General features: G+C 39.7%; 2 protein-coding genes across 2 annotated transcripts; one reads left to right on the top strand and one right to left on the bottom strand.

Moving 5' to 3' along the window:
• Nucleotides 1–12,508: 12,508 nt before the first annotated feature.
• Nucleotides 12,509–17,440, bottom strand: LACC1 (laccase (multicopper oxidoreductase) domain containing 1). Its single transcript, XM_010000850.1, has 5 exons — nt 16,876–17,440; nt 15,428–15,609; nt 14,783–14,948; nt 13,163–13,388; nt 12,509–12,683 (listed from the first exon to the last, which is right to left on the bottom strand). The coding sequence occupies exons 1-5, from the start codon at nt 17,438–17,440 to the stop codon at nt 12,509–12,511; spliced, it is 1,314 nt and encodes a 437-aa protein (XP_009999152.1).
• A 5,469-nt stretch (nt 17,441–22,909) lies between these two features.
• On the top strand, nt 22,910–29,609 carry CCDC122 (coiled-coil domain containing 122). The gene is made up of 4 exons (XM_010000851.1): nt 22,910–23,023; nt 25,244–25,642; nt 26,436–26,552; nt 29,445–29,609. The coding sequence occupies exons 1-4, from the start codon at nt 22,910–22,912 to the stop codon at nt 29,607–29,609; spliced, it is 795 nt and encodes a 264-aa protein (XP_009999153.1).
• Nucleotides 29,610–56,314: the final 26,705 nt, after the last annotated feature.

Genomic DNA, 56,314 nt, shown 5'->3' on the forward strand with positions numbered 1-56,314 from the left:
CTTTCCCTGCAGGGTCTTTCAGTCTATCTAAAGCACAGCATAACTGAGCACAAAGCAGATAGAAAGACCACATAAGTCACAACTGCACGGCTGTGTGACTGTGTGTACTCATAGGTTTTAAGTTACAACCTTTTTTAATGAGTTCCATTTATTTTCTTTTTCTAGCAGTTTTGTAATCTGCTTCTTATTTTAAAGAAAATTAATGAACAAATAAAACTGGTGCAAAACTTGTCCTATTTTATTCCTGTTTCTGTTAGGTAACTCAGTATGAGAGGACACTAAGTCAGGTCTATGAGATAAATATAAAAAAGCTGATGTTCAATCAATTTTTTAATGGACAGTGTTTACATAAATGCTGACCATATCTAAGACTGCATTTTGGAGCTACTGTGCCTTGGCTGAAGGCAGACAAATGATGGCATAGCCTCACATTCAGGATGTCCAGAATTGCAAAAATGAAGTGGATAGAATTAATAAAAAATTCAGAAGCTCAGTGATTTGTGTCCTTGTGAAAGCCTAGGCAGACCATTTCATAGGGCTTTATTTTAAAAAGAAAATAGGAGCTGCATAAATATGCAAATAAGACATCCAGGAATGAGCAAGTGGGAGAAATATTGCTGCTATTTGTCTGGCTGGCCTGATACACACACACACACATATATATACATAAACAAAAACAGGCTCAGAGTCATACACAGGTCTTGAGTGCATTTTTAAACACAGATGCATAGCTGCAAGTATGTGTCTGTGCATGTAAATACATGATAAAAATTCCGGTGGAAGTATATGCATTCAAATCAGTTAGCACGTCTATTGAAACAGCAGAGAAACCTATATGTTCCCTGATTTATCTTTAAATTCCAAGAATCTTTCTTCCTGGACTTGTCTGTATATTCTCAAGCACAGAACAAAATTTTCTGAGATACCAGAGAACTTAAACTTCATTGCTGTATTTCACAGTAACTGTCAATAATTCTATGCTCTCTCTCAAAATATTTCCCATATGAGACTTTCATATATTGATCTTACCACCACATTCTTCTACAACAGTACTAATGCTTGTTTCCTTTCAGGATTAATTTTTTGTATCAAGAAACTATGGCAGTCAGTATGGAGTAGAGTTTGACCTTTAGAAGATGCCCCCTTAGAGAGAGATAAAATTTTAGGTTTTCTATGTCCTAGAGGCCCATAGAGGGGAAAATCCAAGTTTAGTTCCCAGTGTAGTGCCTTGAGTTGTACCATCAGCATCACCAGTGAAAACTACTATCATCTCAGCTTATACCAGATATGCTGCAAAAATGAGAAAGTAATAGTAGATAATGGAGAATGAAGACTGCAATCCACATCATTAACTTAAAAAAATAACAAGGGAAAGATGATGGGAGATTTCTGTGTGATCACTTGCTGGAAAAAATGAACACTGAAATTGTGAAGGAAATATAACAGGGTGATGTGCTAGAGTTTCTGGTAAGAAAAATCAGAACCACTGGCAATACTCAACTGTGATTAAAAATTGCAATCATTACTGTCAGTTCTGCAGGCTACAATGTGAAAACAGGCGTGTATAGGGACACTGAAGGACCAATTGGTCTAATTTGTCTTAACAGATAGGAATGCTGAGGACACTGTAAAACTAAAATGGAAGAAACATCAGAGCACTTTACTCTCAAACAAAGAAGTACATTGAATTAAAAGCTAAATATCTATCTAGACATGCAGGTGATATGAAATGAAGAAAGCTTTTTTCATTATCAGTAGCAAGCACTTTCCCAAGTAGTTCCAGACCAGCAGTCCTACAGTGCAACTGATAAATCAGGGCAAGCTTTCATAAGAATCTCATCTCTGTGAATCCTCTTGGATAACCTCTGAGAGCAGAAAAGAGTTTTTAAAAGAGATTGTGTTTTGCAAGCCTCCAAGTTTTCTCCTTCTACCATAGGTCACCAGCCAAACTCCAGAGGATAGTAACCAGAAGGTGGCTTTTGTCTTTTAATCCACACTTCATTTTGCAGCTTCCTCTCATCCTTTTACAAGTCCCTCATACATCCTGCACAGCAGTTGAAAGACCAAAGCCTGGTTAATTTAATTTTATTTTATTTTTTAAACTTATTTTTTTTATTTTTGGCTTTGCAGTCAAGATGAACTAGCAATAGAATATAATTCAATTTTTCCCCATTTAGTAAAACTAATGCTGTATTTGTACTGCCTACCCTGGAGGTCACGCCAATTCTCTGTGTTCCCTGTAGAAGGGTATCTTAACAGAGCATATGCTGTGAAGATTGACCAGAACAACCCAAACCCCTAACCCTTTGGCTACGACTTTTGAGAGGCATGAGTGTTACAAACTCGTGCAACACAGCTCACAGGCCAGCTCTGTGTTCCACGGCTCAAGGAAAGGGGCTGTTTTTTCATTGCAGATGCTGTGCTTTTGGGGTACCCTATGACAGACTCAAACTGAGCTGCAGATGCCGCCCAAACACATCTTAGGCAGAAACATAGGATTTCCATTCTTTGGGTGCCTCCAAGAAATTTCCTTCTCTCCTTCCTGCGCTTTGAGAGCATGTGGTATGTGTCTCATGGCTCTGAAAGTCTGGGATGGCTTTTTCAGGGTCTGGAAGTCTGGCACAACCCTACAGTTATCTTGGTCTGTGGCTCTTAGATATCCAGAACACAATCCCTTCAGATCTTTGTGCTGTGTCAGCAGAGTTGCCCATTTGTGAGCTATGCTAATGGCAATACTGTCTGTAGTAATGGCATTGAAAACTGAATATAACAGGTACCTGGGCACCGATGGGATGTACCTGCAAGTGTTCAGAGAGCTGGCTGATGGTGTTGGCCTCCCACTCTCCATCATTTTTGAAATGAAAAACGGGAGAGGTACCTGAGGACTGGAGGAAAGCTGATGTCACTCCCCCTTCTGAAAGGGCAAGAAGGATGATTCAGGAAACTACAGACCAATCAGTCTCACTCCATCCCAGGAAAAATCATGGAGCAGCTCATTCTGGACGTCATCCCTAAGCACGTGGAAGAGAGGAAGGTTATCAGGAGTAGCCAGCATGGATTGACCAAGGGGAAACCATGTCTGACTAACCTGATAGCCTTGTACAATGTTGTGACTGAATGGATAGATGCAGGGTGACCAGTGGATGTAGTCTACCTTGACTTTAGCAAGGCTTTTGACACTGTCTCACATGACATCCTCGTGAACAAGCTCAGGAAGTGTGAGATAGGAGAGTGGATAGTGAGGTGGATTGAGAACAGGCTAAACAATGGAGCCCAGAGGATAGTGATCAATGGTGCAGAGTCCAGCTGGAGACCTGTAACCAGCGGATTCCCCCAGGGATCAGTGCTGGGTCCAGTCTTGTTCAACATCTTCATCAACAACCTGGATGCGGGAGCAGAGTGTGTCCCCAGCCACTTTGTTGATGATACCAAACTGGAGGATTGGCTGATTCACAGGAAGGCTTTGCAGCCATTCAGAAAGATTTGGACAGACTGGAGAGCTGGGCAAAGAGGAGCCTAATGAGGTTCAACAAGAATAAGTGTAGAGTCCTGCACCTGGGAAGGAATAACAACATGCACCAGTACAGGCTAGGAGCTGTCCTGCTAGAAGGCAGCTCCATGGAGAAGAACCTTGGAGTCCTGGTGGACAAGAAGTTATCCATGGACAGCAAGGTGCCCTTGTGACCAAGAAGGCCAATGGTATCCTGGGGTGCATTAAGAAGAGTGTGTCCAGCAGGTCAAGGGAGTTTCTCCTTCCCCTCTACTCTGCCCCAGTGAGACCTCACCTGGAGTATTGTGTCCAGTTCTGGGCTCCCCAGGTCAAGAGGGACAGGGATTTACTTGAGAGAATCCAATGGAGGCTATGAGGATGATTAAGGGACTGGAACACCTGCCTTATGAGGAAAGGCTGAGAGACTTGGGTCTGTTTAGTATGGAGAACAGGAAACTGAGAGGGGATCTTATTGATGTATATAAATATCTGAAGGGTGGGTGTCAAGAAGGAGGGCCCAATCTCTTTTCAGTGGTGCCCTATGATAGGATGAGGGGAATGGATGGAAACTAGAACATAGGAAGTTCCACCTCAACATGAGGAAAAACTTCTTTACTGTAAGAGTGACAGAGCACTGGAACAGGGTCCCCAGAGAGGTTGTAGATTCTCCTTCACTAGAGATTTTCAAGACCCATTTGGGTCTTGAGTTTCTGTGTGATCTGCCCTAGGTGATCCTGCTCTGGCAAGAGAGGTTGGACTAGATGATCTCCAGAGGTCCCTTATAACCCCCAACATTCTGTTATTCTGTGAAATACCCACAAAGAAAAAGAAAAACGCTGTAAATTCACAGATTAGAAGCTTCTCCTTAATGCTTTCTTATCAGAAGTGTGGTAATAGCAGGATATTCAATCAACCATGCCGAATCTTGAGGGACCTACTAGTACAAATATGTTTAAACCTCTCCCCAAAAGCTAGGTAGGATCAAGGATACAGGAAATTTAAATTACTCCAAAACAAGCAGCACTCAAGATGACTGCTGATTTTCCATTGGGCAGACTGGAGTAAATATATAATAGATATTCTGCAAAAAATCTAATATGACCTATTTAATGTGTTTCTGACAGAACCCAAGGTTCATTGCTCTTAATGATCTTGTCTCCTCAGCACCACAGCCTTGCCCAGAGTCTTAGGTGGCTGCCATAGAAGTAAAGGAGTTGTTTCACCATATTTAGCAACTTCGTCCTTTCTGCCCTCCTAGGACTGACCAGGAGGTCAATCTGCCTTGTGCACTGTGCAATTACTTCTGCCATAGTAATTAGTTTGAGAGCAGAAACGTTACTGGTAAGTATTCACACAGGAGATGCACTTCAGTCCCTTTTAGTCAAGAAGTTCAGATTGGGCCCCATAGCAGCAGGGAGCCTGAACTTCTAAGCAAGAAGTTTGGGATTTGTTCCATAACAAACAAGAGAAGATTCTCCAAAAATTTTAAATTCTCAGCTCTTGAGCCAAACATACCTCATGCCATTTATTCTCACAGCTAGCTTCAGAGAAATATTATGATAGAAAATCTTCCAAGTCGGCAGAATTGGGCTGTTAGCCAAGCTGAGTGAAATTTCAAAAAGCAGCTCCTCTTCCATATTTTCTGCCCAGAAGTACAGCTGCAGTAGGCAAGGGCATGCTTGTCCATGACTGAAATTATCATGGGCTCAGCAAGGCCCCAGAGTCCTGCATGTAGATAATATATAGAGTGGTCATTATTTGCCTCCCACGATTAACCGTGGACCTCCCTCTGCTTGCATAGATCTGAAACTGGTGAGTACATGATATGCCTACAAGCAGGGTTTAAATTAGGGATGAAGAGAGAGGAGAACTGGGACATGGCCATAAGCATTCAATACTCCAACTTTTCCAGGTTCTGGGGGAAAATCCTGACCATACAAAGAAGCCTTGATAGCTTTAGCAACTGTGGCAGTAACTACACATAGAAAGATGTTTGGCAGCACTGCTTTCTGCTCAGACAATATGCTAGGGGGCCGTGTTTCCACATGGATAAACTCTTCTTGCACTAAATCTTTAATGAGCAGGTGTAGAAATGTCTTCATCATCACGATGCTGCCTTTTTCTGCCTCTTTTATCCAACAGTGTCTCACCATGGATATCTGTTTCAGACTAGCTGCATCCCAAAGGAGATTTTTGTTCCCTGCTTCTGTTTGTTTATAACAGCCTCCAGGAGTGCTGCAGAGCCAAGGAATGACTGGCTGTTTTTTCAGTCTCAGATTATGGCTCAGTAGAAAGTGGTTCATCATTAGCCCGAGCACTCTCTAACTCACATGATTAAGGGAATGCAGCTGTATTCCTCTTTCCTGATATCATTTATTACAGCAGGCAAACAACTTCACCCTCTTCTTCCATCCTCAGCCCAGTTTACTGGGGATAAATCAGCACATACAAAGGCACACAGTCCTGAAATGAAGATAATTCAAGGGTTGAATATTTGAATTCACACACTGTTAAACTTTTCCCCCCTCCCCTGGCAAAAAAAATGTGAAATTATTTCAATATCTTAGTTTCTTTGTGTCAGCTTTCCAACATCAGATCTCTATAAAGTTTTTGCTTAAGTTAAAAATATTCCCCTACCATAAATCCCGTGTCAGCCTCAAAAATACCAACTATTTTTCACTTTCCAAGTTGAGCCTCCTTTATGAAGATTGCTTCTGGAACAATGTGATGCATGCTGGGCTATAGCTAGGAAGCCTAAAATAAATCCTAATTGAAGTGCAATTGACTATGATGCTTTTGAAAAAGAGGGAATAAAGGGAGACCAAGCATATTCAATTAAAGCTGTTTTCAAGCTGCCTTTATTTTTTTTTTTTTTTGTACAAAGAAGCATTACTTTCCAAGCCTACCAGAAAAAAAACATGCCCTCTACAAAGTTTAAATGTTTCTCCCTTTCTAAAAGAGCTTGTAAGTGAAAACTGATTATCACCTATTTGACATCAATAGGCCAGAACTGAGAGAATTAAGAGCTGGAAGTATCATCTTAGGAAAGACTAATGGAGCTAAATATCTCGTGTAAAACTTAGCTAAACATTTATCAGAGGGAATGTAACAATCTACAATCTATGAAGGAAATATTTACTGAAAAAATAAGAGGATTAGCTCATGCAGATAGACATACATAAATAGAAAGAGGAGCTCTGCAGAAGACAGACTCTCTCTGTTCAGCATGAATTGAGATGTCAATATTTGTTTTCCTTTGCAATGGCACTTCTTCTGTTTTAAATGATCTATTTCAGATTGCTCTTAAAATTCAAAACAGGCAATGAAGAGTTGTTCCAAAAGATGGATTGAAACCTATCCTTCTGAGGATTTTGAAGCTAGCTATTAGTTTTGTCTGAATCTTTACCATTTCTCTAACATGCATGTTAGAAAGAGGTGTGTCATTCCTCCCAAATTACAAACATCCAGTCTCAGGAAGGTGTCTCCTTTCCCCAGAAGTAACACAGTTTACAAAGTGGTCGTCTTGGCTTCCAGCCTTATTTTATCCTCGTGTTTATGTTTTGTGCATTGCTGTCTTTCTGTCCAGCACGGCTCTCAAAGGCCCTGCAAGGCTTGTGAACCCAGCCGTGGGGGTGTTGGAGGAAAGAGACGCTGTTCTGTGCAGAGCAGCACCAGTCTGGCTTCCTTTGGTGCCCACTTGCCTTTCCTTCTTTTAGCAGCAGTGTGGAACTTTTTTTTTCCTCAGCACAGGATCTTTATTAGTAACCTCCAACCCATTCCTATTTTACAGGTTTCTGCAAGGGCTCCCAGTTGCCAACCGACAAGGCAAATAAGTCAGTATTCCTAGATTCCCTCATTGCTGTCCTCATTTCCACTCCATGCCCCATCTGCTGCTGCGTGATGCAGAGGGAGATGAGCTGCGCTCCCTCGCCCCGAGGCTCAGGGGGAGGGCACATGTGCTCTTGCCTTGATGCGTGCAAGGCTTTTGTTCTCCCAGTACCAAAGTCCTGCCTGAACTCCAGCCTCTTGTGCACCAATATAACAGGACAGTGCGCTGACCGGAGCAGTAAATCCTATATGTAACAGAGGAAATAATGTATTGACCTGCTGAGGGATTTACGTACCTCCAAAGACTGACAGCAAGCTCAGCCTGTAAGGCTGGCTTGTTCTACTTTCCATTCCCAGCAGATTCCCAGTGTTTCCAGATGAATGATTCAGATAGAAATGTTTGTGGATTTAAGAACTGTCCTAATCGGGTATATTCTTATATCCAGGATGTTACTAATTGTCATCCAGTGTTACACCTTTTTAGAAGACTAAGAGATTTTGCTGCTCTGCTTGCTTTAAATATACACTGCCTATGGCTGTGCTGCTGAAAAGCATGATTATGTATTTCCCAAAGGCACGCAGAGAAATAGGAAGGTCGCTTTTTAAAGTGATCCCTCTGATCTTTCATTAGTAAGCGTTTAATTTACAGTAGCATCTCAAATTACAAATACTTGGCTGGCTGGCTTTGTGAGCTCTCAGGACTCAAAGGAGGCCCACAGAAGAATTTCAGGAGTGTGGTCCCCTGAGATCAGCAGCTCTGAGGTATCTCTCTTCCTCTTCTGTGAATGTGGCATGGTGTCTCCAGGGCAACCTGAATTTTGACAGTCACGGAGCAAGGACAGGGTATGGATTTCCATTTGATTCCTGCAACAGAAAAGAGATCTGAGACAAAAAAAAAAATAATCAATATGTGAGTTTGTTTTCACAATTATTTTATCTGAAGGATTTTTTTCCTCTTTTCCTGTGCAATTGTAATTCACAACTATTTGTTTTTCTGTTGTTGCTTCTTCTTCATGTAGCAAAGGCCTAAACATCTGGAGTAAATAGGTTGCAGTATAAAAATTTGGGGTGCACCTCCTGTAAAACTTAACAAGCATTTTATATGGGAGGCTGAAAGCAATGTTTGCATTTTAAGATGCAATTTTACTTCTCATGTGATGCAATATTTTTAGGCAGCAATTCATAGTTTTGGTCATATGTTTCAGTTCAAAGTGATTTTATCAGTTACAACTATAGAAAGCTCTGCCTATCTGAGATAAATATCTTTGCATTTCTCTTTGAGGCACTGAGCTCTCTCCTAAAGGAATATTCAAGTGAACCTTGCTGCTAAATGAAAGCATTTCTCTTCTGCTCTGGTTTTCTCTATTTGAAAGCTGTGAGCTTGGTTTTCCTGCATAAGAATAAACCACAAAAAACTCAGTTGTAAAAACAAAGTTGTGACATGTGGTTCAGTCCCTTTTGGGTGGTTTTAATAGGTGCTTAAAAAAATTAGTATTAAATAAGACGGGATTATGCAGACAATTTTATTCTGACTCTCTGCTTTCTTCTTTATATCATTCTCATAAAAAGCTTTCAGAATATGAAAGATGAGCAGAGCAAGAAGCATGTTAGAGAGATGGTAGAGATCTCCTATGAGATGAGATGTGCCCAGATGTTTTGCTAAAGGTCCAGGTCCATGGCTTCTGAGTTTAGTGCAGCTCACAATCACAGCCATCAAATGCAGAACTCAGACCAAGTCGGGGTTTAGCCCCCATCCTGTCTCCTCAGGTCAGCAGTAGAAGCAGATTAGCAGCTACTGATGAACCTAATCTCTACGTATTTATTAAAAAACATTTTTCATCTAACCTTGCCTATGTTTTTCACCTCCATATCAGTGGCAATAAATGCCACAGTTTGGATAAACATTTTACTAATTATCTCAGGCTTTGATCTATGCCTCTGAAGTTGTACCCTGCTTCCCCAGGCTCTGGAACAAGAAGTCTGTGTTGTAGCTGCCCTATTTTACTAGAATAGTGAATAAAGCCTTTCTCAGACATGTTCTGGTATGCTCCATACCAATATATACATGTAAATTAAGAGGCCCATATTCAGAATCTACAACAGTAACAAATGGTCATTGCACAGTAATAGCTATCAAAACCCATATTCAGTGTAATCTTGTCTCGTGCTTGCCTCAGGGCGCACCACAATATTAATTAATAATGTTATTTATTATGAATAATGGGGCAAATGCAGCTTATAAATTCCTGGGCAAGGTTAATAAATTTGATCATCAGGTAGGTACAGCTGAACTATTTATGAAGCATTTTAGGAGCTTCTCTAGAAGTGGTGAATCAGGGCTGACCTGCTTGGCTCATTTAGTGAGCAACAGTAATGAGAAGTAAATAAACAGAGATGTGAAACAGCCTTGTCTCCTTTTTTGTCATGTACTTCCTCTAAAGTTTGTTCTGTTTTTTTGTCTTTGTTCTGGTTTTTCTGTGTGTGAGTGGTTTTAATTTAATTTTTTTGTGTGTTTGGTTTTGTTTGGGTTTTGTTTGTTTGTTTGTTTTATTAATACCAGAATTAAATGCCTTTGCAGTGAGGACTTTTGAAAGAAACTGTATGATACAGAGCCTAGCTTGTTTGGGGACTTATTATTACTACTACAATTTATTTATCTATTTATTTATTTATTTATTTCCTCATTGGTTGTGAATTCCTCCACCCCATTAATCCATGCACAACAGGCTGCTTGCTGTCTCTTGACAGGTTTACAGTCTAGGTAGTTCAGTGTAACAGAAATAATAAACAACAATTGTGGTAGCAATTGGTCTTCCAAAAGGTAGAGCCTTTGGTGTTTCTGCTTATTCCGACATAATCTCCAGCTTGCACAGTCCTACCTACCATGATCTGTTAACTGTACTCTTCTGAAAAGAAAGACTCTGCTGTCATTCCTGATTAGGTCTGAACAAGCCAGGGCTTACTATCAGTATAATGTTACTGTGATTTAAGATAATGTCAAGCATTTGAACTGTGTTAGGCTGCAAGGTCTTTTCACTTACTGCAAAGCTAAATGCCTTAGTTTAAAACCACGTTCGAGGTGAGATGGGCTAACAGCAGGCACATGGACACCTATGATGCTACAGCTGCCAAGCACTACCTTACAAAACCAAGTTACTCAGCTGCTTTTGACAGCATGCATTTAATCCACAAGGGAAGAGGGTTAAGCAAAGGGCACTGACAGATCAGCTTTGGCTGAGCTTCAGGTGCGGGCAGTGAAGACTCTGTGATGGTTCTGCCTGCACAGTAGAAACAGCAGAAGGAAGGACACCTCTCTCATTCCACTGCTACGTCTATCAGTGCTCATAAAGCAGATCACACTTAGATACCAGGGCAAAGAGACAGAACTAAAAGGCAAGGGTAGGTTGTGTTTTTCTACCTAGTGCAGCAAGATAAGCCTGTCAGTGTCCATATAATTATCCTGTATTTGGAATAACTCAACAATAAACACAATACCTGTATATACACCATAGACACCATCAGCTACTGTGCAGTAACATGCTTGGCAGCATTAAGTTGAGGAGTGTGTGTTGCCCCTACTGGAACCTGAATCTCCAGTTTGGACACAGCTGTGAACATCACCTCAGTGAAGTTACAAAACAAAACTGAGAACGATGAAAGCAACAGTGAGGTTTTTTAAAAGGTAACTGAAAATGTAGGAATTTTATTGTCAAGGACTGAAGTGCTACAGACAAAGAGAAATAATATTTCTAAAGAGGAAGGAGGAGAGTTGGAAGAAGAGTTGGGGTAGATGGTTACAGTCAGAGGGTAACAAACTCAGAACCAGGCTCTTCTCTGAGAAAAAAAACACAGGTAACGTTTACTTTAAAAGTCTCTTCTCCCAGAGGACAAGTAAAGCTCTAATTTGGTCAGCTCTGAATTGCAACCCAACAAAATGTGAAGTGGGTTGCTATTTGAGCACAGGCACCAGAATAACTTGGCAGACGATGATACAGGCAGGAGCGGCAGCGTCTGCCGTACGGTGCTCTGCGAAGTGCGTGGTTTGAAAATGCGTCCGTTCAGCGCAGGCAGGGGCTGCGGTGCAGCGTGAGCGAGCACTGTCCTCTGGTGGACACTAAAGTCTAGAGCTGGTACAGACCGTTGGGTTCAAAATAGAAAATACGTCATGCGGACAGTCATCCCAGGGCTTGGCAACTCTGCAAGCTACAGCCAGCAAGTGGCTTTACTATTAGGAATGTGTCACTGTCTATGCGTCAGAAATTCTGTCGTCTATTATAACGTCTTGAGACAATATTTTCCAGGCCAGAATAAAAGAGTGCACACTTAGAATGGGCTCAGTTACACAGGTAAGTCAATGATTGGTCAGTAAAATTAACTGAGGCAAAATTCACTCCCCTTTTCAGACATTTAGTAAATAACTTGGCACCATTAAGCAAGTATCAATAGACTTTAGCAGAGCAACTATAGTTTAAAGAGAATAATCCTAAGGAAATATGAACATATATGTCTTATCGTATTAAGAGTCTTAGTCCTAGTTTTTCTGCAATCAAAAAATACAGAATTGTGAGGGTTCATGTGTTTTCAATGTCTGCCCCAAAGAAACTTGTTTGCTTCTCACTTTCAAGTTATTTCCCATAGGAAAAAATCCTGTAAATGTTTTGGAGATCTTCTTTAAACTAAAAGAAGAAAAACAATCCCAGGCACATAATTCCATAAGGTTAACCTTCAGCTGAAACTGCCAAAGTTGGGTGTTTTCACACAGCTGATGTGCAATACAGGCTTCCCTTCCTGTATCAGTAATGTCAAATTTAACTCCATTCAGAGGTTTCACCCAGAAGCCAATGAAGAGCACCTTAAGATGGTGAGGTTTCTGGGAAATCTTCGGTCAAGAAGGTTAAAAAAATGTGGAGCTTGCACCTGGTCTTACAGAAGGGCTTTGTCACTGGTGTGGCTTGTCCTTGTTTCCTTTTTACCCTGTCTCATACAAGAATTATTGGCCCCACACCCTTGACATTTCTTCTTGCCTCAGAATGGCAAGGAAGGGAAGAAGCAAGAGACTTCCAAGACCCGTGAATTCCCCAGTGCATGTCTATGAAAGGAAGGAGGAAGAACCTCTATCAGGGAAGCAGGATACCAGACAATGCACCAGACTTACTGTCTAAATACTATTTCAGAGTAAGAGATATTATCTCAGTCTTTGATTGATATGAAGCCAATCTGTGTCCCGAAGTTAGTGCCATCACGGAAGTGAGAGTAAAATTTATCGGGATGGCATGCAGTACAGAAAGTGATATTTTGGTTCTGGTCTGTGACAGTATCATCTTGAATGTTCTCAGGAAGGATCCCACCACTCTCAAGAAGAATCCTGAAAGAAAGAATGAAAGTGAAACAGAAAACAGTATTTTTTGTACATCCTCACACTCCTTAAGACACTATAATTCAGACAGCACCTCAAGTATCAGCTGAACAAACTGGGCCAATATTGTGATTGGGACTTTCTTTGGCTTTTCTTTTTTTTCTCTCTTTTTTTTCCTCTCTCCTTTTTTTTTTTCTTCTAGTATTAAACTAAAATAATTACTTTTCTGCAACCAATAAAGCCACATTTAATTTGACCATTTTTCTATAATCCATAAACTAAGAGTGTAACTGTAAAATAGTAGTTGAAACACAGCAAAAGTGATCAGATACCACTCATTCAAAGGTATAATATGTTGATCTGCAAAGTACTGGAGAGTCCTTTAAGATGGTGAGGACCCTCACCATAATAGTGCTGGATAACACAATATCAAAATTATTTTTTATTACTAATGTGTAATGAGTTTTTTGTTCACTCAGTAAGCTTACCGTGTTGCTCTTCTAATATCAATATAAGGACTTGCAGAGTCAAATAGTCTCACACACTTTGGATCAATTCTGTGAAATTCTTTTGCTGATTCCTGGGGAAGTTTATAGCAACAAGGTCCTACAGATGGGCCCAGCACCACAAGAATATCTTTCACGTTACAACCGTATTCAGATACCATAGCATTTACTGTGGCCATAGAAACTCCTAACAATGTGCCTTTCCACCCTGTGAGAGGAGTTGAAAAAAAAGAATTTGTATAAATTATCTCTTTAATTTTATACTAGCTAAAACATATGATATTATTCCAGGTACAAATGAATGGACATATTAATATGTAAAAAATAAATAATTGTATCTAATAATAAATAATTGTGTTGTGTTTGTTTTTTAAACCAAGCCAACACATTAACCACTGTCCGTTTGTGGAGGTAGAAGCTAGAGAGAAGAACTTAGATTTGGATTCCAGAATTCCTTTTCCCAGTGTCCTGGTTTGGGTAAGTAGAAGGTACCTCACAGGTCCTCTGTGCTTGAAACATTTAAATAGGAATATGACAACAGAAATATGTCACAGTCAGAAGTGTTTTTTTATAATACGGTCAAAATGTTTTTAGTATTCTTGTAAGGCAAAAACCAAACAAAAACGAGACTCAAGCTAGAGACATTATTTGGAACAGATAAAAGAAAGCCAAGTTTTGTGCTTTGGCATTGTTTGAAATAGATGGAAGAAAGCCCAGCTTTGAGTCCAAGGAAGTCTTTGCATTGCACAGGGAGTGTGACGTAAGGAAGGATAGGATATGCTAATAACTTTTCCTCTGCTTTGCTGCATCCAAAGACTGAGATGAGCTTATACCTAATTATCCTTATTTGTATATGTGTTCAAGCAACATAAGTTCAAGGTAAGCATGAACTGAAGTGGGGCTGGACAGGAAGGAAAAGATTTAGGAAAATATAACTGGAAGCCTGACAAGGACTGTGTTGCAGGAATGAAGGCAAGAACTTGGAAGAAGGAAGGTAGGAGTTCAGGTTAGAGTTGGGAAGTACATGTGGAGAAGGCAGGAGTATAGCATGAGGAACAGTGTGGTGTGCCAGGGACTTATATAAATGAAGAGGCAGCGGAGAAAGAAGCTTGGGAATACAGACATAGCCCCAGGTTATAGTAACCACCCCTGCTTCAGTTTTATTCTATTTTGTTTGGGTCAAACAAGTATTTCTTCTGATCCGAAATGACGAGGATGGGCATTGATTTTATAGCCAGGTTTTATATAACTATAGAAGTTAGACAGGGCACAAAAAAAAAGACTGAGTTTTTGGCTACTAGATCAGAAAAAGAAATGTAGAGATACATAAATAATAATTACTACAGTTATAAAATTAAATTCAATTAAAATAAAATAAAATAAAATAAGAGAAATATAGCTTGAGAAACAAATTATTCTCAAGACTAATCTTATTTTGGCTGGATACAAACTTAACAGGTCAGGGTCTATATTGTTATGTGATCTTGTATTTATGCATTCTCACTGAGTGCTCCTTTGGTTGATAATTTATAATCCTTAGTCCAGAACTCCCCTTCCAGTGGTCTCCTAGTTATTTTGATCTCTGCGATTTAAAATTCCTACCAGAATGAGCAGCACCGCAGGCTTTTCTGACAGGATCAGCAAACAGCACAGGTATGCAGTCAGCCCCTGGAGCTGCTATCGTAACACCTTTCTGATTCGTAACTATTCCATCATAGCTGTCAGGCTCTGTCTTTCCCATAATACACACAGCATTGGCATGATCGACCTGTCAAGACAAAACCCAAAACATAGACAGGGATATGGCAGCAAAAAACCCCATCCTGACTGATGCAAGGGTTTTTCTTTGGCATGAAACACACTTCAGCACCAACTGCTTGTGCATGAAATCAAGGTCTCCCTTGTTTAAATGCCATGCAGATGTATCAGTAGAAAGCCACTATGGAAGTGGTGGTGTATTTTTCTTTTCAGAGAAACTGCTCTGATCATGTATCTGATTTTTCTGCTCTGTGGTAAGTTATATGTTAGAATATTCTTGGAAGAAACAGTGCTTCTTCTCCATACAGTGCCAAATGGCTGTTCAGTTAGATGGCTGTTCCCACGGATAAACTGCCAGCATAAATGTTTTCATTGTCCTGCTTCTCCAAAATTCTTGCTGAGAAAGATAAGAATAATGCCTAGTTTTAGCCAGTGATACATGAAGGAAGACCTGATCTATTTACATGGATCCATTGTTTGATGAGATACCTTGACTCTGTGAAAAGTCTCTGGGTTAAATCCTGCAGCGTTAGCTAGTCGGCGGAGATTCTCCTTAACAACAACTTGTGGGTCCCTCCGCTTGGAACTGCTGAAGAGATTGCAGGAGCTTAGAGTTGGTATGTAGGAGATCCCACCTGTCCGTGTGGTGAAGCCATGTAGGAAAATATCATCTGGCAAGGCAAAAAAGACAACAAACAATTGCTTTCAACACGATATCAGTCCAGATATTACATGTTTTTTATACTGGAGAGACCTAGAATCAGCCCATCAAGTTGATTTTTTAAAAATTTATTTAATACTTCATATTTTAACTTTATCTCATATGTATCTGTGGCATTTAAATGTAAGGATTCTAAGTTTTCTTCTTGCTTATATTAATAATCCTCTGAGACCAAGGTAGGAGGGTTTGAGCTAGAAGGACTCCTGGCAGGTATAGCCTGACTTTTTGCAGAGTTGTAGTGCAAGCCTTAGAGAAGGTGTAACTCACTGAGAAAAATGAAAGTAGGCTTTTAAACAAATCTTCAAAGGTGTTATCTCTCAAGATATTTTAGCACATGAACTACTGTTCCTCAAGACTTCACAAAATCTCAAGCATCTTTTTAGAGTGCACTGACAGAACTGAGTATTATTTAAAAATCCTGGTTTTATCACACAGATCATCTATCAGAGCCTCATCTGTTAAAAGCAATCACTGTTTTCAGAGGTGGCTGGGGGGAGGGGATCTGTGTGGCAAAGTTAAACACAGAAAGATAGTCCCACAATATTTTCACTGTCTAAACAGCTGGCAGACTTAGTGACATAGTCACAGTTGAGATTCAAAATCTATGTAGGGTGATCCTTTCAAAGTCACAGTGAAAATCCTGAAGCACAATGAAGGCAAAGACAACTTTACATAACTCATGTTCCTTTCATGTTCCAGATCATTTCAGACATATTTTAGTGAAAAAGAGTTCCAAATTTTTGCAGTAGCAAATATTTCAGCTGTCCTCTGAATCACAAGACTACATAATCACACAGTTTGAGAGACAAGCTACAGCCAACTGGGTCATGCCATGGCAGGAATACTAAGACTTCAGTCTGCTTAACCAGGCATGCGTGAGGCTGCAGACAAGGAGAAACTCCTGTCCTGCCTTTCCAGAAGATGACTGTAACTCTAAAAGTGTGAAATTCCCACACAGCACTGAGGAGATTTCACTGTCTCCTGTAATGCTCTCACTAAACCCAGGCCTCTCTTTTCTCTGATTATGCTGCGGACTTGCCAGTCTCTTGCTATGTCTCTGTCGGCAATTCCCCTTCTTATAATGTGGTATTACAACATCATATGCAGTTATTTGCTGCCTGAAGACATTTCCAAATCTTTCCCATTTTGCAATTCCCTTGAAGAATTATGCTTGGGAACAGTCTCTGTAAAATCTATTAGCTGGGATTCTCTTTACCTGGGATCAGGGAAGATCTGAGGATGGTGAGGTCCCCTTTCAAGCTTGGCAGGCTTTCCAGGTACATCTGAATTTCACTTTGGATGAGAGCTACATCCTGTGTAGGAAGTGTTTGCTCTTCATTCTGAGGTTCAGCTATCTGCAGGTTTTTACCATCAGACACCACCTGTAAATCCTCAAATTCAAACTTGTAGACTGGTGTAAAGAGATGGTCTAAATATACTTTCATTACATCTTTTCTTAAGGTAGGGAGAATAACTTTGATGATGCTTAGGTCTTTTTCATCCAGGCTTTGTTTGATGGCGTACAAAGCAGCAGCTGTAGTCAAAGCACGTACCACCTCCAGTCTTTTTTTCAGACTCTGAAAATCTCTCAGAGCTAGAAGCAAGGACTCTTGTTTATCGTTCCTTTCATGCCCTTGCCTCTGGCAACACATCACATAAACAAATGGAGCAGCAATGGAAGAACATTTCTCAACAGCTTCCAGTATGTTACATAGTAATTCTTGGATGTTCTGCAAGTTGGCTGGCAGGCTGAACAGATCTATCAGTACTGCTTCCACCATATTTCAGGATATTTAGATTCCTACAATGGCCAAGTAGTCAGTAATGAAACATGGTAAACAAAACAAAACAAACAAACAAACAAACAAAAAAACAAACACGAAAACAACAAAAAAGGCAAGACAGCATCATTAGGTCAAAATACAGAATTATGTTAATAAGGCAGTACATTCAGTGATACCGTGTAGAGAGGGTAGCATAGCAGTAAGTAATGTCTTAGGATTTCCTCACTGCATTAAAAGAAGCCACAGCAAAATAAAGTAAACTGGAAATAGGAGTGACTCTGTATTTATTTAAGTACTTAGGCATTTCCCTACCACCCTACCTACCTCAGGTTTTTCCCAGGTCAGGGATGATAAAAGGTTAGTACGTGACAGATTTATTATTCAATTAAAGCATATTAGCCTAATGGATCTTCCTGACCTCTGACTGCTGGGCTCTCCTCCAGTTCCCATGAGGGGAACCAAATACAGAGGTCCCTCAGCTTGCTAGGGCTGGAGGAGTTTCTGTAACAACTTTTTTTGGAGGCGTTTTACACGCTTATTGCTGTGGTAGAGCTCGTCTGCTCCCCCTTCTGGCAGCAAGGGTGCTGGGCTGTGAGGGCAATGACATCTTTCCCACAGCCCTCGCAAGATTTTTTCCACTTCTCCCTTTGCATTACCAAAAGTTTTGACTTGCTAATTTCCAACTTCTGTGTGGAGGGGCACACGTGATCATTATAATATAGTTCTCAACACACACAGGAACTCAGCACGGGTTACTGAAGCTTTAATTGGTAATACAAGAACTACACAGAATCAAGTAAAAATTATGTAATAATGTGCACAACTTCATGCCTCAGCTTTTACACTGTGCTAGCTGCACTCTTTGCTCTGAAATCAAGACCCATTAAGCTTATCCAAGACTGGGTTGTAGGTCACAACTTGTCTTGTGGCCCATGGTGTCATTCCAGTTTTGTTGTGGGTTTGACAATGGATTTGCAGAGTTTTTACGCTCAAATAAGGGGTCAAAGACCTTTTGGGTATAAATGGATTGTTTACTCAGAGTAGGTTTTACAGAAAACATTCTCTGTTTTCTTGATTGTTCTTTCCCCCAGACTGGAAGACAAATAATCCTGACTGAAAATAATGTTTTACTTTCTGCAAGTTAAATGCTTACAAAGATTAATTAGTGACTATCATAACAGATGAACTAAAAGTATCAAAATGTGACAGCAGATAGAATCATCTGCCAAGGAATTCATGACTCTTGATTTTGCTCATAGTATTATTTACACACAGCTGATAACAGATTTTAGAGAAAACAGATTGCTAAGAAAACAGCGTCAAAACAGACTCATGTCAAAAGCCATGACTTGGGAAATCAGGATATCTCCTTTTCTATCCTGACACTCTCTGTGAGAGGCCTGTGAGACTGCGACATGACCCCAAGCTGGGTATAGCTAATAGCCCCTGCAAAAACACTACAACAGAAGGTTGTGGTGAAAAAAAACCAGATTATTGATCCACTTCAGATACGCCAATAGTGGAAGGTAAGTAGTGTTCAATGCTGTCCTTGTACTTCCCCAGAAAAATACCACCAAATAAAGGGCGGAAGGAAAGTGTTTGCAGAGGGACAAGTAATTGCATACATTAAGTTGTGTGTACATTGCAAAAAGTCCACAGGGTCAATTACTGGGATGTACACAGAGCAACAATAGGTCTGATTCAGTCTCGTAGATTTCCCGTTTTGCATCACAGAGTCCTACTTGAGGTCAGTGGTGTCAGAAGTAAACTTGCTTACAGTCATCGTACAATTTTTTTACCACTTTTAAGTCCTGCAAAAAACCTTTCCCAAAATACAGGCTTCCCACGCACAGCAATGTTTGGCTTATGAGAAATGTATTCATGGTTATTCAGGTTTTAAGTAACATGCTGTATGGTCCCAGTGTACCAAGGAATATCTCACTTCACGTAACTGTATTGGAAAAGATTAAGTGCATTTCTTAAGGACTTGCTCATTTCAGTATACAAGGCAAGACAAATACTTGCACAAACTTGTAGCCAAGGCCACCCATTAGCTGTTTTGCTCACTCCCTGAAAACTCAGTCAGTACAAAGACTTTGAGGGTAAAAATACTTTTGCACAGATGTCAAGGAAAAGAAAATTTTAAAAAAAGACAGATAACAAGGAGAGGTGAGGGGAGTAAGAAGAGTGAAAAGGAGAAAGGCAAAGTGAATACAGAAAAGAAAGAATGAGGGAAATAAAGTCAAGCTGCAGAGAAGAGACAGCTGAAGGGAAGAAAAAAGATGCAAAAAGTAACTTTAAAAACCCCAGAAATCTAATTGGCCAAGACAAGATTGCTGGCAATTTCCTGCATGTGTGAATCCTTCTGATCACCCTATTTTCCTACAGAAATTCAGAGAACTGACACAGTTTTAGGAAAATTAAATAAACAAGAAATATTTAACTTCTGCTAGAGAGAGACTTTCAGAGAAAGAAATCAGGTCATCAAAGCAGCCCAAATGAACAGTGATAAGAGCACAGTTGTAATAAAATTTCAACAACAGCAAAGACAAAAAAAGCAGGGGGGAGGGGGAAGGGGTAGGAAATACATAAAAATCTCTCAAACTGGTTTTAAATAAAACATGTTGCTTCTTAACTTAGGGAGATTTAGGCAAGGTTGAAGAAAAAGAAATCAGCACCCACGATGAAAATATTACAGTATATGCAGTTTGCAGAAACAGACTCTAAGTTTAAATCACAGACATTTACTTACACAGGTAGACAATCCTTTCAAACTCTTGAAAGATACCATCTGACCTAAACTAACATTACCAGCTGTATATATCTCACTCCTGACTGTCAGTCTTGCAGCTGATTTGCACAAGAAGGAAATTCCTATTCTAGGTAAGATTGGAGCGGCAACCCGACAACCTGTATTTCTTCTTTTGATGAGACCCTGCTTTGTTGCTGTCAGTATCCACAGGAAATAACAAACTGAACTGAAAGGCACCAGCGTGATTAAGTGCCTGGGCAGCATTAAACCCGGAAGCAGAATTAACCCTGCCATGTACCTCACTGCTGTAATCATACGTTTTAATGCATTATGCTTTGCATAAGTTCAAACAGATTCAGAACCACACAGCGTAGCAAAACAGATCAAGAACACAAAGTTTAAGGAAAACTTGTGCAGACTGAGCTTCCTTTTCTGAGCCATAACTGCGTGTTCCAGTGAATAATTTGGCAGTCAGTCAAGAAAAACTATGCCCAGAAGGACCCAGATTGAGAGGTTACAAGAGGTCAGTCTTCAGGGCCAGAGGCCTGGAATGAGGAAGGCAGTTTCTCCTTGGAGCAGTGCTCTGTAACATAAATTATTATGCAGTGCTCTGTAAAAAATTCTGAGTGTTTTGACAGGACAATGCAAAGGTCAAAAGGCAAGTGGGGGACTGAGTGATTTAGATCAGCTTTTGTCCAAGTATCAAGTGATAATGTTTCTCAGCTGTGCTAAAATCAGACATGACAGATAAGTATATGAAATTAAAGGACAAGAAAAAAAAAAAAAAAAGTGGTGGTTTTTTTTTTTCATGAACAGAGGAATTAATAAAATCAGATTTCCTGTGAATTACTGTCCTCTGTTCCTCCATGCCCTTCAGCTCCAGTAAACATACATTTCTGCCACATCCAAAACATATCCTGGGATTCCCCTGGCATTCCCCCTCTTGCGTTTCCTTCCAGCATGTACTGGGTGAAGGGATGGGATCTGAATCCTCCTAGCTCTCGCTCCCAAAGGGAACTGGAGCAGGTTTCTTGTCCTTCCCCATCCAGACACCTATTTTCATGAAATCTGAAGAAATCTGTTGTCTCTGAGGATCCACTGTCAAAGGCCACTGAACTAGGCCATTAAATTTTAACAAGGGGACTTGATGGAGAGAGACCAACAAATCAATTTTATTTCCTTCAACCAGACTAAGGTAGAAAAAATAATAACTGGAGTTAGTTTTGGCACAAAAGTCTGAGAAAGGTTAAGGAAAAGGTCAGAAAATATCAGGGAAACAAAACATTATTGAAAAATTATAAGCTGATACTACATGTCTGGTTGAAGTGTTACTACTCCACTTCTGCTATTTCAAAAACGGGATGAAAAGAAGAGACTATATGCAGACATGAGCAGTTAAGTTATACAAATTTGGGATTTGTCATTAAAATTCCTGAACACAGAGTTCAGAGGAATACATGTGGTCATGGGACAAGTCTGTAGGTATAAAACAGGACATGGTGTAGAGCAGGAGAAACTGGGCCATGTTGTTTTTTCCCTTGTAACCCAGAAGTGCACACTGAAACCTATGTTGCTTGTAGTGTATATCAAATGCCAACAAGTTATGACAGAAAATGCAGTTAGCTATAATGAATTAGGTTACTCAGGAAACTTAAGAGGTGAAAAAACCTAAGCCAAATCACCTGAAGCTGCAGGGTGGGCCAGGCTGCACTCCTGCTATGAGCCCTGCTGCAGAGCATCCACCCATTTCTAACAGGGTGAGTTGTTACAGAATCACAGAATCGTTTTTGTTGAGAAAGACCTTTAAGATCACTGAAAGAGCCATTAATCCAGCACTCCAAGCCCACCACTAAACCATGTCCCTAAGCGGTCCCACATCTACACATCTCTTAAATGTCTCCAGGGATGGTGACTTGACCACATCCCTGGTCAGGTTCCAGAGCCTGACAATCCTTTCAGTGAAGAAATTTTTCCTGACATCCAATCTGAACCTCTCCTGGCACAACTGAGGCCACACGGCCCTGCCCACGCGGGTGGGTTGGAATGAAATGATCTCAAAGGGCCTTTCCAACCCAAACCACTCTGTGATTTCCTCACGTTGTATCGCTTGTTATTTGGGAGAGGCGGGTAGCTGTGGGTAGTAGCTTCAGGGAGTTGCAGAGAGTGACAAGGTCTCCCCTCAGCCTCCTTCTCTCCAGGCTGAACAACCCCAGCTCCCTCAGAGGCTCCTCCTAAGACTTGTGCTCCTTCTGTCTCCTGTGGGGACAGCCCCCCCACTGCCTCGGCCCTCCTTCGGCCCTCTCCGGGCTCCTTCCCTAAACTCCTCCGATGGCCTGGACCTCCCTGGCCAGGGGCACATGCTGCGGTTTGGGCGGGAAGCGGCGGCGGGTGTGTGAGTGGGACCCTCCTCTGAGGGGTCGGTGTGTGAGCGGGACCCTCCTCTGAGGGGTCAGTGTGTGAGCGGGACCCTCCTCTGAGGGGTCAGTGTGTGAGGGGGACCCTCCTCTGAGGGGTCAGTGCGTGAGGGGGCAGCCGGTGGAGCCTCCCCTGGGGGGTCAGTGCTTGAGGGGGAGGCCGGTGCAGCCTTCTCTGGGGGGAGTTCATTAATGTTGTCCTCTTTCATTAGAAGTTAGGAATTAAATAGAGCGAAGATAAAGCAATTAACTTATTTTTTTTCTTTTAATGTCCTTCACAGTTCTGCGCTTTTGCCTAAAATGGCCAAGCAAAACTGCCCATCGCTGGTTGAGGTTGTAAAGCAAGTTGCAGAGCAACAGCATTCACAGGTGTCAGAGATAGAAAAAAGCAAAACGGTTCTTTTCCAGTTGCAGGTAACAAACCTTGTTTACAGTAGTTTAATTAATTTGATTTTTTTAATTAGAAGAGGAAGTAATCCTGTGAATGAGACAAGCTGGTGGTACTTCATTTTTTCTGGGCGTTGGCATTCAGGTGTAAGGCAGCTGTTCTGTTCCTGTGTGTGGCATTTAAGCTTAGCTGTGTTGCAGCCTTGCAAAAACAACACACACACAAGTTTTTAGCTAAGACTTCACTAGAGCAGGTTATAGCAGAAGTCTGGGGAAAAAAACCCAACAAACTCTCCAAATCACTGAGATAGCAAACCCACAAATACTCAATACAAAGTTAGAGTTCTTTGATTCTTTCATGGTGATTTCCTGAGAAACTAATGGGAAAATCCCACGATTTAAGAAGCATCATTTTTTGGCAGATTTTCACCAGTCTCTATGTTTTTTTTCTTAGCATCTTTTTCATAAAAAATACTGTTTTTCTGTGTGTGTGAAGCAAGTGTCCTGGATAGTCATTAAATACTGGTTTTATTTGGTAATCTTTTGTGGAACATTGGATACATGTAATTTTTGTGAAGACTATGTAATAATTTCTGTTCTAATCTCCTACAGAATGTATTAAGATTTCAATTATTATTTAGCCTTTGAGACCAAATTTCTACTGAAACACTTACATTTAAGTCTGATGAAAAACACAATACTGTTCAGAGTATTTTCAGCATGGAATAATGCAAATGGAAATACTGGAGTTCCAATTATAACATCTGTGAATAGCCCTACAACTGAAATAATTGAGGAATGAAATTTTGCACAAAGATAACTTATTTGAAACAGCAGTGAAAACTTAACTGCTTAAGAACATCAACTGACCGTCCACACTTTGCAAGAAGCTTTCTCCCAATCATATACCATCCCATAATACAGTATGCAACAATTAATTTACAATCAAGCTGTTCTTTTTTCAAAGAATCACATACTACTTTGGAGCTCTAAGTAATTAAGCTAATTCATTTATTTTCTTCCTCTTACACACATTTTATTTCTTTTCTTTCAAAAACCCCAAACCCTGGGTATTCTATACAAACATTAATGTTCGCAGAACATTGTTGAATATTTAGAATTCAAGTTGAATAATTAGAAACTGAAAGTCAGAATGCAGAACTGCTTTTTTATCTTCACGTCTGTTCCCATGTGTACATGTCACAAAACATGTGAAAAACAGTAATTTCCTTTCCAAAGTGGAAGATCTTTGCCATTAAGATCGTTTGCTTTCCTGTCCTCAGCCAATAGTGGCTGGCAGGGACACAAATCCTGCCAAAACTGTAGCCCAAGATTTCCAAATTAAAAGTTAAGCAGAAGTTTTTTTTTTTTTTTTTTTTTTCTTACCAGTTAATAATGTCTTAATCTGTTCAAGACATTGAGTAAAAGATTTGATAGTGCTCTAAGGCTTCCATTAGGGAAAGGTGATAGGAGACATAAATAAAAAAGCTGAATCGCTCCCTTAATGCGCTACTGTTGGCTGTTGCCTTGGGTGGGATTCATCATAGCTAGCTTACATCACCTACAAGCCAGAAGTTCAGCCTGTATTAGTCATCCAGGCTCCCTTGGGAGTCAACAAACAGAGAGAAACACTTCTGAGGCAGCAGTTCAGCCCACTCAGATTTCTTGTGATGGGTTGAAGTTCTGCATCCTGGAGTTGTTCCCTTCTCATCAGTGAAAAGATGTAGACTTTTTAGGACTAGATGTATAGTTCCTTAGGGAGTTAAAATAGTTGGGATTAATCCTACTACTCTCAAATGCTACCATGATGAAGGCAGGATTGAAAAGTTCAGTGAACCAGGCTAGTTAAGCTCTGTCAGCCCAAACACCCATTTATGTGTTTGAGTTTGTAAGTGATTTTTGCCATAATTAGCTATTTTTAGCCTAACTTGGGCTTCACCAGATTTCAGCTCTAAACAAACATTAGGACTGAGTTTGATCTGTCACATTCTATGTATCTTGCAAATATGAGGAATTTAAAATAATTTCAAGGGTACTTTATTTTATTTTAGACTAAGATAGTATTCTTGCTTTATATATCTAAGGGGATGATTTTAGGAAATGGAACCCTAATTCTCTTCCATTCCAGCCACATTCAACAAGAGAAAAAGAAGGCTGTTGAATAAATATAAATTACAGTGATTAACTAAATATCTACTATCAAACTCTCAAAAAATATTATCAAATGAACACTGAAATATTTTACAGGCAAAGTTACAGGAACTAGAAAAAGAAATGGATTCTATTAAGTTAGAAACGAAGATGACAGAAAGGGAAATATATCTGAAAGATGATGCCATAGAAGTGACAAAATATCACTGTGAAAATCTGGAGGTCCAAATCAGGGCTTTATATTCTGAAAATTTAAAGCTGAGGCATGATGCAGAAACAGTACAAGAAGAGTTTCAAATGACACTTGCAAGAAATAATGAATATCGGGAAAAAATAAAGGCTCATAAACATCTCTTTTGGGAAATGGAAAGTAAAATGCCAGCTATGATTGAGCTTGCTGAGAAGAAAGCTGCTGTTAAAGAATTAAAGGCAAAGAAAGAGGAGTTAATGTGTGATCTCCAGAATCCAGAAGGATCTGTTATAAAACAAGTGCAGGTGCTGTATTTTCTATGATTCTTTTCCTTTTCTATAAAATAATGTTGACATAGTTTAACTAATGTGATTATTTTGTCTAATGTTTATGGTGCACGAGGAACTGACTATGAAGAATACAGAAAATTTATAATGTTTCATTAATTGAAGACATCTTGACTTCAGTATGCAGTAAAAAATACTATCAGCCATTTTTATCTGTATGCTATTGTAAAAGCCAGGTCCATTCTGTGTGATTGAATGAACTCGGTATGAAAAAATTACAGAGCTGTAAATTCAACTATAATATTGCCAAACTACTGGTGGGTTTTCTTGGTTTATTGGATAAACTTACATTGAAACTACTGGTGGGTTTTCTTGGTTTATTGGATAAACTTACATTGACACTTTCCAGAATTCTGAGGAATATTGCCATGTTGTTATATTTTTTATGTAAGCATGGTGTTCTTCTAACTTTGCTGTCAGGTAACTCACTAAAATGAGTTCAAATTCCTGTATCATTGTAGTTTTTTTAATATTTCAGATCAAGGATATATCTTCTTCCGTACCTAAAGCCATGTTATAAGTTTTGTTAATAATTCATTTTAATTACAATTCTTAAATTATTATTAATTTTATTATTTTAATGCAGCATTTTATGATAGGTCTTTATCTCATCTCAATTAAGTGAGACTGTTAAAATGTGACATTTTTAATAATAGTACATCAGTAATAATACATTAATAATGGTACATCAATAGATGTACTGTGCAGCTTTCCAAGGAAAGGATTTCTGTATTTTGACTTATATCTGCAGGAGGAAATTGCACTTTTAAGAGGGGAAATCACAACACTGGAAGAGTTCATCAGTAAAAAAACAGATCTACTGGAAGAAGAGAAGAAAAAGCATGCTAAGCTTAGAAAAGAAATTGAGGTGAGTCATTTGAATAAAATATAATTCAAACAGAATATAGGCAGTGCAAATGAAGTTTCAGGTACTTAACACATCCTTGCTGGCCATACATTATATAAGTATATACAGTAACCATGTTATCTTAAATTCTTGGTATTGTTAGTCTTCCTAAAATTCAGAACTGAATTGTTATTATGAGAAAAACTGAACTTGAGAGCGTTTTTTCCTTAAGTCTTGTAAGAAGGAGTTCAAGTGTGAACTTTTGGAAGGATATCCTTAAAGAAATAGGTCACCAAATGGTCATAAAGCAAAATGCATGTTTTTTTAATTTCTGTAATACTGTGGAAATACTTTAAATTTCACTGCTGACTTGATTATTCATGACTTGTCTGATGGTTCATCAATGGGATAATCAATTATAACAAGAAAATAGACTTCCCATGAGTCTCCCTAATTTGAGCTGACATTAAATAATGCAGCAACTCCTAATTAGCTGCCAAGATAAAATTCTGATAGTTAAGTCATTATCTTTTAAAATAATTGAACTATATTTTACATTTTTTTTCCTTACTAAAATGCTTAATATGTGTAGATAGTTTTTAGTTTGGAAGTTTCACATAGTCTATCATGTTAGTTCAGATAAATGCCACAAAATGTAATGAGCAAAGCTCAGTGACATAAAGATTAAATGATCTAAGGTTAGCTCTATTGCCCATTGTAAAATATAGGAAGAAAAAATAATCATTTTTCATGTGATAGGGGCCAGTAGAGAATTTTTAAACTGAAAAACAAAACACAGCCACTTTCTCAGCATCTGAGAAAATATATAGTACTGGACATGAGGAAGAATTTTTTTTTATTATTATTTTTTTTTTAAATTTTTTTAAAATGAGGATGGTGAGAATTTAACAACTTGCCAAGAGAAGCTGTCATCATTGGAAGTGTTCAAGGACAGGTTTGATGGGGGTCTGAGCAGCCTGGTCTTGTGGAGGATTTCCGTGCCCATGGCAGGCGTTTGGAACTATCACAGAATCATAGAATGGTTTGGAAAGGGCCTTAAAGATCGTCTAGTTCCAAACGCTCTGCATGGGCAGGAACACCTTCAACTAGACCAGGTTGCTCAAAGCCCTGTCCAACCTGGCCTTGAACGTTTCCAGGGAGGGGTCATCCAAAAATCTCTCTGGATTCAGGGAATCAACCTGTGCCTGTGTCTCACCTCCCTCACAGTAAAGAATTTCTTCCTAATATCTCACCTAAATCTAAATCTAAATCTCTTCCAGCTTAAAACCATTGTCCCCTGTCCTATCACTACAAACCCCAGGGAAAAGCCCCTCCCCAGCTTTCCTCTAGTCCCTCAGGCACTGGAATGCAGCTATAAGGTCTCCCTGGAGCCTTCTCTTCTCCAGGCTGAACAGCCCCAACTCTCTCCACTTGTCTTCATAGGAGAGGTGCTCCAGCCCTGTGATCATCTTTTTGGCCCTCCTCTGGACTTGCTCCAACAGCTCCGTGTTATAGAATCATAGTATCATAGAATGTCTTGGGTTGGAAGGGACCTCTAAAGGTCATCTAGTCCTTCATGTCCATCACCATGTAGCTATATTATTCTTGACAGATGTTTGTCTGACCTGTTTTTGGATGACCCCAGTGATTGAGATTCCACAAGTACTTGGACAATTTTTAATTTTTTTTATTAATAACTTAAATGTCCTAAAAGCCCAGAAAAAAACCAATGTTCATTCCCCGCTGTGTCCAATAAGTAAGTTAGTGCTCCCTGCCTCAGCAGATGTGCCAGACAGCTCCCAATAATGATACTAGAGACACATTTCTTTAAAAAGCAGACAATATTGATCACAGATGTTTCAGTGTCCTACAACACAGTCCTACTGATGTTCATATCCTGCAAGCACTCATTCAGATGAGTGAATCTGACAACATCCTTTGAAAAGTTGTGAAGGATTATAGTGGACAGCCAGGCAACATTAACCAAGACAGCCCATCACCCATAAAAGGAAGCAGTGTAATTTATAAAACATTAGTGAGGAAGTTAGTTGGTTATATGTGAAATTTAAGCAGTGAGACTCGTGGGAAGTCGCTGGCTTCTGTATTTTGGATGCAGCTGTACACCATCAAGAGTATGTGAAATACAGTGTAATAATGTTTCAGTAAGCAGACAGAAGAATAATTATATGCTACCACTCATATGACATTCAAACTAGGGTAAGTAAGCCCAATTTTTCATTAAGTCAATAGCCATTATTTCAAATTTTATGATAATGTTTCATGCTTGTACACTTCAGAATGCAAATCTTTAGAGGGTCGTATGCAGCAGCCATTCTTCACATAAGGCAACAAAGAGGGCAAAATTTATATGGTACTGCATTTCCACAGTATTACCTAAGAGAAACTAACCTTTTCAACTGCAGTGCAACAGTGGAGATGCTACTCCAGCCATCTATGTTACCTCATTTGTATTCTGATGTATACCCAAACACACTTGTCAAAGAATGAAAACTTTTTCCTTACTCATCTCTTACTCTGGAGCCTAAAATCTTCCATGTAAAGTGTTACCACAGCTGTGAGATACTGACTTTTTGGGTGGGATTTACTTTGTTAAATATTGGTCATCTACAGAGCAGATACCCACACTGAACTCCTTGCATCAGCTCTCACTTGGACAGAGCTTTTCTTTTCCTTGGTAGGAGAGACATTATTCATATTTCCTAAAGCAGGTATCTGAAGTAAGTCAGATGAAAGGCTTCCTAGATGTTTCCGTGTCTCTTCAGTACCTAGAAAACAAAAATGGGATGACTTAGTCAAATATTAGAATCTACACTTAAGAGTTAGATGACCTGAACTCACCATGGTAAAAACTTCCACTTGAAAGAAATTTTGATGTGAATTCTATTTTATTAGGTACAGAATAAAAGATATGATGCTATTCTAAAACGTTTGCATTGCCAACTGAACAAACTCCATTCAAATAAAAGACAATGGCACTGGAACATCCAGCAGTTGGAGAAGAAGGCTACAGAACTAAGGAAGAGTCTTGGGCAAATGGAGTTGCAAAGCAGCATGTAAAACAAAATTAGAAAGGCTTCACTGTGGATAATCTTTTCCAGATGGGTATTTTGGAGGTTTGTTTGTTTGTTTGTTTGTTTAAATACTCAGAATAGTCAAGTAGCCCAATAGCTGGGCCAAGGCTCAGCAATTTCATTCTGTTGCCTAAACTAGGATGTTCTCCGTCTGTAATGCTTTATAGTAACTTTTTGCTGCAGAGGCTGTTCAGGAAGAAAGTTATTAACATTTCCACGTTGTTTCCCAAATACATTCCAGTTTTATCTAAAAGGTCATTTGAAGTCAACCAAAAAAGATTTGAGGAGCTCCTTTTTATTTTATTAGATCTCTGAAGATTGACATCAACCTTGTTTTTCCAGCAGAGGAATTAGTATCGGTGTATATGTGCATTCCTGGGATTCCAAAATTCCATATATTTTATCTGCATCCCTTATTATTGCACCTACTAAGGAACTCTAAAAGCTCCAAGGACCTGTATTTTGCTATGTGGGAGATTCACATAGGTGATGTTACAGCTTGTTTGCCCTATATTTGCCAGGATGTCCTAGCATGGGGGTGTCCTAGTTTGAGGCAGGATGAAGCCCCCCAAAGAGGACATAGGCTGTTCAGCTATAAACAGCTAGGAATAAGTGCATATGGAACTGGGCTTCAAATAATCTGACTTCAACTGGTCTAACATAGGTTAGCAAAGAGGAATGAGTAGGTAAAGAGAGAGCTGCAAGGAGACAGCTTTTGTAATGCAACAACTCACCCTCTAGAAATAGAAATGCATTACACTGATTATACTGGAACTTACTGTGTAGAGGATCTTAACTAACTTGGACTAGCCACCTAAAATCTAAGTGCTTAATGTTTGGTAAGATGATTCCTAACATAACTGATGACTTACCAAAAAAATCTTGTTAAAATAGTAGTGAACAGTAGACATTTTTCTTTGTTGTTATATTTTCATTTTATGCTTGGCATTTGAGGAATTTACAGCACATTCTCTCTTCTTACACTTAAGGTAATAGTTCTGACTGGACATAACTTGTAACATGTCTGTTCTATTGAAATAGCTTTTTATTTGAGGTGTTGTCTTGAATAGTTTTGATTTATTTTTACTCCTGGTTATAAAATGAAGGTTTAAGCAAATTTAGTATTTACTGTGGAAAATCTTAAACTGTTTAACTGTTGAATTTTTAGCTTAGAAAAGCAAATGCAATATTGTTGTTACTTGTATTAAAACATTCATAAATTCATGTATACTTACATCTTTCTTACTATGTTATTTTGTTTAAGATAAAGTTATTTTAAGCAATATGCTCCCTCATGAAGGCTCTTCCTCAACATTGTTAGACTCTCAAGTTTGTTTGGTTTGGTCTTTTTCCTTTCCAATATTATCCACCATGCTACTCTTATTAAAACCATAATGTGGAAATGAAAACCTCAATATCATGTGCTACAGTAACAGTTACATGATAAAAATAATTTTCTGGGTTAAAATTATTCTGACCTGATTTATTTTAAAAGAAGACAAAGAAAGACATCTTATAACTAACCCCTAATCTCAACTACCTTTCTGTTCTGAAATGGCTCACAGATTCATTGCTCACCAGTCCAGAAAGCTTCACCAGAACACTGAGACTTATCAATTATATAGCACATTACTGTAATATTACAACTGCTCATCCCTGCACACAGCAAGACAGCTTGGATTTCTTGCATTTGTATCTTCTAGAAAAGGATCCAGACTTGAAAAATTGGATAATTTACTATGTTATTGGTAATTTCAGTGATTAACTGCTCTTCTTTTGTTTTGCATAATTTCTCATTTCAGTTTATTCAGCCATCTGGTTAAATGAGTGTATTTTATATCAGGTGGTTTATCTCCATAAAAATACTCATGCACCCTCTTCTTGCTGAATTAAATAGACAAAGCCTTCCAAAATTATTGACTGTCAGATCTGACTGAGAGCTTCAGTTTCATCTGTCCTCTCGAAAGTGGTACAACATCTAAAATTTCCAGGGTATTAAGACTGTGTGCCATTAAATGTGTCTTTTACTACTGATACTGTCTTGTTTCCGTGTTTAGTTTCTAATTATTTCTGAACCAGAACAACTAATGCATCAAGGTACATTTTGTATCAGCTGCACAATGACTTCAACCAAATTTACCCTGACACTTATTATCTTGATTATAATATCACAGTTTAACTTTGCACTTAATTACCAGTTGAAAACAACTCTAGGAAACAATCTGAACCTTCTCATGTAACAAAAAGATCATACCTTTATTTGTATTTTTGACTAGTAAAGATGCTCCTTAGGACTTATCTGGGTATTGGGGCAGTTTCTATGTATCAACACTGGTACATCATGAGTCGTATGTATCAGGTAAGTACTTTAGACCTACATTTTCCTTTTCCCTTCTCATAAATCTCAGTAAGTTTCAGTATCTCACATTACTTTAATGGTTCTTTTGCATGTGTTTTAGAATTGTTTAGTGTAATTCAATAAAGGCGCATACAAGAGCTGTATGTAATGGAGTGCTATATGCAGAGGAAGTGTTCCCTTCTCCTACACAGAGCCCTTCCTATCATGTAAGGCCTAAGTTGTCTAACACTCCTTTTTGCTTTGTACTTTGCAAGAGAACTCATGTTGTATCCTGCTGGGACCCTTGACTCCTTCAAGGCATCTCAGCATTCAAAGGTGTATTGCTCCATTTTCCTCAGTGTAAAACTTGCTTTTTCAATATACATACTGAAATGGGCTAAGCTTATCTCAATTGTATATCAAACACCCTGGTAACTACAGAGGATTCCCCTACATTTGCTCATAGCTGAACTCCGTATCAAAAAGAGCCCTGGCCATTTGTGATTCCCTCCAATTAATGTCCTGGTTTTATCAAGAAGAAACTCAGCTGTTCAGGCCAGAAGGGATCTAATACACGGTTTAGCTAAATCCCCATATGAATGGCGGGAGCTTTGGAAATTAACATGCACCTCAGCTTCTCAGCCTGCCTGCCACAAAATGTAACTATAGTTCTAGTATTTAATGTGTGGCTGTGCTATGTGCTACTGTTCAGTTCTAATTTAATTAAGAAATTATGCTTGAAATAAGTTTATCTTTAATACCATACCAACGAAAAATACTAGCATTGATCATAATACAAATACCTGTGGAATTCTACTATGAATACCAGCTTCACATGTTGCTATTTCTTTAACAATTGTCTATGGACATGTGTTAGCTAGTCCTTACTCCATTTTACATATGCTTACGACTATATAGATTATGAACTTTTTAATGCAAATGTTGTTTAGTACAAAATCCAATGTGTTGCAAAAAGTCTGTTCCATCTCTGAAATAATTTGTTATAAGATACAGACTTTGACTGTTACTGTCATCCTGCCTCACTGTCCTAGTTAACTACCACAATTATAATCTCTCTTACCACATAAACATACTATTTATGTGTTTAACTCAACTGCCTGTGCACCTGAGCTGATTCATCTCTGGTCTTTGAACCTTTGATTGTCCTCAGTCCCCACCGAACTTGCAGAAGTTCAGTCACTGCATACACCTGAAAGCTGGATTCAGTTGTTTCATGTGCCAAACATCACATTTTACAGGCTCTAGTACATTTTGCACACTGCTAATTAAACAGAACTTTGTATCATACAGAATTTACATTGTTTCACAGGTGTAGCATTTCAAGTTGAGCATTCAATGTTTAACAGGTAATAAATATAAGAGAGATATAAACATTTTACTGTTGAATTGCAGTTAATGAGGAGAAAACCCCATGTGGGAAAAAAATCAGCTGCAACAAGGAAATATAAATTACCACCATCTCTCAACTACCAGCAGCCTGTACAACATGAAGAAAAAATAAATGTACGTAGCTTTTTTATAAAAATGTCCAATTCCAACAAATCCTGGCAGCCTGCTGGGACCAGCTTTTCTTGGAACAATGTTGAACAGCAGTAGGTTGATCTCAGAGCATTTTTTTCCCTCAGCAAGCAAGCACAGGCAGTACGAGAATGATTTGTGATTTCCAGGGAATTACTCAGCGAATGCACTTTGTGTTCTTATTACATGAGGCTCTCCCAGCTCCCTGTGGAGAAGGCTGCTGCCAAATCTGTGTCAGTCATTCCTGAGGATGGGCGTGGAGCTAAGTAAGAACTTCTGGCTTCAGAGCTCTGCAGGCAATGGGAAGAAGAGTGACCGGCCACTATGAATAGGAAAACAGAGAGCAAGCAGCAACAAACAAGTAAATAAATAAGAACGTGGAAAAACTTACCATCCAACAAATTCCACCCACCACCTAGCTAAAGTTTAGAGCATCAGAAACTGGATTTATTCTAGCAATGTAGTGTAAATCATTAGGAACATATTGGGGGAACTCCAATGGTGGTCCAAATTGGATCACATCATGTGATACAGCCAATGTACTGACAGGTGCAAAAGGAAAGGATTTAGTTAATGAATTTCATGAAAGTCATCAAGGCCAAGTGCAAGGCCCTGCACATGTGTTGGGGCAATCCTAAGCACAGATAGAGGCTGGGTGGAGAATGGAGAATGGAACAGCTCAGAGGAGAAGGACTTAGGGGTGCTGGTTGATGAGAAGCTCAACATCACTGGCAATGTGTGCTTGCAACCCAGAAAGCCAATCGTGTCCTGGGCTGCATCAAAAGAAGTGTGGCCAGCAGGTTAAAGGAGGTGATTCTCCCCTTTATTCCACTCTGGTCAGACCCTACCTGGAGTACTGTGTCCAGTTCTGGAGTCTCCAACGCAGGAAGGACATAGAGGATCTGAGGGCTTGAGCCCCTGTCCTGTGAAGACAAACTGAGAGAATTGGGTTTCTTCAGCCTGGAGAAGAGAAAGCTCCAAGGAGACCTTATAGTGGCCTTCTGGTACCTGAATGGGGCCTACAGGAAAGCTGGGGAGGGACTTTTTACAAGGGTGTGTAGTTACAGGACGAGGGGGGAATGGTTTCAAACTGAGAGAGGTTAGATTTAGATTGGATATTATGAAGAAATTATTTAGGGGGTGCTGAGACACTGGCACAGTTTGCCCAGGGAAGTGCTCAAGTTCAGGTTGGAGGGTACTTTGAGCAACCTGGTCTAGTGGAAGGTGTGGATCTTTAAGGTCCCTTCCAAACACTACCATTCTGCGATTTTGTGTGATTCTATGGTTGCCCCATGCTGTAAACTGATGCTCCCCATGAAACCTGTTCACATGACCCAACAACCTCAGATGCTGAAGCAGAAATGTGTCAGATAACACAGACCTGCTGAGATCTTTGCTCTCACAAGGTTACATGTGATACATAGTAGAAGAGGGAAGGTGGTTTGGGGTTAGGCACCAATTTTATTATGCTACTTTGCCACTGTTGCAGACTTTGCTTTGGTTTTCAGGAAAGTCAGGTACAGAGAGCCATGTGCATGCTATCCCACTATGGTTCATACATGATGCTTCAGGGGAAGAAGAAATTGTGGCCACATTGTACAGAGTGTATCATGCTGCAAAGAGTAAAACAAACAAACAAAAAAAAACAATCAACCTGCAGAACTCTTACCCAATTTTCTGAAATTTATTAATATATTTTTATTGAAGTAATGATTAGTTCTGTTGTTCAAATGCAGCTGCAGCATGTGGCTCTGAGTTATGTAGGGACAGCGTCTTCCTGAGGAATTCCAAGCAGTACTGAAATGTTTTTCTTGTAGTTGTCTGCTTTGCAGGAGGCACTCCTTCAGGGGCAGGATTAAGGCAGTGCAATGAACTGCCTCAGAAACATGGACTGAGCAAAAAGAATTCACAGCCTGCTGAAAGTAGCACTTTCTTTCACTTGGCTTCTCTTAACATTTAGAGGAAGCAACAAGTAGTGACCTAACAAAGTGGTCGCTTGGGAAGAGTGGCTGGAAAGCTGCCCAGCAGAAAAAGACGAAAGGGTGCTGGTTGACAGCCAGCTTAACATGAGCCAGCAGAGTGCCCAGGTGGCCAAGAAGGCCAACAGCATCCTGGCCTGCATCAGGAATAGTGTGGCAGCAGGAGTAGGGAAGTGATTGTGCCCCAGGCACAATCTGTACTGGGCACTAGTGAGGCTGCACTTTGTGTTCAATTTTGGGCCCCTCACTACAAGGACATCGAGGTGCTGAAGCATGTTCAGAGGAGAGCTACCAAGCTGGTGAAGGGTCTAGGGAAAAAGTCATATGAGGGGAAGCTGAGGGAACTCTGCATGTTTAGTATGGGGAAGAGAGGCTGAGAGGAGGTTTCATTACTCTTTGAAAGGACGTTGTAGGGAGGTGGGTGTTGGTCTCTTCTCCTAAGTAAATAATGACAGGACCAGAGGAAATGTCCTGAAGTTGTGGCAGGCGAGGTTCAGAATGGATATTAGGAAGAATTTCTATACTAAAAGTGGTCAGGCACTGGAAGGGGCTGGCCAGGTGGTTGAGTCACCATCCTTGTAGGTATTCAAGAAATGTGTAGAAGTGGCACTTCAGGGCATGTTCTAGCGGCAGAAGTATAGGATTATTTTTTTTTTTTTGTGGGTGCTTTTTGGTGAAGTATATGTGGTTGGTTGTGTTTGTTTAGGTTTTTGTTTTGTTCTGATGGTTGAACTTGGTGATCTCAGAGGTCCTTTCCAACCATGATGATCTTCTGAGATCTAAAATGAAGATAAAAAAAGTGAACCACAAACTGCAAAGGACAAAGCAAGATAAACAAACAAAGTCTCTACCCTCCTTACCCCCAAAAAGAATGAGAATTGCACTGCACATTGCCCTTCTGGATGAAAGCAGACAGAGGTGACAGCTTTATCATGTCACTAAATGTAATTTTGGTTGAAAACGGTTGCTACAGTAATGAGCAAAGGACTATGCTCTCTGTCAAACAGAGATTTTTGCTATTAGGAAATCACCTGAATGTTTCTACATTTTTCAGTAGCTTTTTAATTTAACATAGTCTACTTTTACAGAATTCAGTAAAATTCTCTGAATCTTTCGAAGAGCAGCAAGCTTCTTAATGTCCCATTATGTTATAAATATGCCATATATTTAATACTGATTGAGTAAATGTCACATAAATGCTTCAATGCTTTTCTATCATCTACACATTATAATAATAAACGTAATAAATCACTTGCAGTCTTTTCAACAAAGCTATGAAGACTTTTCTGCAGTGGAACTAGCACTGACAGTTTGAAAGGCAGTTGCTTTTTTTCCCTACCTACAATAAAGTCTAATAGTTCCCTCTAGTGGTAAAATATCTTTTTACATATTAAAGGCATGTTTCGATTTGAGGATCACAGAATCACAGAGAATCATAGAATTATTAAGGCTGGAAAAGACCTCTGAAATGATAAAGTCCAACCTATGACCAAACACCACCACATCGGCTGGACTGTGGCACTAAGTGACACATCCAGTCTTTCCTTAAACACCTCAGTACTTATTGTGAGAATAATTAGTATTTCTACACAACCTGGTGAATACTCTCCAGTGCTATTTTATTTCAGGAGAGGCAGGATTAAAGGGAAATGCTGAGCACCTTAAATCCTCCAACCGCAAACAACTATTGGGAGGTTAATTTTATTTATTCTTAATTATTGATCCCTTTTTAAAGGAAAAATAATTTGGCCAATTTCCCCAGACCTTCTGTTCCAATCCAAATTAAAATAAAAAGCCAACTACAAATAGAAGGACTACACTTTTTTTCTTTAAAAGAAATTAAAGTAATGGCTTTTTCTGTGAGATAAAAGCAGTCCTTCACAAACTTTTCTTTAGGTTACTTTTTTCTTAGTAAGAACTATTCTTTTTAAGATCATTGGCTTGCTGCTGTTTACTGAAAAGTGTATTTAAAAAATATTAGGTCAGACATAGAGCTGACTAAAACTGACAATATCTAGTAATGATGGACTTGCAACATATTATATAACCTGTTTTCAGGCTTCTCTAAATAACCCTTCCTGGACTGAATATTTTGGCCTGAAAATGCAGTTCTGTCTAAAGGTCAGTGTTCTGGAAAGCTTAAAGGCAAGGTATGAATGTCATTGCTTGAGGCTTCCAGCATATTTGACAAGAGAAAGGCATCCTGCAGCTGGTTCAGTTCTTGCCATGCCTTATGGTAGAGTCTGGCTCTTTCCAGTCACTACAAAAGAATCCTAGAGCAAATACCCTTAATTTAAAATACTCAATTAAACATCTATTTTGTGTGAGACAAGCCCAGAAATAGCACAGCCAGTCTGTTTTTCACCCACATTTAAAGTTTTGCTTACAGCTGCTTATTTTGGAGCAAAGAGTTCAATTTTGTGGGGGCTTTTGATAGGAGAGGGAGGAGAGATTCACATTAATGATCATGCAGTTACCTCCTTTTATCAGTTTCCCCTTTTTTTTTGGTATTGGTGCATAATTTCCTTCTACTGAATCCTGACTTTATAACATGCATATAAAATTTACAGCAATAGAGCAGCAGCCTTCTCAGCCAACTTGGATAAAAAGTTACCTGGGTTTCATGATTAAAGTTTTACCCTTATGTTTTGTCATACCTGTCACATTTACTAAAGGACTGGAATGCCCTGCTGCAGTGTAAGACAAATATATTATCTTCCCTTTGTGCTTCTCTACTACTATTATTACCACCTCTCAAATTATGAGTACATGCTGTTGCTAAGACTTCTTTAATGGCTGATGCATTCATATTCTGTTAACTGATGCAGCTGAAAAAACAAGTAAACATTTTGGCAGAGGAGAACTTGGATATCTCCATTTTTTCCCCAGTTACATCAGGGTTTTTTTGTTGTTTTGTGGTTTTGTTTTTTGTTTGTTTGTTTTGTTTGTTTGTTGTGTTGGGGGTTTTTTCCTAGTCATTAAGGTGAAGAAACACTTCTGGGGATGTTCCATTTGAAGTGATTTGTATAGTAACATTAGGATGACAGGAATTGTGCCCTAAAATGTCCCATTTTTCTCAATTGACTGTAAAGGCAGTGAAGGGTCACTAACTCAGATGTAAATAACTATATTCTGATGTCTAAAGTGATGTAAGATGTATCCAAGCCCTATATCCTTAAGCCACAACAGCTACTACAGCATTGCTCAACATTTTTTTTTTTCCCCTTTATTGTCTCATTGCTGGCCACGTATCTTTCTTTGTATTTCTCTGGCTTCCTGAGCTGTAAGCTTCTTATTTATGTATGACATTCAATGTCATGTTTTCCATATGTTACACGTGGGAGTAGTGGGAGGTTGGTTCTAACAGCTATTTCCATTTGATAGTGAACCAGAATAGGCTTTTGAGCTGGGTCTCTTTAGCTTGGAGAAAAGGAGACTGAGGGGTGACCTCATCAATGTTTACAAATATGTAAGGGGTGAGTGTCAGGGGGACGGAGTTAGGCTTTTCTCAGTGATGACCAGTGATAGGACAAGGGGTAATGGGTATAAATTGGAGCATAGGAGGTTCAAGGTGAATATCCGAAAAAATTTTTTTACTGTAAGAGTGACAGAGCACTGGAACAGGCTGCCCAGGGAGGTTGTGGAGTCTCCCTCACTGGAGACATTCAAAACCCACCTGGATGAGTTCCTGTGTGATGTACTCTAGGTGACCCTGCTCTGTCAGGGGGGTTGGACTAGATGATGTCTCGAGGTCCCTTCCAGCCCCTAAGATTCTATGATTCTATGATTTAGCTAAAGATTTCCTTTTACTTGGTGAAACAATCTTTGGTTTTTAAGCATCTATTTAGTTTCTGTCATAGAACTCCCATTTTTCTTTTGTTTTGGGTTATGGTTTGTTTGTTTGTTTGTTTTTTTTAATATATTTTTTTTTCCCTATCTGCTTTTCCCCAGTCAGCTTCACTCGCAATTTTATTCAACCATGGGAAATAAGCCATTTTGCAGCATCAGCCACTGTGCAAGGGATTCACCCTGCCCATCTTCAACAACTTTTTAGAATTTAATAGCTCATTTTCTGGTGGTGCCTTGCACTTTGCATTGACTGTGGAGGGGATCTGGATAGGAAGAAATCTACCTTCTGGATAATTACCATGAGGTGATACAAAGAATCCAAAGATAGCTGGCGCATCTTGCCTTCTGTCGGTGTCTAATTCCCTCTGTTGCCTGCAGAAGGAGACAGGGCAACTAGCTCTGAACTCACGGTAGATGATTAAAATTACATGACATAAATTCCATCTATCATCTCCTGTTATCCCTCACCTACTCCAGGCCAGGAATTAATACAGCTCTACCCATTGTAGTGAGACCATAATTGAGTTGCTCTGTATCGAGAGCAGTAATACTTTCTGTGTTAAGGGATCACAGGGAGTAATTTTAGAAACTGTAATAAGTTGTGTGACCTCCATGCTGCATTTCTGAAATTGAATTCTCCCATGGCAAGACAATTGCTCCCCCGCAGTCTGCCTCTGCCGACAAGTCGTAAGAAGTAATTCTTCTATGGTTTCATGGTCTATAAAGACACTCCCTCCTTCCTACTCTGCTGTATTATCTTCTTGTCTTTCCGGTTTTAGCACACTGAGAATTATTTTCTGAATTTTCAGGATATACAGACCAGCTAGCAGTGTCATTGTAGTACTACCCCTACATAATTCACTACTTTCACGTCTTCCTCTGAACACCTCTAAAGACCTTTAGAATTCCATTAATGTGAACCAACTCACCAGTAGCCAAAAATACTTGCACCGATGAGAATTTCCTGTCTCTTCTTTGTAACCCAGACTGTTAAAATTAGTACCTAGTGACCAGAAAAATGCTGAGCGGTCCCTTGAAAATGCGGATGCAGTTGGAATAGGAGTCAGACACAGGCTGCAACGGGTGGAAGTAAAAGGAATTTTTCAAGCAAAAATTATTTGATTCTGTGATTTGATTAAATTGGTGGAGGGAGTAAAAAAGCCCGTGTTCTATTTAGACTACAGATCCCATAGTGGAATGTGAGGTTCCTAAATCTGAAAATTTCTCCACAGTCAGCAGCAGATAATCTCTTCTCTTTCTTTCCTCTGGGAAATCACAGCCTACCCTTATTGCCAATGTCCATTAACTCATGTGACAGAGATCTGTGCTAAAGATCTAAAGTACTGATCCTTTTGCTAGTCCTACAAGTACCAGTAGAATCTTACAAGGTTACTTTTTATTAATTCATTCTTTGAACCAAGCTCTGAGATTTGCTTGGTATACATATGGTTCAGGTTCCCATGGAATGCCTTTCTCTTCCTTGTGGCACCTCCAGTGCTTCCCCATAGGGAGCAGAACAGCTTGAATTTTTTAAGGCACTAGGTATGGCAGCTGGAGAGGTAGCAACTAGATCTTGTTGCAGCGTAACACTGCAGATTTTCCTTACTGCATGGCCTAATGGCTCAGGTGTATTCAACCATCATGGGCCCCAACATTTGGCTGTCTTCTGCACAAGAGAAGAAGCTGCTTAAATGACCAAAGTGGAAGTGAGTTTTCTCATTGACATTCTATGTTATTCTGCAGGCTCTTCAGTTGTGTACAGTAGCTCCTACATCTGTAACACACTGGAGATGTGGGTTTACACACAGAATTTGAATTTCGGTGAGCTACACCTAATGGAGGAATATTATGGTTGAACTCACAGTAGCACATGGAGAAGAAAGCCCAGTGTAATTGTTGTCACTTCCCAGTCTACTTCTGAGAGAAACTGTGTGCAGAAAAGATTTGATCTTCTAGGTAGGAAAAGAAAGTTTTTCAATAGATTGTTTGCATAACTGTACACAAGCCCTGACTGAATTGCTGGAAAATCTCATTACTATAGCTATACCCATTTTAATGAACTTCTCCTTTGTAATTATTCAATTATCCATCCTGCTGCTCAAGAAAACCAGCATAACAATGATTTAACACAGCATTGCAGCAATTAGTACTCACAAAACAACAAAGAACCGCCTCGCTATTCAAAGAGGGAACAAAGTATGAAATCAAAAGTAACTCATTACATTAATTTTAACACCACTTCAGTTCTTATAGTAGCAATCACAATGTTTTGGTGGTTTGACTCCTTTGGTGCATATGGATTATACCTAAAAAGAAGCTACAGAGCATGCTCATTCCATTTTCAGAAATATAATAAGTGAGAATTTCAAAGGCTTTTCAATTTCCTCTTGAAAAGTAGGAACTAATGGATCAGGTGCTGATTTATTGCAGCCTTAGTCTAGTCTAACTCCACTCATGTTGCTAAGTGTGGAGGTGAAAAAGGAATCATACGTTGGCAATTACACCTGTAGGTAGTTTAGTTGACACTTTAAAAACTTAATCTAACTTACTTTGCCTTCATATTGCCCAGGCAGCTGCAGATGGGTTTCTTTCCAATTGAGTTTGTGTTGTTTGGGGTTTTTTTCTCAGTGTTTGTTTGTTGGTTTTTTTGTTTGTTTGTTTGGTTGGTTGTTTTTTTTTCCCCTTGATGTTACATTAGTAGATGATGACACAGGAGATTTTGATGACTTTTTAGGTTATTGGCACCAGAGACTCTCTTCACCATGCTTGTTAGACCTTCAAGATTGCTAATTTTCTTACACAAAGGGAATGTTGAACTTTCATTAGTGTATTTCCCAAATGATTTCATTTTCTGATACCATTTAGTATAATTATGTTTGCTTTTAATACATAAGCGTGGAAAATAATGTACACTGGGAAGCAAACAGTACAAAAGCTCTCAAAAAGCATAAAAGAGCAGCTGATAAGAAAAAAAACAAACAGCAATGCAACATTGTTTTTAGAAGTAAATGGAACAAAAGAAGAGCTGACATGTTGTGATGCTAACAACTTTAATTAATGATGTATAGAAGGTCAAATATAAATGAGAGAAAAAAAAGATCTGCTAATAGAAAACATGCTATTATACTAAAATTAGAAGTTTAGTACAAAAGCAGATAATTCTGATGAAATGTTTGATTGGAAATACATTTGTTGAGATATTTTTTTTTTGTTCCTGAATGGAAAATGAGGCATAATTATTAGACATAACAAAAGAGAAATTTTGACTTTTGAGTCCAAATTGCCAGGGTGAAATACACGTCCGTTTGATCTCTTCCTCATTCGTACTTGACAATCATCTTTAGGGCAGAGTTCAGGACATGTTTATTTAAGCTAACAGTTAGTTTGAATCAATAGCCAAGTGGGAGTACCTTTTCAATGGGGTTTTAGTGATCATGAGAGCAAACGATCTGTTTCACAGCCATTAATTCTCTTACTTTTCAGATGTGCCTAATAAACTCCAACTGGGAATGATGTTCCTCAGTAGATCCACTACTGCAGTTCTTCAGTGCTGGAATTCCAACTGATTTATCTGCAAAACATTTCTCTCCACAGCCTGCACTTGGATGCCATATTAGCTGATCAGCCCCCTCTCCAGCGTGGAAAAGAGACTTTTAATAGTCTAATGGACAGTAAGGCAGAAGATGACTTGCAGTGAAGGTTGTTGTCTGGGATTTTCCTTGCCTGACTTTAGCCATACCATGAATGTAAACGAATGAGCTAGATTTCCTCTGTGAAAGAGAGGTACTGTAAGAAGGTGATTCACCCTCTCCTCAAATAAGTGTTTTGAGGAAATTAGTTGCTCTAAGAAAACAGAACTGCCCCGCAGTGATGTACTTCACTTAGCTGTGCTGGAATTAATCTTGTCTAATATATGGCCATTTAGGCATTAGCTAATGTAAGCTAATTGTCTTGGCTTCTTGGAATGAGAAGCACATCCAGTGTACATGCTAAAATTGATGCCTGTTAGAGGTAGCATGAGTCACCCTGTGGATGTGACTCTTTCTTTTTTCATGTGCTACAGAAGAAAGCAACACATTTGGCTTCATCTGGACTTGACATTCTTGCAGCTAAAATACAGCATAGATATAACCCACTTATTTTTAGCAATGTAAAATCTGGGTGTCTGGTTTAAATGAAGACTCTATTTTCTCTTTGCCTATCTTCACCACTAATTTTAGGTAACTTCCGGTCACCAACTCTTCAAAGTACCACAGCAAAAAAAGTCTTTTTTTCCTCTGTGTGTGTCTGGTATAGAGGTGGTAACATTCAGAAAAGTCAAGGCAAAGCAGTCCTTTTTAAATCCTAAATTATGGTTTGTGTTGAGGTATTCCACTGATGGTTCTGCCAGCATCTCCAATTTCCACCTCCTGTACTTGGAAATACAAAGATCCATCAACAGTGAAAGAATGGAAATTAACCCTGTAGAGGATGACATTTTTCCACATGACATAGTGTCCTGGTTTGAGCCAGGGTGAAGCCAATTTTTCTTTTTACTGATTTTTTTTTCCTTCAGTAAGCTTTCTTGTAACTAGCAACAGTGTGTTCTGCTAGGCTGATAAGACAGTGGAATGTTTTTCTAACTACTGAGGCTTCAAGGCTGCACCTGCACTCTGCCGGCTCAGACACTATGGGGAGATCTGTGACCCCCCCGTAGGAGGCTGAGTTAGACGGACAGCAAAATTGGCCAAAGATATTCCATTCCATATATCTACGTAGCTCAGAGGAAGGTCAGAGATCACAGAAGACAACTTCCTTCCTTCTTCTTCTTCCCTTCTCTTCCGTCCATGGCCGGCGTCCAGGGAGGACTCTGTTCATCCGTCACCGTCGATCCTCAGGCTTGATCTCTCGTGACCCCCATAACTCTCTGCTTTCTCCAGCAGCAGCTCCGGGATTCCTCGGGACTCTTACCAGTTCAGGGAAGTGCTGTGGGAGTTGCTGGGGTGGGGGGAGGCGAGAGGCTTTTGCCCATTCCTGAATATATCTGTATATAATTGTATATATTTTCTTGTATGATTCATTAGTGTTTTAATTAAAGCTGTGTAGTTTAGTTTTCAATCCAGCCAAGTCTCTCTCTTTTTCTCTCTCTCCTTCCCTACCTGGGTGGGAGGGGGAGGGGATCGAGAGCATTGTTGTCGGACCTGAGTCAAACGGTGACACATAGTTTAAAAAAAAATCCACATGGACAGTAAAATTCCTTCTATTTAGGCACTGTTGATTTGAGAAGACATTTTATATCCTTTCAATTAAAAAATATTTTTATTTTAATGCATTGTAAATGGCTGATCTCTAATGAGTGTAGTATTCTAATTTTCTTTCATTTTAATGAAAACCAGAAAAAAAATCCTTAAAAACCACAGAGAACTTAGCAACTCGTCTCAGAAGGGAAAGGCAGATGGAATCTCTGATGTAGTACCTCCCCCAAAGCAGTAAAATCACAGTCATTTACAGTCCCAGAGCATGTAAATTATGGCAGGGACATTACAGAAGACAACGTCACAGTTGTTACTGCAGAAATACTCAGATATGTAGCCAGTAATCTCTGGAGAAGAAGAAAATGTGAGAGTTTGATTTTACATAGCATAAAGATTTAATCTGCTGCCGTTCTTTAAATGGGAACAGTTTGATGGAACAGCTCCCAAACTTTTCCATTTGTTCCAGTGTGCTTATGAATTATCTTCCAGTTGCAACTGCAGTCTTTTACTACTTTTTTTCCTGGTTGTGAATCCTGCTTTTGCAGTAGAACTCTTGTCACACTTATAACCCTTACTGAGTTCTGATCCCTTGTTTACGAACCACTGCTTTCATAGCAGTTCTCATCCAGCGCGGTTTTTTGCACGTATGTTGGGCCATTTTGCTTTCCTTCTTTTATGATTATCACCAGGTTTTTCAAGAAAGCAGCAAAATGCATTAGAAATGGTGGCACATCGTGGCAGTCACATAGCATCATTGTCACTTGCCACTGTATTGAAGGAAAAATTGTCTTTTGGTCTACAAAGAGTCTGCCAAACCCAAGCTGCCTTACAACATTCTGCAGCAAATTTCGTTAGCACAGTTAAGGAAAAATGATCAATTGCACTAAAGTGATGCCTTTCTTCACTTTCTTTGTCATCATTCCCATATCTGTAGCTCTTTGAGATGGCAAGTCACTGCTAAGAGAAAAGGAGTGTTCATCAGTGGATGTCCCCAAACAGACTGATTGGCAAAGTCCTTATCTGCTGCTGAGACTCATGCTTGCTCCCTGCCTGTTCCTGGAGCCAAGAACTGAACTGAAAGCCTTAAGTTTCATGCACAGAGAGGTAGCCAATTTCTGCAGTGCTGCACATGGTCTGGAGAATGTCTTATTGGAGCTGGAGAACGGAAATTTTTTCAGTGCCTTTCTTAGAGGAACTAGGCCTCTTAAACCTAATGTGGTTCAAGAGATCACTATGGACTAGTTGGGGTCTATTTAAGACAGAAGATTAGAGTTGGGGCCAAAAAGAGAGCTCTTACCCTTTCACACCCAAACTGGGACAGAAGCTGCCTTGCCTGGTGGAAGGAATCAATGTACAGAATATCCTCTTCATTGTGCTATAATCTTACACTAATCTAAGAGTGATGAGAAGTGTAAAGAGAGACTAATGAAAGACTGCTACAAAACAGATCCTGTATCTAACAGGATAACAAATCTATAGGACTTGAGGTTTGTGATATCAGGACATTATCTACTGGGTAAACAAAACGAAGCAAGAAGAAACTGTGTGCACACATTAACATGAACTCAGTCGGTTAGACTGAGTCTGCATGCTAATCACAAAATGTATAGCACTTATATTGTCATAGGCTTCTTTGTGGTCCTCAGTTACTCACCTTGGAAAGCCCTGATTGATTGTACATGTGGCAATAAAGTTCTCAACATGCGCTCTTTACTTTCCAAAACCCTCTCATTTCAAGGGGTCTGTGAAAGGCTTTCCACAGAAGCTCCAGTGTTCCCATTCCTTTACAGCACAATTCAAGATGAGGTTGTATTGCTTGAAATTCCTCAGCCTGTGGCTGCTGCCAAAACTCCTGAGTGCTGTATAAAAATCTAAACTTGGGGTCCAGTAGTGGAGATGAGACTCTGCTGCTGACTCTGTCTGCACTTGTGATTCAACCTTCACCTGTGTCAAGAAACAATTTCTGTGATTTGTTGCACTTTTAAAGTCTAAAAGCACTCCATGAGGCACAGATAAGCATGATCTTCATTGACAGGAGATGAAGCTGGAGCCCAAGAAGCTGTAACTTTCTCTGGTACAGGTTCTGTTTGTAGCAAGAAAAGTCCTGATGATCCTGCATTTCCATCCTGTCTTGCTTATCTGTTTCTTAGCAGGTGAAGACTATCATGGCAAATGTATTTACGAGAAGCTGAACTGATAGAGAGGATTTGCGTCTGGTGGGTTTAAGAGCTCCCTCACATGCTTTTTCCTCCAAAGGAGCACAAACTGTCAGTCTGTTTTTTGTAAAGCACTTGACAAAACTCTGTTTTTGAGACAGTTTCCCCTTTTCCAGATGCTGCAATTGAACTTGTTTCTTAGGAAATTAGACTAAAATAGCTCTATGGCTGATTTTGCTTTTCCAAGCAAATTATGTAGACACATTAAAAGCAACAACAACAAAATACAATAAAACAAAAAAATAAAACAAAAATAATATTCCATAGCAATCCTTTTATTCTGTGCGTCCAGTTTGGGCTCATAAGAGCTGCTAAAATGTCTTAGTGTAGGTAAGAGCAGAACATGATACTGCTCATCTAGCTTTCTGTGGCATAAGTCAGAAAGTAAATTCTTGCTCCTTGTTTAAATCAGGAAAAATACTGGACTCAGAGAGATAAATTGACTCATAACTTCTCTGTCTATCTGTATATTTCTTCTTTCAGGGCTGTTTACATTTTCTTCTTTGTTTAAAAGTAGAAACTAGTGGGTGGATGGAAAAAAAAAACAAGATTATTTGCTATTTTTTTCTAACAGAAAATTAATTGGGAGGGAATGGAGAAACTCTCATTTTCTCTCTGAGGAGGCCCATTACTGATTTTTCCTATGGGATGGCTGCATCTGGCTCAGCTTACCTGCAACTATCTTCAGTATCAACCCTTCATCCAGTTTCACATGTCTGCTGGAATGCTGCCTTTTCTCCCTTGCTTGCAACTTGCCATTTTTCTTTCCCCTACTTCTCTTTATTTCATTTTAGGCTTGTTTGCTTTATGGAAACCCCTGTAAATCACTCCAAGATCTTTTGTCAGGAAGTATGTTAACTGCAGTGGTGTTGGCTTGATTTCTTTGGTGTTCTTAGGCTACTTGGAGTAGCTATACTGTACAAACACTGACACTGATCAAAAGCGAAGAGAGCCAGTAGATGGCACCATTTATTATTTTATAGAAAATTCATAACGAAAGCCTGGAGGGATTCCCCCCTTAAACCTGGCTGTCAGCAGAACTTAAAACAACCCTCCATTTTTAGAGATGTTACTAGCTTAGTAGAGACCTCACTTTGTTTGTATCCTTTCCCAGAGCTTCCTGGGAAGGATTCAGTGGAAATGCCTTAAATGGGAAAACATATTAGAAAAAAATAATGATGGAACTAAAGGTCAATAGGATACAGCCCAGGGGAGCTTTCTTCTGTTTTGCTCTTAAAATGTACCCAGTTGCATCTTTGCTTTCTTCATTTTATTAAATCTCAGGTTTGCTTGGAGGCATATCTCCAAACTCAATAACTTTGGAAAAGATTCAGGAAATGGTCACTTACAAACATGGTTTAGTTCTTATGTAATAATGAATAGTACTATTTTCTTACAACACAGAGCAGCTGTTATCTTGGGCTCTTGGAGTGCTTCAGAGCACTAATGAAGTGTGCCTTGCAACACCTCTGTCAGATGGGGAATATTAATTCCCCAAGAGTCCTGTTGACCTCGGTGGGTGTTTGCATGGTTCTACATCTCAGAGAAAGACATACTCATGTGAATAAAGACTACAGAACCAGGAGTAAACAGTGCAATGCATGTTGCTATTGCAAGCCGAAATTAAAATAAACAGGTAAATAAATAAATAAGTGGGTTTACCTTTCAGGAATGAGACTCTGCAGCATTTTTAGGTAGGGTATTTTTTTAGGTATTGCTTGCTTGTAGTTTAACTAAAGGTTACCAATTGGTAGTGCATGCATTGTGTGTGTTTCAAAGACAGATTTAGTTACTTTAGCATCATGTACTTTTAAAGGTTAAAAGTAGCTGCTCTTTCTAATCTCCTGCTGCACAGCCAATGTAATTTTAATACTGTGCGTTGTAGAAAATGAAAAAAATGCAATGCTGAAACATTTAACACGATATATTTTCCCACCTTTATTTTAAATTATGAAAACTGTCTGCAAAAAGCTAGCGTTTCCAGTCAATGATAGTTTCCTGGCATCAAAAGATACAATGAAACAAAATATCCAGCAGAAAACAAACCAAAACAAAACACACGGCCAAGAGAAGACAAAGAGAACAACTTGGATTTTCTATATTTATCTGTGTGTTATGTGTACCCGCTTCACTGGGCTGTCAATTTTAATTGGAATGCAACCTACTGTAGTTGAGTTCACACTGGTTCAATTAAAAAAAAACAACCCTGTTGTTACCTTTTTTTTTTTTTTTTTTCCCCCATATTTCCTATAAATGGGCGTATTGTAGGAGTAATAGTGTTAACCCCAGTGTCCTGGCAGAATGCCAGCTCAGGTAATTATCATTGTGCCTATGGAAATTTCAGTCGCCGTTTCAGCTAAATACATTAGTCTTTATTTTCCCCTCCCAATCATCATGTTATATAGCACTGCTGTGTATCGCTAAAGAGCCACCCAGATGTGGCTGCATTTAAGAGATTGCTGAACTAAGTAGGAAATAAATAAATAAATCAGGATTTCTCCTCCTGAACAAAATTCTAGACTATTTACAACAATGAAGTACAGCGACTGTTACTTAAACAAAAAGGTTACAGTGTCCTAAGAGTGTCTGGAAATGCTAATTTGGAACATCATTTTTCTGCATAGCTGTCATTATGACTGGTTTGAAAAACCAACACACACACACACCCCCCAAAAAACCCCAAACAAACAAACAAACAAACCAATAAAAAAAAGAAAAGGACTAACCCATTGGAATGTTTGCTTTTGTCTGTTTTGAAAAATGCCTGTGGTATTGTTAGAAAAACAGACATTTGTCTACAAAATAATAATCAGTAGCAGCTTAACATTTATTGATATTAACAAGAGAAAGGTTGAGCAACTCTGTAATTTCAAGGCCCCTCTCCCCAGATAATTAAAAAGGGGGCAGTAATGTCTGGGTAACCCATTTAAGAGTTAGGAACAAGGATTACTGGTATTTTGGGTGACTTCTAAATAAAAATGATCCCTGCGCTACAAAATGAAGAGAATAGTGGTGAAGCACAGTGGGCATTCAGAAAATGAGGAGCAAAGGGACAGCATAAAAGGTCTCTTCTTTCTTCTCTTTCAAAATACCTCTGAGGCCAGGGAGATGCATGCTGACTCACATGGCAGAGAGGTATCTAATTCTCACAGACTTTCCATGATGATTTGGCACCTACCTGTCACTCATGCCTTGGGGACATCTCTGGCTTAGAAATATTGTTGGCTCTTGCTTTGTTAAGGTGGAAACTGCATTTTAGAATTTGTCCATCTGCTATTTAGCTTCTATTACCCCCACCATCTCTCTCTCCGTGTTCGCTGAGCATATGTAGTACTGCCTTGTAAACTGTCTTCATATTTTCTCCTTTGGGATTATAAAGACCTTGTTCAGCAGACTTTTCCTCATCTAAGTATCAGTGGTTATTTTGATGAGCCAGTTAAACCGGTCTTTCAGTGAAACCAGGTGCATGGCAAACAATCACCTGCATGGCCAAGGATGAGAGGTTTGGCGCAAATATTCTGCTTCTGATAGATGGTGGTTTTAAACTCTGCCAAAGTTTATTTTTCAGATTTGGGGAGGAGGAGACATAATTCTTTTCATTTTCTGTTGGCTACTGGAAGATGAAAGACGAGCTGCAGGCCTGGTGAGAATTCTCAGGACTGACAGTGCTAGTGTATGTATCCAATGTTACAGTTAAGGATGCAACCATTAGTGTAAGGTACACGGGGAGCTGTCAGGTCTGTAGCAATCCAATTAAGTTACATGGTTTCTAAAGCTAGATGATTTGAGGAAGCTTAAAACAGAGTTAACACTGCTGCCTCAACGGCTGTGTCAATTATATGGTTGAACGTGCTTGTAGCTCTGGCTGCTGAAGCATGTGGATTTTTTAAATTATTATTATTTTTTTCCCTAGGGCAAGACCAGGGAGAACATATTTAAGGGTTAACTATTACCTAGATTTATTATTATTTATTAAATGAGAATGCTTCTGTATATTTGAAGGAGATGGTAATACCACTTGGAGTAAAAAGCCCCAATAGAATATAGAAATTACATAGTGCATTTTTCAGGCTTTTTTTTACTCAAACAGAAATATTAAAGCTCCTTTATAGTAACTGATGTGATCCTAATTTGCATGGAGGTCAGTGTTTGACCTTTGCTGTGGAAAGTCTGAGTGGTTCTTGTCAAAATCTTTTGTTTCTAACCTTTAGTTTAAGACATCCACCTGCATTTCTGGTTGTATACTTCCCATTGTCTTTGAAATGCATGAGACAGAACAAAAAAAGAAAAAAACCCCAAACAAAACAGGTCTATGACATAGCTATCTTTTTTACAACTTCTCTCTTTGTGGCAAATTAATCAAAAGCCTGTGTGAAGTTCCGTCTGAGCTCAGCCCCCCAGCCCGTCCAAGGGTTCACAGTCAGGTCACCCTATCACAGTCTTAATGCAAGTTCTACACAGGTGCTTCACTCTCTGCTTAAAAATTTGTACAAGGAGCTGCCTTATATGCCTTGTGGGAAACACAGGTTAGGTTACCTTATTTCTCAGAACACTGCTTCTTTTTAATCAGAGAAGTTATCCACCTGCCCAAAATAACCTAGCTCCCCCTTGGCAAAAAGCCTGAGGAAAGAAAAGGGTCACTAACTGTACACTAACAGCAGCTGGCCTTCTTCATCTCATCTGGAGTCATCCTTATCCAGTCCTCAAAAAACACTCTGCTGCCAGTTCCTAGAAGCAAATTCACATCTGTGACAAAACCAATGATAAAATCTGTATTGATTTCACTGGGACCTTGATTTCAGCCCACATATGTACATCTAAGAAATTACTAACCTGATCTCATCTGCCACTTCAGAGAAGGAAGCAGGAGAGCTGGCTGCATCTGACAGGAATGAAGACAATACAGCTTGTCAGGTGCTATATTTCAGGAAAAAAGTGAATTACAAGAATGAAGGAAAATGTATAAGAAAAAAGCCAGAGAAGGCTGCACATCCACTCTGGAGATACCCAAGTCCAACTCAGCTCTGCGAAGGTTCCACAGAATTTCTTCTACCAAACTTGATAGAACCATTTAATTTTTATACCATGTAATGAAGAAATACATCTTTCTCTTGTATGCCATATTGGAATCTCATGGAAAATGAAATGTTTTTCTTGACAGTTTGAGTTGGCATGATCATTCCTATCAGCTCGTATTTTGCAGGAAAGGTCCTGCCAAGTTCAGTGGTTAACCCTCTGAGCTCAGCCCCCCAGCCCTTCCAAGGTGTCCAAGAGTTCACAGTCAGGTCACCCTATCACAGTCTTAATGCAAGTTCTACACAGGTGCTTCACTCTCTGCTTAAAAATTTGTACAAGGAGCTGCCTTATATGCCTTGTGGGAAACACAGGTTAGGTTACCTTATTTCTCAGAACACTGCTTCTTTTTAATCAGAGAAGTTATCCACCTGCCCAAAATAACCTAGCTCCCCCTTGGCAAAAAGCCTGAGGAAAGAAAAGGGTCACTAACTGTACACTAACAGCAGCTGGCCTTCTTCATCTCATCTGGAGTCATCCTTATCCAGTCCTCAAAAAACACTCTGCTGCCAGTTCCTAGAAGCAAATTCACATCTGTGACAAAACCAATGATAAAATCTGTATTGATTTCACTGGGACCTTGATTTCAGCCCACATATGTACATCTAAGAAATTACTAACCTGATCTCATCTGCCACTTCAGAGAAGGAAGCAGGAGAGCTGGCTGCATCTGACAGGAATGAAGACAATACAGCTTGTCAGGTGCTATATTTCAGGAAAAAAGTGAATTACAAGAATGAAGGAAAATGTGTAAGAAAAAGCCAGAGAAGGCTGCACATCCACTCTGGAGATACCCAAGTCCAACTCAGCTCTGCGAAGGTTCCACAGAATTTCTTCTACCAAACTTGATAGAACCATTTAATTTTTATACCATGTAATGAAGAAATACATCTTTCTCTTGTATGCCATATTGGAATCTCATGGAAAATGAAATGTTTTTCTTGACAGTTTGAGTTGGCATGATCATTCCTATCAGCTCGTATTTTGCAGGAAAGGTCCTGCCAAGTTCAGTGGTTAACCAAGTCTGGCCTTTTGTGAAGAATATCCCAATATTGGTGCTGTTATTGATGGTTGTTTTTTGTGATGGCTTTTAAAGAATTGAAACATCGATTGTTTCTTGCTCAGTTGCTCCATCCACCTTTTTGATATCAAGCTATTTATCAATACATATTGATATATTTCTTCCTAGCATTCCATCTGCAGGCAGGCAAAGCTGACCCATGACATGTGCATGTCTTCCAGGACAGAAATTACATTCTCAGTACAAATCCAAGTCTGCTGTTAATTCGAGCACATCATTGTATATCAAAGCCAAAGGCTGAGAAAGAAATGAACAAAAATGGCCCATCTGCAGCCACTGGCATAACTCCCAAGAGAAAATCAGGAAGAAGAAAGGGAATCAGGAGAATTTTTAAACATACATTTTCCCATTTTATCATGTTTCTATTAACATTTTCTTTGTTTCCTTTTGCCTTGTTTTGTTGCTGTTTGTCTCTAGCATGCGTGTTCCCAAGGCTTTCTAACGCTTCATCTTAAGGGGGAACCTGAAGAGCTGATTTAGCCTGCTAACAAAAAACATGAATTTCTTTCATCACCAAAGCCAATCAGAAGCAGGAGATTACAGTCAGCGGAGGACTGAGATTTGCATATTAACAGCATGGTTATTGAAGAATAGCTGTCTCATATTTAGAGCAAACTGTGCCCTCTGATTCGCCAGTACCGGCTGCCAGCCAATGCAGATGAGTGATTCAAAGGTCAGATGGTTTTTGATTTTATTTTTCTTTTTTAAGAGACAACTGAACAGTACTAATATAAATCAGACAGCAAAACCCTTGTGCAGGAAGCTGAGGAAGTGCAGTGAACCTGCTAGGCTCTGACTCTGTAGCAGCACAGCCACGGTGCCCTCTCGTTGGCTCCAACGAGTCTATCCCTGCGTAATGTATCATATTGTGTATATTAATGTCTCAGCTTTACAGTTCTATTACCATTAGGGGAAGATTGCCTGTGAGCCTCTTAGTGGATAAATAGGAATTTACAGCTTTCAAAAATTCTCTTAAAGCTTGCAGGATCCACAGAAGAAGGAATTACACATGACTATTTTTGAAGCTTTAAAAGGTCCAGAGGGCCTAATTGTGCTCTCTGATATGTCTGTGCAGCTTTGATTGAAGTCTTTGGTTATAATGCATGCTTATGCGACAGCTAAAAGGAGTCCTTTTTTAAGTGAAGAAAAATAATCCTTTGCTTATTTAAAAATTAGACTACAAAGTCTTCAGGGTCAGGCCAGCAACTTCCCAGTCACTACTTTGAACGTAACAAAGCGAGGTGTTGGCTGAAACTAAACATTGTACTGGCCTACAAATAGCAAATAAATGATGAAAGTGTTAGTAAAATTAATGCAAAGAAGGTGACACCTGCTTCTGCAGATTTCTGCATGTGTGGTTTTGTGCGTGTACTCGTCCAGGCAGTTCTATGAGGGGAAAGGAGAGGAAAACCCTAAATTGCCATAATGAAATAAACTTACCAAGTGTTTTCACTCTTTAGTCAGTTTCCTTCAACAAGACCAACACTGGCAGAGATACTTTCTTTTATCTCTGTTTTGTTTCAACCAAGGCTTAGGCAACAGTCAAGGGGAGCGTGTTTAAAATACTTGTGTGGTTGTATGTATGTTCCTAAGCACAGCTGCATCCAGTGTGAGGACAAAGAGATGAAGAAGCAAATTTAACACAGATAAAGGCAACAGACTTCAGAAATATATCCAGACACGGGAGTTTGTGTGATATTTTAACTAGTCCTGCAAGCTAATTTACAGTACAGGTGAAATATGAGTCGCACATGAGTTTTCCCATGACTTTCCTGTGTGCTGTTTAGAAGGTTCTTGCTTAAGAATGAACAGGCTTGGGGCCTTTGCTTAAAAATATGCATTTTACTGTGATGGCCAAGTTACAATTACATCTTACTTTCATCAGGACTACATCTAACAGAAGTGCCTCCAGCAACTTTTCTTTTATATCACTCTATCTGTATCATAATGGAAAAGCAAAGCAAGAACCAGTCGGGAAACAAGTAATCCACATCTTCACAGTTGGGTCAGGAGTAGCTCCTGGTCCTTGGCAGAGGTAGTTACACTTACCTAAACCAGTGCATCAATTTCCATATTTTCTCCTCCACACGTGTGTCCTTGTGTTGCTCAGTATAATTTGTGTCAGTATTATTTGTTGTCACTTCTCAGACTGAAGCTGTGACACTAACCCTGCCAGCCAAGGGAAAAAAGCTACACACAGAGGCAACACAAGCCAGTATTGTTTAAATCAGATGAGCCCAGTGGTGTGGAAATTGCTTCTGTTGCATAAGTGTGCTTGCTGGTAAACCTAAATCGATGGGCTGGTGAGCATGTACAATTAGCTGAATACCTGTGGATGTAAATCAGTACCACTGTGGTGAAAGAAGTACTGTTGAAAAAGAGAGGCAGGTGATTTTTCTATCAGATTTTCTTCCTACCACGAGAAATCAGAGCTGCCACGTGCAATATTTAATATCTGATGTTCGTTTCCACCTTTCAGCCACAGCCACTTTTCATTTACCAAGTAATCGTCACCCAGAAGTGTGCTGAAATGTGTTATAAATGGGCATACACAGGCTTTCTCTGGTACTAAATCACAACCTTCTCTAGAGAGGGACTGCTTACAGCAGTCCTGCATGGTAATTCAGGCCAGGAGAAGAACAGGCTTTTCCCATTCAAATAGCAGGAAGAGTTGAGATCAGCAAGCACCTTTTGTGGGACCCGGGATCTTGCCACAAAAGCCTTTGTTAACTCTGTGCCCAGATGCAACGTGTGGCAGCATCTCTAGGAGCAGGGCTTGGCTTTGGGGAAGCTCTTCTTGTCACCAGCTCCCCTGAGCCCAGCACCTTCTCCTATGAAAAGGTGTCCTTGGCCAGCTGGCCCATGGTTGGTGGAGGAAAGGTGAGCGGAGGTGCTCTTGACACACTTGAGGGTTGTCTCTGGCCTGGGAGATGAACAAGCAAAACACATGAGACCTCGTAGCAAGGGTTTCCCCTAAGGGGTGGTGGGTTTAAGCCACGGCTAACTGGGAAGCGTGAGCCTCCGCAGGTAAGACATGCAATTACTTTTCACAGGAGGATTTCCAGAGGAAGTACCGATCCCATCGGATGGGGTAAAGCTCCCAAAGATGGGCAGGGTGCTGTAAACAGCTTGCCGGAGGGGTTTGAGAGGAGGACCCGGGGAAAACTCAGGGCAGGATGCACGGCCGGGGGTGCCTGGAGCAGTCCCGGCTTGAAGGAGGTCGCCCCGTCCAGCCCCGACCATCTCCGGCCCCCGGGGCTCTCAGCGGGGACCCCTCCCCGCTGCCCACCACGGACTCCTCACCCCTCAGCGGAGCGGGGGACGCTCCTCCCGGCAGCCGGCGCCGCGGGCTCTCACCCCGCTTCCTGAGGCCCCTCACCCC

The sequence above is a fragment of the Chaetura pelagica genome, unplaced genomic scaffold (assembly GCF_000747805.2).
Source record: "Chaetura pelagica isolate M959 unplaced genomic scaffold, ChaPel_1.0 scaffold115, whole genome shotgun sequence".
Lineage (NCBI taxonomy): Eukaryota > Metazoa > Chordata > Aves > Apodiformes > Apodidae > Chaetura > Chaetura pelagica.

Bases quoted from the DNA above. Each gene is read 5' to 3' on its own strand.
- LACC1 (XM_010000850.1), bottom strand. From the start codon at position 17,440: ATGGTGGAAGCAGTACTGATAGATCTGTTCAGCCTGCCAGCCAACTTG. The intron at 14,949-15,427 runs GTATCTCATCAA...TTGTCTTGACAG, and splicing joins AGACTTTTCACAGAGTCAAG to GTCGATCATGCCAATGCTGT. The intron at 12,684-13,162 runs GTAAGCTTACTG...TCTTTCTTTCAG, and splicing joins GATATTAGAAGAGCAACACG to GATTCTTCTTGAGAGTGGTG.
- CCDC122 (XM_010000851.1), top strand. From the start codon at position 22,910: ATGGCCAAGCAAAACTGCCCATCGCTGGTTGAGGTTGTAAAGCAAGTT. The intron at 25,643-26,435 runs GTGCTGTATTTT...TTATATCTGCAG, and splicing joins CTGTTATAAAACAAGTGCAG to GAGGAAATTGCACTTTTAAG. The intron at 26,553-29,444 runs GTGAGTCATTTG...CTATTTTATTAG, and splicing joins AGCTTAGAAAAGAAATTGAG to GTACAGAATAAAAGATATGA.